A 72,089-nucleotide genomic window follows, 5' to 3' on the forward strand; every position below is an offset into this window, starting at 1 on the left:
ACATCCTTAGGGAAGGGAAGCCAGCCCTGGGGCTCGGTAGAGATCTCAGGGGTGCACTGGGAGAGAAGAGTCCCCTCCCCAGAGTACTGTGGGAAGAGGGTTTATTGCCCCCCCTCAAGGACAAAAGACCCTGCAAGCACCAGCCAAAGGCCCTTAATCAACAGGGTGGAGTGGCACTCCACCAGAACTGGGTCGACATGGTGTGGGATCCTTTACGACATCAGGTTTTGAATCCAGAATATTTTCCATGGTAGGACAACTATGGATCAGGACAAGCTGACTGAGCACGCTACTCTGTGAGGGCCACCTGAAAAGTGTAGTTTAAGACACCTGGTCCAGGGAGGAGAGATTAGGGTGTTGACATTTTTCTCCCCATCACCAACATGTTAGGGCTTCTGGTAACTGGATAGCAGCCCCCAGTGGAGACAGGATCCGCTTACACCAAACTCTGTCCCTCCATGCCAGGCAACTGCTTATCTATTGGAACAAGACTGGCAATGACCAAACCAGATGGCCTCTCCCCCAGACCAGCACAGCCACTGGTCCCAGGCACCAACAGACAACTGTCTTGTGGTTTTGTATGTTAGTCTTTCTCTCTCTCTCTCACTTTTTCTCTTTTCTTTTCTTTCCTTCTATTCTCTTTTCTCTTCTTTTTCTTTCTACACTCTTCTTCTTTTCCCTTTGGATCAGGCTCATAGTTTCTGATTTGATTAGTGCTCAATTCTTATTAAATATATATTTTTTTTCTCTTTCTTTATCTTGCTTCTTTGTTTGTTTGTTTTTTTTTTTTTTTTTTTAAATTTTTTTTTTTCAACGTTTTTTATTTATTTTTGGGACAGAGAGAGACAGAGCATGAACGGGGGAGGGGCAGAGAGAGAGGGAGACACAAAATCGGAAACAGGCTCCAGGCTCCGAGCCATCAGCCCAGAGCCTGACGCGGGGCTCGAACTCACGGGCCGCGAGATCGTGACCTGGCTGAAGTCGGACGCTTAACCGACTGCGCCACCCAGGCGCCCCTGTTTGTTTGTTTAATCAGGCATTTTTACTCTATTCTTTTTACACCTTTTCTATATTTCCTTCTGCTTTGTTTTCTCTTCTCTCTTTCTGGATTAAGCCCTATTGTTTCTTTGATTCTCTGCTTGGTCTTGTTTTTCACCCTTTTCATTTTTCTCTTTCTATGGGATCACATTCCCTGTCCTTTCTTTTTTTTCTTTTTCAGGGTTACTTCAATGAACAAACCAAAACACATCTGGTGGAAGGTCCAAACACTCCACCACTACAAGCAAGGAGGAGCTCTGCAGAGGCTTAACCAGTGGGATAGGGCAGTGAAATACGCAACAACAGAATGCACACAACACACTCCAAAAACACTTCCTGAAGTACCAGACCCTGGGCAGTGTATGGTCCCTTTTTTTAATATAGTAGTACTCACAGGGGCAGGACACATAGCAAGTTATTAAAACACGTAAAACACAAAAACCTAGCCAAAATAATGAAATGGAAGAATTTTCCACAAAAGAAATTTCAGGAAGAAATGACGGTCAGTGAATTGCTCAAAACAGATAGAAACAATATATCTGAACAAGAACTTAGAATAACCATTATAAGACTAATAGCTCGGCTTGAAAAAGGAATGAAGATAGAAAATCTATTGCTACAGAGATCAAAAACCTAAGAAATGGTCATGATGAATTAAGAAATGCTATAAATGAGATGCAAAATAAACTAGATACAGGACAGTGAGGATGAAAGAAACAGAGGAGATAATAGGTGAAATAGAATATAAAATTATAGAAAATGATGAAGATGAATAAAGAGGGAAAGGAAATTACTAGACCACGAGGGGGAGAATTAGAAACCTAAGTGAGTCAATGAAAAGAAATAATATCCATATCATATGAGCTCCAGAAGAAGAGAGAAAGGGCCAGGAGGTTTAGTTGAATAAACTATAACTGAGAACTTCCCTAACCTGGAGAAGGAAACAGGCATCCAAGTCAAGAGGCACAGAGAACCCCCTTCAAAATCAACAAAAACAGGTCAAACCACAAAACTGGCAAAACACAAAGATAAAGAGAGAATTCTGAAAGCAGTTAGGGACAAATGGGACTTAACCTAAAAGGGTAGATATGTAAGGGTAGTAGAAGCCCTATCCACTGAAACTTGGCAGGCCAGAAGGGAGTGGCATGAAATATTCAATGTGCTGAATAGGAAAAATATGCAACCAAGAATCCTTTATCCAGCAAGGCTGTCATTCAGAATAGAAGAAGAGATAAAGGCTTTCCCTGACAAACAAAACTAAAGGAGTTCATGACCACTAAACTAGCCCTGCAGGACATCCTAAGGGGGACTCTGTAAGTGGAAAGTAGCAAAGACTACAAAGGACCACAAGCATGAAACCTACAGATAACACAATGACATTAAATCCATATCTTCCAATAATCACTCTGAATGTAAGTGGACTTAATTCCCAATTCAAAAGACATAGGGTATTAGAATAGATAAAAAACCAAGATCCATTTATATACTGCCTACAAGAGACTCGTTTTAGACTTAAGGAGACCTGCAGATTGAAAGTTAGGGTATGGAGAACCATCTATCATGCTAATGGACATCAAAAGAAAGTCAGAGAAGCCATATTTATATCAGACAAACTGGATTTTAAAAAAAAGACTGTAACAAGAGATGAAGGGCATTATCTCATAATGAAGGTGTCTATCAATCAAGAAGAGCTAACAGTTGTATGTGTTTTTTGCCCCCAGTGTGAAACAACCCAAATATATATATATATATATATATATATATATATATATAATTAATCACAAACACAAATAATGGTATAGATAATAATACGGTGATTGTAGAGGACTTTAATACTCCACTTACAACAACGGACAGATCATCTAGGCAGAAAATCAATAAGGAAACAAGGCTCTGAATGACAAATTGGACCAGATGGACTTAACAGATATATTCAGAACTTTTCATCCAAAAGCAGCAGAATACACATTATTCTCAATTTCACATGGAATATTCTCCAAAATAGATCACATAACTGCCTTCAACAAGTATAAACTAATTGAAATCATATCACACATGTTGTCAGATCACAACACAATGAAACTTGAAATTGACCATAAGAAAAAATTTGGAAAGCCCCCAAATACATGGAGGTTAAAGAACATCCTACTGAAGACTAAATGAGTCAGTCAGAAAATTAAAGAAGAAATTAGAATATATATATTTAATTTCTATATATATAGAGAAGCAAATGCAAATGGAAACACTACAGTCCAAACCCTTTGGGATACAGCAAAGGCAGTCCTAAGAGGAAAATACATTGCAATATAGGCCTATCTCAAGAAGCAAGATAGGTCCCAAATACACAAGTTGACCTTACACCTAAAGGAGCTAGAAAGGCAGCATCAAAGAAAGCACAAAGCCAGCAGAAAAAGAGAAATAATAAAGATTAGAACAGAAATAAACAATATAGAATCCAAAAAAAAAAAAAAAGTAGAACAGATCAATGAATCTAACAGCAGATTTTTTGAAACAATAAACAAAATTGATAAATCCCTAAAGAAACTTCTCAAAAAGAAAAGAAAGAGGGCCCAAACACATAAAATCACAAATGAAAGAGGAGAGATCACAACAAATACCACAGAAATACAAACAATTATTAAAGAATACTGTGAAAAATTCTATGCCAATAAACTGGATAATCTGGAAGAAACAGACAAATTCCTAGACACTCAACACACTACCAAAACTCAAATGGCAAGAAATATAAAATTTGAACAGACCCATAACCATCAAAGAAATTGAATCCACTATCAAAAATCTCCCAACAAATAAGAGTCTTGGGCCATATGACTTCCCCAAAAAATCCTATCAGACATTTAAAGCAGAGTTAATACCTATTCTTCTCAAGCTGTTACAAAAAAAACAGAAACAGAAGAAAGCTTAAAGACTCACTCTAGAATCAGGGAAGATGGCAGCGTAGGAGGACGCTGGGCTCACCGCACGACCTGCTGATCACTTAGATTCCACCTACACCTGCCTAAATAACCCAGAAAACCACCAGAGGATTAGCAGAACGGAGTCTCCGGAGCCAAATGCAGACGAGAGGCCCACGGAAGAGGGTAGGAAGGACTGCGAGGCGGTGCGCGCTCCACAGACTGGCGGGAGGGAGCCAGGGCTGAGGGGCAGCCTGCCGGCCAAGCAGAGCCCCCGAGTCTGGCTGGCAAAAGCAGAGGGGCCGGAGGAAGTGCGTTCCGACAGCAAGCACGACTTAGCGTCTGGGAGGTCATAAGTTAACAGCTCTGCTCAGAAAGTGGGAAGGCTGGAGGACAAAGGGAGGGAGAGCTTCTGAGCCCCCGGACGACAGAGCTCAGTTTGGTGGGGAACAAAGGTGCTCGCCAGCGCCATCTCCCCCGCCCATCCCCCAGCCAAAATCCCAAAGGGAACCAGTTCCTGCCAGGGAACTTGCTGGCTCCTCGCAAACACCCAACTCTGTGCTTTTGTGGAGCCAAACCTCCGGCAGCGGCTCTGACTCCCTCCCGCTGCCACAGGGCCCCTCCTGAAGTGGATCACCTAAGGAGAAGCGAGCTAAGCCTGCCCCTCCTGCCCCTGTGCACCTTGCCTACCCACCCCAGCTAATACGTCAGATCCCCAGCACCACAAGCCTGGCAGTGTGCAAGTAGCCCAGACAGGCCACGCCACCCCACAGTGAATCCCGCCCCTAGGAGAGGGGAAGAGAAGGCACACACCAGTCTGACTGTGGCCCCAGTGGTGGGCTGGGGGCAGACATCAGGTCGGACTGCGGCCCCGCCCACCAACTCCAGTTATACACCACAGCACAGGGGAAGTGCCCTACAGGTCCTCACCACTCCAGGGACTACCCAAAATGACCAAACGGAAGAATTCCCCTCAGAAGAATCTCCAGGAAATAACAACAACTAATGAACTGATCAAAAAGGATTTAAATAATATAACAGAAAGTGAATTTAGAATAATAGTCATAAAATTAATCGCTGGGCTTGAAAACAGTATAGAGGACAGCAGAGAATCTCTTGCTACAGAGATCAAGGGACTAAGGAACAGTCACGAGGAGCTGAAAAACGCTTTAAACGAAATGCAGAACAAAATGGAAACGACGACGGCTCGGATTGAAGAGGCAGAGGAGAGAATAGGTGAGCTAGAAGATAAACTTATGGAAAAAGAGGAAGCTGAGAGAAAGATAAAAAAATCCAGGAGTATGAGGGGAAAATTAGAGAACTAAGTGATACACTAAAAAGAAATAATATATGCATAATTGGTATCCCAGAGGAGGAAGAGAGAGGGAAAGGTGCTGAAGGGGTACTTGAAGAAATAATAGCTGAGAACTTCCCTGAACTGGGGAAGGAAAAAGGCATTGAAATCCAAGAGGCACAGACAACTCCCTTCAGACGTAACTTGAATCGATCTTCTGCACGACATATCATAGTGAAACTGGCAAAATACAAGGATAAAGAGAAAATTCTGAAAGCAGCAAGGGATAAACGTGCCCTCACATATAAAGGGAGACCTATAAGACTTGTGACGGATCTCTCCTTTGAAACTTGGGAGGCCAGAAAGGCTTGGCACGATATCTTCAGTGTGCTAAACAGAAAAAAATATGCAGCCGAGAATCCTTTATCCAGCAAGTCTGTCATTCAGAATAGAAGGAGAGATAAAGGTCTTCCCAAACAAACAAAAACTGAAGGAATTTGTCACCACTAAACCAGCCCTACAAGAGATCCTAAGGGGAACCTGTGAGACAAAGTACCAGAGACATCACTACAAGCATAAAACATACAGACATCACAATGACTCTAAACCAGTATCTTTCTATAATAACACTGAATGTAAATGGATTAAATGCGCCAACCAAAAGACATAGGGTATCAGTATGGATAAAAAAGCAAGACCCATCTATTTGCTGTCTACAAGAGACTCATTTTAGACCTGAGGACACCTTTAGATTGAGAGTGAGGGGATGGAGAACTATTTATCATGCTACTGGAAGTCAAAAGAAAGCTGGAGTAGCCATATTTATATCAGACAAACTAGACTTTAAATTAAAGGCTGTAACAAGAGATGAAGAAGGGCATTATATAATAATTACAGGGTCTATCCATCAGGAAGAGCTAACAATTATAAATGTCTATGCGCTGAATACCGGAGCCCCCAGATATATAAAACAATTACTCATAAACATAAGCAACCTTATTGATAAGAATGTGGTAATTGCAGGGGACTTTAACACTCCACTTACAGAAATGGATAGATCATCTAGACACACGATCAATAAAGAAACAAGGGCCCTGAATGATACATTGGATCAGATGGACTTGACAGATATATTTAGAACTCTGCATCCCAAAGCAACAGAATATACTTTCTTCTCGAGTGCACATGGAACATTCTCCAAGATAGATCATATACTGGGTCACAAAACAGCCCTTCATAAGTTTACAAGAATTGAAATTATACCGTGCATACTTTCAGACCACAATGCTATGAAGCTTGAAATCAACCACAGGAAAAAGTCTGGAAAACCTCCAAAAGCATGGAGGTTAAAGAACACCCTACTACAGAATGAATGGGTCAACCAGGCAATTAGAGAAGAAGTTAAAAAATATATGGAAACAAACGAAAATGAAAATATAAGAATCCAAACGCTTTGGGATGCAGCAAAGGCAGTCCTGAGAGGAAAATACATTGCAATCCAGGCCTATCTCAAGAAACAAGAAAAATCTCAAATACAAAATCTAACAGCACACCTAAAGGAAATAGAAGCAGAACAGCAAAGGCAGCCTAAACCCAGCAGAAGAAGAGAAATCATAAAGATCAGAGCAGAAATAAACAATATAGAATCTAAAAAACTGTAGAGCAGATCAACGAAACCAAGAGTTGGTGTTTTGAAAAAATAAACACAATTGATAAACCTCTAGACAGGCTTCTCAAAAAGAAAAGGGAGATGACCCAAATAGATAAAATCATGAATGAAAATGGAATTATTACAACCAATCCCTCAGAGAAACAAACAATTATCAGGGAATATTATGAAAAATTATATGCCAACAAATTGGACAACCTGGAAGAAATGGACAAATTCCTAAACACCCACACTCTTCCAAAACTCAATCAGGAGGAAATAGAAAGCTTGAACAGACCCATAACCAGCGAAGAAATTGAATCGGTTATCAAAAATCTCCCAACAAATAAGAGTCCAGGACCAGATGGCTTCCCAGGGGAGTTCTACCAGACGTTTAAAGCAGAGATAATACCTTTCCTTCTCAAGCTATTCCAAGAAATAGAAAGGGAAGGAAAACTTCCAGACTCATTCTATGAAGCCAGTATTACTTTGATTCCTAAACCAGAGACTCAGTAAAAAAAGAGAACTACAGGCCAATATCCCTGATGAATATGGATGCAAAAATTCTCAATAAGATACTAGAAATCGAATTCAACGGCATATAAAAAGAATTATTCACCATGATCAGGTGAGATTCATTCCTGGGATGCAGGGCTGGTTCAACATTTGCAAATCAATCAACGTGATACAGCACATTAATAAAAAAAAGAGAAGAACCATATGATCCTGTCCATCGATGCAGAAAAGGCCTTTGACAAAATCCAGCACCCTTTCTTAATAAAAACCCTTGAGAAAGTCGGGATAGAAGGAACATACTTAAACATCATAAAAGCCATTTATGAAAAGCCCACAGCTAACATCATCCTCAATGGGGAAAAACTGAGAGCTTTTTCCCTGAGATCAGGAACACGACAGGGATGCCCACTCTCACCGCTGTTGTTTAACATAGTGTTGGAAGTTATAGCATCAGCAATCAGACAACAAAAGGAAATCAAAGGCATCAAAATTGGCAAAGATGAAGTCAAGCTTTCGCTTTTTGCAGATGACATGATATTATACATGGAAAATCCAATAGACTCCACCAAAAGTCTGCTAGAACTGATACATGAATTCAGCAAAGTTGCAGGATACAAAATCAATGTACAGAAATCAGTTGCATTCTTATACACTAACAATGAAGCAACAGAAAGACAAATGAAGAAACTGATCCCATTCACAACTGCACCAAGAAGCATAAAATACCTAGGAATCAATCTAACCAAAGATGTAAAAGATCTGTATGCTGAAAACTATAGAAAGCTTATGAAGGTAATTGAAGAAGATATAAAGAAATGGAAAGACATTCCCTGCTCATGGATTGGAAGAATAAATATTGTCAAAATGTCAATACTACCCAAAGCTATCTACACATTCAATGCAATCCCAATCAAAATTGCACCAGCATTCTTCTCGAAACTAGAACAAGCAATCCTAAACTTCATATGGAACCACAAAAGGCCCCAAATAGCCAAAGTAATTTTGAAGAAGAAGACCAAAGCAGGAGGCATCACAATCCCAGACTTTAGCCTCTACTACAAAGCTGTCATCATCAAGACAGCATGGTATTGGCACAAAAACAGACACATAGACCAAGGGAATAGAATAGAAACCCCAGAACTAGACCCACAAACGTATGGCCAACTCATCTTTGACAAAGCAGGAAAGAACATCCAATGGAAAAAAGACAGTCTCTTTAACAAATGGTGCTGGGAGAACTGGACAGCAACATGCAGAAGGTTGAAACTAGACCACTTTCTCACACCATTCATAAAAATAAACTCAAAATGGATAAAGGACCTGAATGTGAGACAGGAAACCATCAAAACCTTAGAGGAGAAAGCAGGAAAAGACCTCTCTGACCTCAGCCGTAGCAATCTCTTACTTGACACATCCCCAAAGGCAAGGGAATCAAAAGCAAAAGTGAATTACTGGGACCTTATGAAGATAAAAAGCTTCTGCACAGCAAAGGAAACAACCAACAAAACTAAAAGGCAACCAACGGAATGGGAAAAGATATTTGCAAATGACATATCGGACAAAGGGCTAGTATCCAAAACCTATAAAGAGCTCACCAAACTCCACACCCGAAAAACAAGTAACCCAGTGAAGAAATGGGCAGAAAACATGCATAAACACTTCTCTAAAGAAGACATCCGGATGGCCAACAGGCACATGAAAAGATGTTCAACGTCGCTCCTTATTAGGGAAATACAAATCAAAACCACACTCAGATACCACCTCACGCCAGTCAGAGTGGCCAAAATGAAGAAATCAGGAGACTATAGATGCTGGAGAGGATGTGGAGAAACGGGAACCCTCTTGCACTGTTGGTGGGAATGCAAATTGGTGCAGCCGCTCTGGAAAGCAGTGTGGAGGTTCCTCAGAAAATTAAAAATAGACCTACCCTATGACCCAGCAATAGCACTGCTAGGAATTTATCCAAGGGATACAGGAGTACTGATGCATAGGGGCACTTGTACCCCAATGTTTATAGCAGCACTCTCCACAATAGCCAAATTATGGAAAGAGCCTAAGTGTCCATCAACTGATGAGTGGATAAAGAAATTGTGGTTTATATACACAATGGAATACTACGTGGCAATGAGAAAGAATGAAATATGGCCTTTTGTAGCAACGTGGATGGAACTGGAGAGTGTGATGCTAAGTGAAATAAGCCATACAGAGAAAGACAGATACCATATGGTTTCACTCTTATGTGGATCCTGAGAAACTTAACAGAAACCCATGGGGGAGTGGAAGGAAAAAAAAAAAAAGAGTTTTGAGTGGGAGAGAGCCAAAGCATAAGAGACTGTTAAAAACTGAGAACAAACTGAGGGTTGATGGGGGGTAGGAGGGAGGGGAGGTTGGGTGATGGGTATTGAGGAGGGCACCTTTTGGGATGAGCACTGGGTGTTGTATGGAAACCAATTTGACAATAAATTTCATATTGAAAAAAAAAAGACTCACTCTAAGAAGCCAGCTTACCTTTAATTCCAAACTAGAAAAAAAAAAACCAATAAAAAGGAGAATTACAGGCCAATATCTTGGATGAACATAGATGCAAAAATTCTTGGGCACCTGGGTGGCTCAGTTGGTTAAGCTTCTGACTTTGTCTCAGGTCATGATCTCAGGGTTCATAAGTTTAGAGCCTTGTGGCAGACTCTGTCCTGACAACTCAGAGCCTGGAGCCTGCTTTGGATTCTGTCTCTGTCTCTCTCTCTCTCTCTCTTCCCCTTACCCACTCGTGCTCTATCTCTCACTCTCAAAAACAAATAAATGTTAAAAATTTTTTTAAAAAAGTTCTCAACAAGATACTAGCAAATAGAATTCAACAGTATAAAAAAATAATTATTCACCATGATCAAGTAGGATTCATTCCTGGGCTGCAGGGCTGTTTCAATATTCTCAAATCAACCATCACAATACATCATATTAATAGAAGAATTGATAAGAACCATATGACCCTGTCAATAGGTGCAGAAAAAACACTTGACAAAATATAGCATCCTTTCTTAATAAAAATCCTCAAGAAAGTCAGGATAGTAGTAATATACCTTAATATCATAAAAGCCATACGTAAAAGGCCCACAAAGAATATCATCCTCAGTGGGGAAAAACTGAGAGCTTTTCGCCTGAGATCAGGAACATGACAGGGATGTCCTCTCTCACCACTGTTATTTAACATAGTGTTGGAAGTCCTAGCATCAGCAATCAGACCACAAAACAAAATAAAAGGCATACAAATTGGCAAAGAATAAGTCAAACTTTCACTCTTCACAGATGACATGATACTCTACATGGAAAACTCAAAAGACTCCACCAAAAAATTGCTAGAGATGATACATGAAATCAGCAAAGTCATAGGACATAAAATCAATGTACAGAAATCAGTTGCATTTCTATACACCAAAATGAAGCAACAGAAAGAGGTATCAAGGAATCAATCCCATTTACAATTGCACCAAATCCCATAAAATACCTATGAATAAACCTAACCAAAGAGGTAAAAGATTTGTTTGCTGAAAACTATAGAAAGCCGATAAAAGAAATTGAAGAAGACACAAAGAAATGGAAAAATTTTCCATGGTTATGGATTGGAAGAACAAATATTGTTAAAATGTCAATTCTACCCAAAGCAATCTACACATTCAATGCAATCCAAATCAAAATAGCACCAGCATTCTTCACAGAGCTAGAACAAATAATCCTAAAATGTGTATGGAAGCACAAAGGACCCTGAATAGCCAAAGTAATGTTGAAAAAGAAAACCAAAGCTAGAGGCATCCCAATCCTGGACTTCAGCCTGTATTACAAAGATGTACTCATCAAGACAGTATGGTATTGTCACAGAAACAAACATATAGACCAATGAAATAAAATAGAGAATCCAGAAATGGACCCACAAATGTATGGCCAACTAATCTTCAACAAAGCAAGAAAGAGTATCCAATGGAAAAAAGTCTCTTTAGCAAATGCTGCTGGGAGGACTGGACAGCAACATGCAGGAGAATGAAACTGGACCACTTTTTTACACCTTACACAAAAATAAACTCAAAATGGGAATAAGAACTACATGTGAGACAGGAAATCATCAAAATCATAGGGGAGAACACAGGCAACAACCCATTTGTCCTCAGTTGCAGCAACTTCTTCCTTGACATGTCTCCAGAGGCAAGGGAAATAAAAGCAAAAATTAACTATTGGGACCTCATCAAGATAAAAGGCTTCTGCACAGTGAAGGAAACAGTCAACAAACTAAAAGGAAATTGGCAGAAGATATTTGGAAATGACATATTGGATAAAGGGTTAGTGTCCAAAATCTATAAAGAACTTTCCAAACTCAATACCTGAAAAACAAATAACCCAGTGAAGAAATGGGCAGAAGACATGAATAGACACTTCTCCAAAGAAGATATCTAGGTGGCCAACAGACACATGAAAAGATGCTCAACATCACTCATCATCAGTGAAATACAAATCAAATGTTGGCAAGGATGTGGACAAAGAGGAATCCTCTTACACTGCTGGTGGAAATGCAAACTGCTGTGCAGGCAATCTGGAAAACATTGTGGACATTTCTCAAAAAATTAAAAATAAAATTACCCAATGACCCAGCAATAGCACTACTAGGACTTTATCCAAAGGATACTCTATTGATCTGAAGGGGCATGTGCACCCCAATGTTTATAGCAGTGCTAACAACAATAGCCAAATTATGGAAAGAGTCCAAATGTCTATCAGCTGAGGAATGGGTAAAGAAGAAGTGGTATGTGTATATATATATATATATATATATATATATATATATATATATATATGGTGGACATATATATATATATGGTGGACTACTACTCAGTGATGAAAAAGAATGAAATCTTCCCGTTTGCAACAACGTGGATGGAACTGGAGAGTATTATGCTAGGTGAAATAAGTCAGTAAGAGAAATACAGATATATGATTTCATTCATGTGTGGAATTTGAGAAACTTAACAAATGACCATAGGAGAAGGGAAGGAAAAATAAGATAAAAACAGAGAAAAGGAGGCAAACCATAAAAGCCTCTTATATACAGAGAACAAACTGAGGGTTGATGGGGGTGGGAGGGTTAGGAGGGTGGGGAAAACAGGTGATGGGCATTGAGGTGGGCACTTCTTGGGATGAGCACTGGGTGTTGTATGTGAGTGATGAATCACGGGAATCTACTCCTGAAGGCAAGATTATACAGTATGTTAGCTAAATTGACAATAAATAAAATAAATGAATAAATAAACAAGTAAATACATACATACATACATACATACATACATACATACATACAAAGATTTTTAAAAGCAATAGAGTTAGAACTATAGATGCTGGGCATGTCAGGGTGAATTTGAAAGATGTAAAAACTTTCACGAAATCAGAAAGTGTACTCAACTTGACTAGATGCCAAACTAGGGCACCATGTTGGAATATCAGTTCTTTCTCAAACCCTGGAAAAATATAAATATATACATCAAAACAAAATAAACTTTCTGCATAACTTTAGGGAATTTAAATATTCTTGATGTTTATATATGGCCCTCAACATGAGAGTATTCTACATTATCTAGAAATAGAAACTTTCGAGGAATAAAAAAATGTGTATCTGTCTTCATTGTTTTCAAATTAAATTTCTTAATATTACCACAAATAAGTTTCTTCTGTTTCTGTTAGGTTTATACACAAAAATACTAACACACAGACATGGAAGAATGCCCATACATTCTAGGAAAAATAGTAAAAGCTTTTTTAATAAGTCATTTTAAGAAGCTACCATACCCTTCTCATTTTGTGTTTTTGTATATGTGTATGTGTATTTTGGACAGCAGTTTTGGGAGATTTTAAAAATTTCTTGCCTCCAAATATCCATTCACCATCTAAGATGCTGAAATGTAGAATTATATCTGTGTAGAGTTTCAAAAAAAAAAAAGGAAAAAAGAAATGTCTTAGAGATTTATTAGCCAAAATTTCTGCTCTTTGTTACATGTGTGCACACCTCCCATCGAATGTAATGAGTTATGAAAGTGCTACTGCCTTGCATTTGAAGCTTCTGTTGTGCTATTTTCTGTGTTCAACTTACCAACATCAGCAATAACAGGATAGATACTGCCTTAGTAAGAGCTAGCAATTGGAACTTTCATTGTATGTTTGCTGTGCAATGAATAATATGTGTCACACCAATCAGAGCTATTTCTAACTAATAAATACTGAATACCAAGTCATTTGAACATTTAAAATATTATTTTCAAACATACAAAAAATAAAAATGGAAACAAAAAGAGGGAACCTGGGTGGCTCAGTTGGTTGAGCATCCAACATCAGCTCAGGTCATGATTTCACAGTCCATGGGTTCCAGTGCCGCATTAGGCTCTGTGCTGACAGCTCAGAGCCTGGAGCCTGCTTCAGATTCTGTGTCTCCCCCTCTCTCTGCCCCTCCCCTGTTCACACTCTGTCTCTCTCTCTCAAAAATAAATAAACATAAAAATTTTATATAAATAAACATTGTTTTCATTCTTTAGATCATAAGCATTTAGGATAAAATAAAATATACTGCATATAAGCTGCATCATACCTCTGAAACAATTAAAAGTTGTTCTTTTAACAATTAAAAGTGAAAACTATTTCACTCATCTATGGTTATAATAAAACCTAATTAAAAGTAGGTACAAGATACTCTGCCCACATATGCATAGGTGTAATGTAGCAAAAAGATCCTCATTTAAAATTTAACATTCTTTTTAAGTTGTCTTCTGTATCTCTGTAAGGGAAAGAAAGAAGGAAGGAAGGAAGGAAGGAAGGAAGGAAGGAAGGAAGGAAGGAAGGAAGGAAGGAAGAAGGAAGGAAGGAGGGAAGGAAGGAAGGATAGAAAGAAGGGAAGATAGAAAGAAGGGAGGGAAGGAGGGAGGAAATAAGAGATAGAGGAAATAAGGGAGACAAAAGAAAGAAGACAACAGGGGACAAAAAAAGAGCAGGCCTTATTTCTATCAGTTAGTTGATGTTCCATGAAAGATTAATACAGTTAAAGATTCAGGATGTTGGAACTTTTCCTTAAAATTGGTGGTTTATTTTATAAATATATAAAATTAAGAAAACAAGTATTTGTTTTTTTATTACTATAATAGAACTTCATGGAACTCTATTACAATATTTTTAATTTTCCAAGTTTTTACTTTTTTTCATTTAAAGGAATTTTATTCATAGGGCGCCTGGAAAGCGCCAGTTAAGTGTCCAACTTTGGCTCAAGTCATGATCTCAGGGTTCATGAGTTTGAGCGCTACATCAGGTTGGTTCCCTGCTATCAGTGCAGAGCCCATTTTGGATCCTCTGTCTGTCTGTCTCTGCCCCTCCTCTGCTCACATGTGTATTCTTTTGCTCTCTCAAAAATAAGCAAGATTTAAAAAAATTATTTATTCCCTCAATAAAATATTAAATATGAAGTATTACTTAAGAGCAGCTTAGTTTTTAATCATATTTGCCAATAATCATGTATTAATAGTTAAAACACTCAGTATTTTCTAAAGACCTACCTACTAACACACAGTCTCACCACCAGCCTAACTAAAAAACATTTATGTTAAAAATGTTACTATCACACTCTTTCCAAAAGAAATTCATTGTGTTAGTCTCGTATAAATAACTCAAGGTTCATCTCAAGATAGGACATATATTCCTTTCTTTCTTAAAGCTAGTAAAATTCTGTGAGAAAGGATGAGGAAAACTACACAGCTTTACCTATAGTTTAAGGAATATTCAATACAGCAATGATATGTAAAAAATATTACAAACTGTGATGGCTAATTTTATGTGTCAACATGGCTGGCCACAATATCCATATATTTGGTCAAACACCAGTCTAGATGTTGCTGTAAAGGTGTATTTTAGATGAGATTAACATTTAAATCAGTAGTTTGAGTAAAGCAAATTACCCTCCATAATGTAGGTGGGCCTCATGCAATCAGCTGAGAAGACTAAGGTCCCTTGAGGAAGAGGGAATTCTGCCTCCAGACTGCCTTTGGACCCCAAGCTGCAAAATCAACTGTCCCCTAGGTTTCCAGTCTGTCACTTTACCCTGCAGATTTTGGAATGGCCAGTCTCCATAATCACATGAGCCAATTCTTTAAAACAAATATTTTATGAACATGTACACATTCTAATTGGCTCTGTTTCTCTAAAACTCTTGACTAATATATAAATACTTTTGCATGTTATGTCCAAAAAATTCATCTGGCAAAATTCACAACAAAGCCAATTAAAAATTTCAAAAACTAGTAAATTAATAACCAGATGACTAAATGAGCATTGCAAATGATACATTCAAAATTTTTCCTATGATTATTCTTCATGTCATTTATTTCTCAAATATTTGAAATATTTTTCTACATCAAATTGTTGTATATTACTTACCTTGTTTTATGTGACACAACACCCATATATTTCACATAAATTACACATAAAATGATGAATAGTCAACCATAGGAATTCAGCAAATTGGGTAACAAAGCTTTCTTTTCCCAGTTTTTTTTTCTTTTGAAGCAGAAAAATCTTAACATATACATTCACAAATTCAGAACTAATTAAAAACTATACAAAGCTTCCCACCTTTATATTTCAAACAATATAAAATGATTATGTATCTATGATAAACTGTAAAAAATGTTAGTCAGTATTAACTCTCAATGAATAGAATTACAATTATGTGTATTAAATATGAGCACTTTAAAAATTATATTCCACAGTAGTTACTTTGTTTCAATCACAATTAGATAGAGATGCATCTCTTTATTACTTAATATATTAAAAAATGTTGGTATTAAAGAATAAAAAAATAATTTTTTAAACATTTTAAAACATCTACCACTACTATGCAAAAGTAACAGGAGTCACAATATACATAGCCAAATATGTTAATAAAAATTTATTCCTTCAAAAGACATTCTTCTGGATAGGATCTTTGGAAAGTACTTATAAATTTAGAATGCTATGGCATTAATGGTGTTTAATATAATAAATACCATATTGCTTTTTAATAATATATCTGCCACTTTTGAGATATAATCATTTTTAAAGGAAATTTGAAGATGTATTCTTCTGGGACCAGTAAAGAGAGAGACCAATATTCATGTAAGGAACTTCTTCTCTAATTTCCATATATTTTATAAATTTTCCCTTTACTTTTGCTCTAAGAAAGTTCAGATAAGATATTTAGTTATGTAGCAGCACCTGGGTGGCTGAGTGAGTTAGGTGCCTGACTCTTGATTTCCGCTCAGGTCATGATCTCACAGTTCCTGGGATGGAGCCGTGTGTCAGGCTCCAGGCTGATAAGGTGGAGTCGGGTTGGGATTCTCCCTCTCCCTCTCTCTCTTTTCCCCTATCCTCTCTCTCAAAATAAATAAACTTAAAAAAAAAAGATACTTAGTCATGTATTAAACCTTAATTTAGAAACTAAATGATTGAATACTTTCATAGCTACATTATCTAGCTAATTAATGTCAATGACCTCTAACCAAAGACTAAAGGAATACAGCTGTAGTTACAGTTAGGAACTACACACACACTAGAATGAACTGTCCAACATCCCAATAAGAGGGTACTCAAATAAACTTACTATAGGTTTGGATTTATGTTTTGTGACTTTAGGGAGAGGTTAGGAAGCAAGGCTTTGCTCTTTGATTGGATTGGTTTTAATGTCAGGAAGTGAGGGGAATGTGTGACTCCAGTGAGGCTAAAACTATTCAGTAGAGGCAGGAGTCACTCGTTTTAGCCAGGATAAGGTGAAGTTTGGTTATTTTTATGGTTTGGATAATGTCCTTTGTTTGTATTCAGACATGAGTACAGAGTGGTCTTGTTTTTATCTTGAACCATTATGGTCAGAGTAACTTTACTGATGTTGATACTCTGTGAAATTGTTTATGTGCCACAGAACACCAAGACCTAGCTATCACGTCTCAGATATCAGGGGTTACTTTTATATTTCTCAGTAATCTGCATAAAATTTCTATTAATCTATATATCTCTATCCATTGTCAATCTCCTAACTTGCTCTCTGCTTTTTAATCTTACTCTTTTCTCATTCAGCCTTTACAGTGATTTTAGGAAACACACTCTGATCATTCCCATTTCTCTTATTACTCTTCAGTGACATCCCTCTACCTTCAGAACATGGTCCAACCTCCTTAACAAGGATTAGAAAGATCCTCAGTGCCTTGGCCCAGCCAATTTATCCACAAGGATTTGAGAAAAAACAAAGCTGGAGAAGTTTTACTTCATCAACCTGACTTAGCTAACACTCTGATATAGAAAACTGGCATTTACTCATTTTATGAAAAGGGCAAAGCAAATATATCCTCCTGCTTTTCTTTCCAGATTCTTGCTCTTAAACTAAGACCTCCAGTACAAATGAAGGTGCACCCGTGTATGAGTGTCACATGCATACACGCACAGGTACACACACTATCACCCCATCCTCTTCCAATTGTTATATAATTATTTCATTTCTCCTAATATGACATTCTTTCCTTTGCCTCAGAGAATTAGTTCATCATTTACAATAGATTAGAGTATTCACTGCTATTGCCCTTGTTCTACTGCCCCACCCCTCCTCCAAACTCGTGATATTCTGACTCAACATTCATAGCTCAGTTTAGAAGTCACTCCCTTCTATTTGTGGAACAAACTACCATAACAGGTCTTTCTCCTTGATTAATTTGGAAGCTTATTCAGAGCCCATGACATTTATGCCTTTGTATTTTCAATATCCAGAACTGCATTTGACCTGTAGAAGGGGTAGTTAATAAAGTTAGTTTAATATTAGTAAGACTTTAGAGTCCTGAGAAAACACAAAGTGAAATTATTTTCACCTATTTCCAACCTACAGTTATTAACATATTTCATGGAGGGATGTACAATAATTATACCTTTATTTTATTGATTTAGCTTATCTGTTCAATGTAACATATCTAAGTATTGTTCTGTGCTCACATTGGTCAATCAACATTAATCTTTATATTTTCCGAGTTAATGATAATCAGGGATCATGGCTCCTTTATTTTGGCTCACATCAGTTTCCTTTCTTTGTGAAACATAAATACATAAACCTATATCATTTTTAAAAAATGAAATTTGGAAGAAAAATATAGGAAATTTCCCAAAAGTCTTGTCACTAAAATACGGGCGAAATATTTTTGGTCACTGCAAAAATTATCCATAATATGAAATAAAAAAAAGATGTCTTTCACAACCTTACTTTATCTGTTTTTTTTTTTTTAATTATTTTTGGTAGTAAAATTAGTCTGCTTTCCACAAAAGAAATCAATTGACAAAAGAAGTTATCTTTTTGAAAAAAGCAGAGAACAACAGTGTAATATTTAAGCCTCTGCTTCAGGTTCCAGAAAAGTTTGTTAAAATCATAATTATTAGAAGAAGAGTGATAGTAAATTTCAAAAGCAATCTAAGCTGTTAAAAAGATTATAGGAATCCTTTCCCCACCCACTCCCCCCAAAAGAACAGCCAGGTTTTTTGCCCCTAACAATAAAAATACATTCTTCACTAGTTTAAATAATAAATTTAAATAGAAATGAAGACAATATGCTCATTGGTTACAAGTAAATTTAATACACTTTATATCTCAAACAAAGGTCTTCAGGCAAAATCATAGTATATACATACCTCAACATTTTATTTTACTTTATGCATATGTATGTGTGTGGATGTATATAATACTGAAATGTGTATACTGATATGTATATATATACATACATGTCTGTGTATATTCAAAAAGGCCCCTTTTTTTTTTTTTAATTCTTTTTAACGTTTATTTATTTTTGAGACAGAGAGAGACAGAGCATGAACGGGGGAGGGTCAGAGAAAGGGAGACACAGAATCTGAAGCAGGATCCAGGCTCTGAGCTGTCAGCACAGAGCCCGATGCGGGGCTTGAACTCACAGACCGTGAGATCATGACCTGAGCCGAAGTCGGCCGCTTAACCGACTGAGCCACCCAGGCGCCCCAAAAAGGCCCCTTTTTAAGTCAAGTTCCGCATTGTCTAGTTTTTAAACATCACGTACTAAACATGATACATCCTAACGTATCATGTACATATTCTTGTCTGGGTACCTTTGAAGTGACAAAAGAGTTAAAAAAATGCTCTGAGAGTTTGAATGCAGAATCTTTCTAATTTTTTTAATAATTTTCTTAGTATTTCTTGGTTAAAGTATTTACACCCACAACTTTTGTTGAAATCTCACATTATATTTACATTAATATGGATCAACTATTTAGTTTAATGCATATCAAGGACTCTACCAATTCCTTACGAAGTTTGAAAACTTGCAAAAGTTTGGAAAGGAGAGATCAAGACCAATTTCCTTTGATAATGTTACCATAATTATCTTCCTCTTTCAGATCATACTTGGCAAACTGCTTGGCCTTCTCATTCGGTTTCTTTTGTAAAATGAAGTGTTGGACTATATGACATTTATAAACATTTATGTCTCCAAAATTCTATAATACAACATTTACAATACCTTTCCTTCAACATTCCATATTTGGATTGAAATAATTTATGGGATTCATTTATTTATTGATTTTTACTTTAGTTTTAGTTTCCTCTTGTGAGTATCTTCAAACTAGGAATCTTTTCTACTGGATTTTCCCAGTCCTGCTGTTGAATGAACAATTCAGTAAGAACCTTCTTAAAAGCTAAAGGAATTGGATGTGTAATGTGGAATCTCAATATCCAAGGAAAAAAAGAGAAGTTCATAGCAGGAGAATCAATAAGGAACAAAAAAGTATAAAAAAGTGTGAATACAGTCCCAGGGAGAGGAATCAAAGTGGCTCACACAAAGACACAGCACTGACCACATTAATCAACTGGAAAAGGTTCAGAGAAAAGACTTCACAATTCTCATAATAAAGGTAGAAGTTCAGAAAAGGCTTTAAGAAAATACTCTGAGGTTCGTTGATCTCCCAGAGGGCATAAGACAGCTAAATGTGGAAGTGTTCATAAAACAAAGAGATAAAAGAAAACACAGTCTGAAAGATCTCTCTACTGCACGCTGACCCAACTTACCACCTTGGAAGTTTTGTTCGAACATTGATTTTAAATAGCTAAATAGAGGGAAAGGGACATTATACTAAGCTAAGTCTAAAAAAAACAAGACTACTGAGGCTGCGGAGAGCTCTTCAGGTATACCAAGATTTATTTTATACTTAGAGCTATATGGTTATACTTTATAGAATTTTGAAATGTGTACCACACTCTTGCTATTAAAATAGTAAGAAGCTCTTTGTGAATTGATAAATATCTTGCTCTTTTCTCAAGCCTAACAATGCTTTGAAATTCATAGAACCTAAAAAAAAAAAAGGAAAACAAAATAAAAAACAAGAACCTGATTTTGTAATGTTAAAGGAACAAAAGATAAAACATGATTGAAATATCTAAATTGTATGATCCATTTATTTTAAAAATCCAGACTGGGAACCACCAGGGAATGTATAAACACAGACCTATTTTAATGTAGATGGATAAAGACAGACATGCAGAGATAAGAAAAGATTTGGTAAAACTCAAGGGAATGTTATTTCTGTCTCAACTTTAAAAAACACACAAAATGTCCCTTTTCTAAATTTACAGAGTTTCTATTGTTTAAGGAGTTGAAAAAGATTCATGCTTGGCATCAAAACTGAATGTCCTATAATCTCATTGAGAAGGGGAGGGAGTAAGAGGAGAGGAAGGAAAGAAGGGAGGAGCAGAGGGAGGGAAGGAGAGAGGGAGACAGACATAAAGAGAAAAAGAGAGAGGGGGAATTATTTGAGATGAACAAAGGTATCCTATGATGGGCAGAAAATAATGTGGTAGATTCCCTATAAATGAAAATCAATACTTCAGCAGGGATACTTATAGTTTAAAATTTAAGAGAACTCATATCCTCCCAAAGTCACCCTACAGGGTACATTTTGTTTTGAGAGAGGCCAATTTAAGTCTCCAATTTAGCCAGTTCATAAATAAGATTCATGAATATTCATTAAAATTTAAGGTAGTATGTTTTTCAGTAAGAGTTAATATTTATTTTGCAATGGACACTTGAGTTTAGAGTGCTTACTACTGTAAACCTTAAGAAAGGACTGCAATTTAAATAAAAAATACAAAGATAAATGTTAAATACATAGAATTCACTTTCATACTGGAAATGTTAGACAAAGTAAAACCAACTTAATCTTGATACATGACCCTAATTATAAACAGTTTGAACACTCTTTAAGTTTGAAAAAGATTAAAATTATAGACATTTATTTACATTGTATAATGGATGAATAGCAGAATTAACTCATTGAGCTACAATTAAGTTGTCTTTAGAGAATATGGCAATAAGAATGATAAAAGGAATAATAAATTGGCCTATGGTTTTCATTCCACATGAATAGTTAGCTATGAGGTGTCATGAAGATGCCAAGAAATTCTCAAAATCCAATTCATTTTAATTAAAAGAAATAATACATTACTAGGAACTTTTTAGAAGGCTGTAAAAGGAGAGTGTATCTAAACAAAGAAAGGGTATTGCAGTGTCTAATACTGAAAAAAATCAGGAAACAATGCTTTAATTGAATTTGTACTTATTGTTTTAATTAGTTAAATAGGATCATATTAGTCTACAGCTATATACTTTGTGGATGCATTTTTTTTTTTTTCAGTTGAAACACATGCTGAGTAGCTTAAGGACAAAAATAGGAATAAGAAAGGTTTTATTCTTGAACTTTGTATCTTTTCTTTCCTTTTAAATAATTTTTAAAGGTTTGTTCATTCATTCATTCATTCATTCATTAATTTATTTATTTGAGAGAGAGAGAGAGAGAGTAAGCATGAGCAGGGAGGGCCAGAGAGAGAGAGGGAGAGAATCCCAAGCAGATTCCATGCTGTCAGCACACAGCTGGATGCAGGGCTCTATTTCACCAACCTCCTGGTTTATCTCATGACTTGAGCCGCTAAGATCAAGAGTCAGACACTTAACTGACTGAGGCACCCAGGTGCCCCACTTGTATCTTTTCTTATTCATATCACATTTCCTAAAAATTGTAATTTTTAATACAGCAAAGTAAGGTGCACTCCTTTTTCTGTTGTTCATTAAACAATTTTCAGGTGTCATTTATTAAGTACTAATTTTATTTTGCATAATTCCTTTGCCAATAGTTATATGATAACCAAGTCTGAATTTCCTGCCAGAGTTAATATTTAGCTGTACAAAATGACCAAATAAAATATATCTAAATCATTTTACTTAAGAAACTATTGTTTGAAATGTAATGTTCCAAGGTAATGTAATACCTACAATAAACCAAATACAGAATTAAAATAATGATAATTCTATCTTTTTACATAGTAATGAAGTTAGATTAATTCACTTAAAGATTCCAGAGAATCCCCTCAGAGTACACAATAGCTATGTTCTCAATAAATGAATTGCCTAATCACTATTGGTTTTGGATATATTTTATATAGGTAACACTATGCTACCATTCCCCATTATTTGATTATCAATATTCCATATAGAAAAGTTTTTTTTAATTTCCATGTTAAATTTATTTAAGATAGAAATAACATTTTTTCTTTTTCTTTTTTAAAGTTTATTTATTTTGAGAGAGGGAGAGAGAGAGCACAAGCAGGGAAGAGGCAGAATGAGAGAATCCCGAGCAGGCTGCACTGTCAGTGTGGAGCCCAACACAGGGCTGGAACTGACAAACTGTGTGATCATGACCTGAGACAAAACCAAGAGTTAGACGTTTACCCGACTAAGCCACTCAGGCACCCAGTAAAAATTTTCCTATGTTATTTTCATGTTATTCATCTGTGCAGGTTTTTAACTTCAAGAAGATCATTGTATTTACGTATCAAATACTTACATTAACCTTATACATAGTTACTTGATTATTTATAAGGCAGCTGCGATCATTTAACCTAGATACTAATACAAGACCAATTATAATTTATTCAATTAGTCCCTTATTGAAGGATATCTGAATTGGATACATTATTTCACCATTGGTTTACAATGCTTCCCTTTCTGGCTTTACTCAATCATTACATGTTTAATTTCTTTTCATTTTTTGTTTTTATTTTTTGTTTAATATAAATCTGTTTACTATAAATGTTCTTATAATTACATATTATGCTGTAAATTCTAGTTGATTTCTTTTATATATTTCCAAAATGTTCTGAAATATTAGTCTGTATTTTCCCTTAGGCCCAACAGTTGATTAATAACATGTTTAAAATTTCGATTTGAATTTGAAAATCCAAAATTTGAATTTTGTCATGGATTTCTAATTTTATTGTATTGTGGTCAGAGAATATGCTGTCTAGTATTATCTTTTTTACTTGTTATTATGAATCTCTTTAGGTGGTTTGAAGGATAATCAATCCTCATACATATGCCATTTGCAATTGAAATCCCAAATAAGAGAGAAAACACCATCATTGCTACAGAAATCTCCTTCATGCCTTCTCTTTCAATCTTGTATCCACTTACCCAGAGAAAACAATAATTCTGATTATTTTCTGGCACATATTCACCTAGCTTCCTCTAGAAATTCATCTAAGTGGATTATACAATGAGTAATCCTATCTGTCACGCTATAAATTTACTTACAAATTTTTTTCTTACCTAAAATTTACAACTATAAATTTACCCAATTATTTTTATAGCCAGCATCACATTGACTTTGATATGTTATGCTTCCTAGTTCAAATTATTTTCATGTGTATCCGTGTCTGTATATGTGTATGCAAGGATGAGAGACAGATCTCCTTTGTCCTATGAATTATTTATTTATATCTACGGTTAAACTTAACAAAATTTGTAGTTTTCAGAGATGTTATTGATTACTCTAATTGCATTTTACTCATAAAAATAACTGCACAATATTTGGATTTTTAAATTATTTGATGTTGTATTAAGTTTCATCAAGTGATATATCTTGCTGAACATACCATGTTCAACTGAGATGACTGCATCTTGTGAAGCTATTAGATTGAATGTTCTACACATCACAGTCAATTCCAGGTGATTAAGAGTGTTTTTCAGATTTTCTATGTATTCCCTAACTTTTTTTTCTAGTTGTTTTTATCAATTTCTGAAAGATAAATTTAACATTGCAATCTGCTTATGATATATTTTATTTCTCCATATCTATCCAGTCATGCTTCATATACTTAGAAGCTCTATTATTTGAACATACATATTTTTAGTTGTTTGGTCTTTCTGAATAATTCATCTCTCATCATTATTAAATACTGCCCTTTATTTGTTGTGGAAATCTACTCTCCCCATATTTTCTAGCACACACAGTCTACGTAAGCTTCTTATGCTTTTCAACATCCCTATACCACTTTATTTAAATACATCATTTGTAGAATTATTTTTCTCCATTCTGTTATCATTACATTTAATTGGTATGTTTAGTTCATTGCTACTTAGTGCAATTATTGTTGAGGTTGGATTTAATTTGCTTAATTTATTTATTTTCCCCTTTTTTAATTTAAATTATAGTTTACATACAGTACAATATTGGTTTCAGGGTAGAATTTATTGATTCATCACATACATACAATACCCAGTGTTCACCACAAGTGCCCTCCTTAGTACCCATCACCCTTCTAGCCCATCTCCCACCCACCTCCCTCGGTCAACCCATAGTTTGTTCTGTATCATTAAGAGTCTCTTGTCCATTGTTTCTCTTTCTTCTCTTCCCCGCCCTTTCCATATGTTCATCTGTTTTGTTTCTTAAATTCCACATATGAGTGAAATCATATGGTATTTGCCTTTCTCAGATTGACTTATTTTGCTTAGCATAATACATTCTGACTTCATCCATGTCATTATAAATGGCAAGATTTCATTTTTTTGATGGCTGATTAATATTCCATTGTATACATATACTACATCTTTATCCATTCATCAATCATGGACATTTGGGCTCTCTCCGTAGTTTGGCTATTGTTAATAATGTTGCTATAAACATTGGGGTGCATTCACCCCTTCAAATCTGTATTTTTTTTATCCTTCGGGTAAATACCTAATAGTGCAAATGCTGGATCTTAAGGTAGTTATTTTCTTAGTTTTTTGAGGAACCTCCATACCGTCTGGGACATCTTTGATACGAATGTTATCATGATTTAATAAATTACTGAGTTCCTTAAGTCTGCCTTTGTGATCCCTGACACTTGCTTCCCTCTTCTTCTCAGCTTCATTGTTTTCCATAATTTTATCTTCTGTATTGCTAATTTGCTCCTCTGACTCATCCATCCTCATTTCAACAGCCTCCCTCTGGGTTTGCATTTCGGTTATAACATTTTTAATTTCAGCCTGACTAGATTTAGTTCTTTTATCTCTGCAGAAAGGGGTTCTCTGTTATCTTCTGTGCTTTTTTAAAATTTTTTAATGTTTATTTATTTTTGAGAGAGACAGAGACAGAATGCGAGTGGGTTAGGCGCAGAGAGAGAGGAAGACACAGAATCCGAAGCAGGCTCCAGGCTCCAAGCCATCAGCATAGAGCCCAATGTGGGGCTCGAACTCTCAGATCATGACCTGAGCCGAAGTCAGACGCTCAACCGACTGGGCCACCTAGGCACCCCCTTCTGTGCTTTTTCAAAGCCCAGCTAATATCTTTATAATCGTTTTAAATTCTAGTTCAGACATCTTACTTATATTTGCATTGACTAAATCCCTGGCTGTCATTTCTTCCTGTTCTCTCTCTCTCTCTTTTTTTTTTTTTTAGGTGAATTCTTCCATCTTGTCATCTTGGAGAAAGAAATAACAACAACAGACTGAAATAAAAATTTAAAAATTAAAAAAAAAAAATAAATGAAGCCAGATCATAGGTGTGTTTTGGTTTGCATGTTAAGAGAAGGTTGACAAAAAAGAGAAAACAGGAAAGAATGGAAAAAAAATAAAAATTAAAAAAATAAAAAATAAATAAAAATCAAATAAAAAATTTTACTCTTTCTGTATCCAAGAAACAAAAGAACAAGAATAACAAAAACAAAAACAGAAGTAACAATAAAAAATGAATAAATAAGCAAACAAACAAACAAAAAAACAAATGAAGCTAGATCCAGTTTCCCCTAGATCTCAAACTTTGCAGAAGTCTATAGTCAATAGACTAAGCTTGTGTAAGGGATTTGTGCTGGTCCTCCGGGGCGAGGCCTGCTTTTCTGATTTTCAGGCTGACTTGCCCTAGTGGAGATGTGCCTGGAGGGCACAGGGAAACAGAGCTTAGTGTCAGGTTTCCATTCTCCATTCAGTGGTCCTGTTTAGCTTATGGGGGTCGATCAGTATTGGTAAGCTAAAGGTGAAAATGACTTCAACCTGCACTCTACTCTCCAGAACAGGAAGTCTGAGCACTCACCGATGCACAGTCATCTCTCCTGTGTGCCCCATTTCCCATCTGCCCTCCCCACCTTCCCCCTGCCTGTGTCCAAGCTGTCTACTTACCAGGCAGCATCTCTCTCCAAAGTTTTATGTCAGGCATAGCTGCATTTCAAAACCCCACACTCAGAGACCCCCACAGTTTGGACCTGCAGTGATGTGGAGGAAGAGCTCACTATGCTGTGGCCAGCTTGTCCCAGGAAACAGTGGTGCCAGTAGGCATAGCAGAGGTTTAGAGCTTATGGTAAATCACAACATACAGCTGGCTCCAGGGTTTGCTGCCTTCAGCCCATGTCTTTGTTTCTATATGTGTGAACATGGCGGCTTGATGGTGCTCACTGGGTCTTTTGCCCATGGTGAGGCTGTATCACCTCTACCAAATGCACTCCAACCAGGGGAACTGCTTGTGCCCAGCTGACCCAGGGGATCCTTAGACCATGCTGGCCACTCCTGGGGCTCTGCTCAGCTTCCTTTCTGGAGGACCACCAGTGGCTAACCTCTGAAACTTCAGATTCTTCTGTTTATAAAAAACTGGTAGTATTGAAACCCTCTCCTATTTCCCCATCAACGGTTTTGGAGAACAGTTTTCTTGTGCAGTTTCCTGTGTTTGTTTTCACTCTTTCTCTCTAGCTGCTTTCAGGGGGAGGACTTTCTTCTGCAAACCTGATGCACTGCTCTCTCTCTCCTTCTGTCTTTCTCTTCTGTGAAAACAGCTCCCTCCCCTCTGCAGCACCACAACTCTTCTCTCTCTCCCATTTCACCTTTCTGCACTTTGTACCTGACATATTCTGTCCCTCAAATTATGCAGATTGTTCTGTTAATGCTTAGATTGATTTCCTGGGTGGTCAAAATGGTTCGATGTTGATCCAGCTGTGTTCGAGGGATGAGACAAGCCTAGACTCCCCTTACTACTCTGCTATCTTAACTCAGATTTAATTTTAGAGTTTTGTTTTATATTGCTTATTTTTCTCTTTTTTATTTCTGTACCCTTTGTCTTCTTTTGAACTCCTGGAATACTTTTAGACTTTCATTTTAGTTTATGTAATGACATTTTAGATAAAACTATTTGCACACATTTTTAGTACTTGCTCTATGAATTAAAATATACCTCCATACATTTTCATAGTCCATGAGAAAGAACATATTTACACCTAATATAAAATGTGAAAGCCTTGTGACTATATTTAACAATTTACCCATCCTAAGTTCTTTATATTGCAGTTGTTATATATACATATATTATGACTATGTATGTTTTAAATCCCACAAGACAATAATATAATTTTTCTTCAAAACAATTATATACTGTTAAATATATTAATAAGGAAATAAATCATTTTATTCATCATTTTTTTCTGTTAATATCTCTTCCATATTCAAGCTTCCATTTAATATCATTATCCTTCATTTTATCTTTGTACTTTTTTATCTTTTTTTTAAAGAACTACTTTTAGCATTTCTTAAAGTACAGGTTTTCTGCAAAAAATTCTCTTTGTTTTTTCTACCTGAAAACATCTTCATATCAACTTAATTTTTAAAAGATCTCAGTGGATGGAGAAATAAATTTTGGTGGCACTTAGAAATACATTGTTCCACTGTCTTCAGGCCTCTGTTGTTTCTCATGAGAAGTCAATGAGTGTTCAAATCATTATCCTTTTGTGCAAAACATGTTGTTTTTCTCTAGCTACTCAAGATTCATCTTCATTTGGTCTTTTTCTTTGATTTTAGTATTTTGACAATATGCCTAGGTTATTTTCTTTGTTTTCATTCTGTGTTTTGCTCGGTTTCTCAAATCTGTAAATTTGTATCCATCAATGCTTTTGCAAATATTTCAGCCTTTATTTCTTCAAATATTATGTCTCTCTCTCTGAGACTCTAATTACAGATATATTGGAGTTTTTAATATTGTTCCACATGTCCCTAAAACACTGTTCACTTATTTTCCAATCTTTCCTCACTCTTGAATTTGCACAGAAAAAATCAAAACCAAACCAAACCAGAATAGTTTGTTAGTCTAGGTTTATAAATTGATTTTAAAGAATCAAATTTTTCTGGTGAGATAACCTGTAGGACATGAATGTTAAGTTTTAGCATTAAAAATAGTTAAGTTTATTATAGTGTTTTCTACATTGCAATAACTTCAATCTGTTTGCTGATTTACAGGTGAGATAACCTGTAGTACATGAATATTAAGTTTTAGCATTAAAAACAGTTAAGTTTATTATAGTGTTTTCTACTTTGCCATAACTTCAATCTGTTTGCTGATATATATATATATATATATATATATATATATATATATATATATATATATATAAAATGAATCTATATCTATCTATATCTATATCTATATCTATATCTATATCTATATCTATATCTATAATGAATCTACAGCAGAGGCCAGTAAACTATGGCTCATGGACTGGCCATCTTTTTTTAAAATAAGTTTTATTATGTTACAGCTAGATTCTTTTATTTTCATATTTTCCATGGCAACTTTTGTACTACAGTGCAAGAGTTAAGTAGTTATAACATAGACCAGAAGAACCAGATGCCTAAAATATTATTATCTGGTTATCGTTAAAGGAAACGTTTGACAACTCCAGATCTAGAATAAAGACAATTGAAAAATATACCAAAATATTTTTATAAATGAGCTCAAAAGATTCAGACTACAAATGATTTTTGACAATCATTTTCAGATAATTCATAAACAACATATCTAAGGAATATGCCCCCCTAAGAAAAGCCATTATCTGATGTAGAATACAAAAGATGTTAGAAATATTTTTTTCAAATATGAAAACAAAATGATCACTGATATTAAATGAAATAGTAATAATTGAAAATTAGTCTAGTGAAATCTTTATGGGCTAATTGTTGCTTAAGGAAGAAACAATACACTTTAAAATAAATTGGCCCCATAGTTCATTTTTGCTTTTGCTTCCCCTGCCTCCAGAGACGAATTGAGTAAGATGTTGCTGGGGATGAGGTCAAAGAGGTTTCTGTCTGCTTTCTCCTCTAGGATTTTGATGGCTTCCTGTCTTATGTTTAGGTCTTGAGACCTCATCAAGATAAAAACCTTCTTCACAGCGAAGGAAATAATCAGCAAAACTAACAGGCAACCAACAGAATAGGACAAGTCTTTGCAAATGACATAACAGATAAAGGATTAGTATCAAAAATCTATAAAGAACTTCTCAAACTCAACACCCAAAACACAAACAGTCAGTGAAGAAACGGGCAAAAGACATGAATGCATACTTTTGCAAAGAAGACATCCAGATGGCAAACAGATACATGAAAAAATGGTCAACATCACTCATCATCAGGGAAATACAAATCAAAACCTCAAGGAGATACCACCTCACACCTGTCAGAATGGCTAGCATTAACAACTCTGGCAACAACAGATGTTGGCGAGGATGTGGAGAAAGAGGATCTCTTTGGCACTGCTGGTGGGAATGCAAACTGGTGCAGCCACTCTGGAAAACAGTATGGAGTTTCCTCAAAAAATAAAAAAATAGAACTACTCTATGACCCAGCAATAGCACTTCTAGGTATTTATCCAAGGGATACAGGTGTGCTGTTTAAATGGGCACACGCACCCTAATGTTTATAGCAGCTCTACTGACAATAGCCAAAGTATAGAAAGAGCCCAAATATCCATCGATAGATGAGTGGATAAAGAAGATGTGGAGGGGGACAAAACATAAAAGATTTAAATACAGAAAACAAACTGAGGGTTGCTGGAGGGGTCGTGGGTGGGTGGGGGATGGGCTAAATGGGTAAGAGGCATTAAGAGACACTTGTTGGGATGAGTACTGGATGTTACACATTGGGGGAGGGGCATTACCGGAATCTACTCCTGAAATAATTATTGGACTATGTGCTAACTTCGATGTAAATTAAAAAATTAATTAATTAATTAACTAATTAAATTAAAAAAATAAACTGGCAAGCAGTCAGGAAATGTACTAATGCTTGTCACTTGTCTGTTGTCTGAATGAATTCACTTTAAAAATTGAAAATAAAAATTGTGGTTATATTGTAAATATATATTAAAGATTTATAAAAACAGTAAAAATGTGTTTTCCTAAATAAAAAGCTAATGTGCATTATCATTAAAAGACAAAAATATGCAAAGAATTGTTTCAAATAAGTCAAAGTAAACCATACATAAGGCATTATATAAATAATAATTCAGAAGGCATCATCAGATTTATAGGTACTGAATTTAACCATCATGTAAAGATTATCAAGTAGTTAAAGATATTAATATGAGAGAGAAGATCCAATGCATCTATTATACACAAATAACAAAAAAGTCAACATATCATTTTATATGAATAAAAAATACAAAGTTTCTGATAATGCTCAAAAGTTGGACAGAAAATAACTGTCCTAGTTGAAGAAACTAATGTTTGGCTGATTACCTCAGGAAAATATCCAGAAAAATAGATTTACTCAGATCTATGGATGTTAAGTTCAAGAACAAAAATGTCATCACATCAACAGGAAAGGTGATTCTAGAACAAAGAACCTTGAACTGTAAATTCAATCCCTTCATTTAGAGAGTGAATGGAGGAGACAGATGAGTAGAGGCTCTATGGCAGTTGACCAAAATCAACAAAAATCAATTAAGATCTTAACAGTGACTGACTGTACACACTTCTTTAACTAGTGCTTGCTATATTAAAGTCATACTTAAAAGACTTTATTTATGTCAAAAATTAAGACAAGAGATAATATTTATGTAGTGCTTAATTTGCTTTAAGAACTATTCTAAGTGCTATAAAACATTAAATTAGGTAATTTTCACAAGATTTTGGCAGCTTCTTTATATGCCCAGACCCACACTAACTGTCCTAGAAGTCTGTTACTAACTCCTACTCTACTCCAAAGCCAAATTTTAAAGAGATATTTAGTTGTGTAAAGTTTGTAAGTCCCCAAGCCATTTTCACTTCTCATACATAAACATAAGTCTAGGGGTCCCCCAAACCACCTTCATTCAGACTCACAGAACTCACCAAAAGCTATTATCCTCATAGCTACTATTTGATAAAGAAAAAAGATACAGATTATTATCACCTACAGGAAGAAGTTCATAGGATAGAATCTAGGGAATTTCCAAGTTTGAAGCTTCTAGTAGTACTGTTGCAGTGGAGTTATGAACAACACTAACAGCTCCAGGATTGAGGTGTAATAATATACGTGTAATATGACCAACAAGGAAAGTCATCCAAGGCCTGGTGTCCAGAATTTAATTGGGGTTTGGTCATGTGTCAAGCCTGACTGGCCATGTGGCTGACAGAGGCCTCTAAATTCTCCATAGGTCCAAAGCTGTCACCATAAATGACTGTCAGCCTAGACTATAAGGCATGTTCCAAGGACCCCTGGCCAATAAAGACATTTTATCAGGCAGGATGTCCCAAGCATTAGAGATTACTTTTCAGAAAATTAAGGCAAAGGACAACCTCTCTTTGGGTAAGGTTAATTTTTTAACAACACTAGTCCACAGCTACAATTCATCTTGGTTGGGCTCTTTGTAATCATAAAAATATGTAAGGTACAGAAGTAAAGTACATTTTCAGATTTTTATTAAAGGAAATAGTAGTAGAACTAAATGACAGACACACAAAAAATTATATCTAGTTGCACATTCTTAACCAAACCATCTTAACCAAATATGCTACCTCTTTAAATGGCAAACTTACACTCCCTTTCAAATTATTGTTACTTCAAAAGTATCCTGCATATATTTCTGTGCTTGAAAATGCAAAATGTATTTGGTAAGGAAATACATACTCAAAGCTATTGTTACAATTTGTCCCCTTCCTGTCATACATGCAAGATATTTATAAGAAGAATATAGCCTAAAATATAGTAACAAGTAAGCATGCTGCAATTTCATGTCTTAGGAAATTATCATTTTCCTTAATCATGAATAACATTCTTATTAATAAGTTGTAAGGGACAAATATACACGCTTACTTTATGTCAACATAGGTATAAGAATGACAAAGTAAGGAAAAGCATAGTGAAAAGTAGCTAAACTATGTAAGCACAATTTGCAATGCCTTATATAAATGTGGGCTTTGGCTTTATGAGTTGAAATTAAAAAGTAAACATACCTTTAAATAAGCTTAGTATGCCAAACTAACCATGGTAAACTCCATGTACCAGAGAAGAAACATGCCTATTTGTATTATGTTATAAACATGCATAAATAAAATATTTTGCTTGTTCTAGATAATATACAGAATGTGGTAATGTAGAATTTCCTTTCAATATTTTCAATACAGTTATTAGGATATAGTAGCTGCTAGCATTGTGATGTTTAGCCTTAATGATTACTTGCACTGACAATAAAATGCATCATTTTGGATATTCATTTCAATTTCATCTTCCAAATGGAATGGTATCATGTACAAGATCAATAGAGTGATCTGACCAAACACACAAATCAGATTATACTCTCTTATCACCACTAAAATTTTAAATTATCAGGAGCACATAATGCATCATTCAAAGGTTTCCAATTTTTTGCAACATTTTTCTACAGTACACAAGAGAATGTCTTTCAGCAAGCTAATGAAATCCAACTAATTGGATATTTTATTTAATATTAGCTTTATTAAGGTCATGTTTATAATGTCATTAATCAACTTCCTCATTTTTATTAACATATTCATGGTAAATATCATATATCTTATATTGTCTATTTGGTGCATTGAACCTCTATTAAAAATATATTTATTTTTCATAGGTGTTTCATATAAATCTCAGAGGGATAATTACTACTTAGAACTCGTAATGTATTCCAATTCTTTGTCTAAACTCTAAAATTATAAATTCTGATTATTATTTTTTTTGAGAGAGAGAGAGAGAGTGAGCACATGCACATGCACATGCTTGTGAGCAGGGGAGGGGCAGAAGGAGAGGAAGAGAGAGAATCTTAAGCAGGCTCCAAGCCCAGAACGGAGCCCAACGCAGAGCTTGATCTCACACTGTAAGATCAAGACCTCAGCTGAAATCAAGAGTCAGATGCTCTACTGACTGAGCCACTGAGGCACCCTATAATTTCTGATTATTAAGCCAAAAACATATATATATATATATATATATATATATATATATATATATATATATATATATATTTAAGGTATTGTGTTGAAAATTTATCTCTTAAACCACACAGTGGTATTGAGAGAATCATTCTTTTTCAAAGGTATTTTCAGCTCCTGGTAAAAACTGGGCATACAAAAGGTGGTGAATGAATAGATTTTGAATAAAATTAATTTAGATATATGCTACAGGACTTCAATAAAAGATATCTATGAGCTGCCTCAGGCTTGTGCAAAGTGTTAAACATTTCTCATGATAACTAATCTAATAACCACCCAATAATAGAATGAAAGATTTAATCACAGTCTATTAGTTTCCCTTCCTTTCAGAAAATTCATTCTGCTCACAGTTATCAAAGGGCAACTATCAGGTATGTATATCTCTCAACAGTTTCTTACAATAACAGTAAATACAAACTACAGGCCAAAGTAAAATGTAGGCCACAGTTGATGCTTCTAAATATGTCTCATTGTAAGTATCAGAAAAGTACATAATTTTAAAACTATGAGAAGAAATTTAAGTGGAAACAGCATGTTTGTCATCTCAGAGATTTTTATATTTTTTAGATGGAAAGGTCACAAATGTATTAATTTGTATAAACTCTCTACAGGCAAAGTCAGGCAGACTTCAATAGTAGGAAAAATTCTTATTAGCAGCAAGTAATTAGTAAGACAGCCAGGCAAAATACTTTATTTTCTAATTTCTAATTTGAATTTCATTTATTTGGTAATATATTAATTTATTTGCATTATTATTTTCTACATGTGTGACTGCTTAACACAGTAAACAGATTAAAGTATTTTTGCTTTTTTGAAGACTGATAGAACTCTCTTTTGTTGCAAATTTCTTTCCTCTCCTCTCCTCTCCCCTCCTCTCCTCTCCTCTCCTCTCCTCTCCTCTCCTCTCCTCTCCTCTCCTCTATTCCCCTCCCAAAAGTTCATTTTTTTGCAAAAGGCAGAAAAATTAGTTTTTCTAGAAGAAAATCTGTTTCTAAATGCCATGAAAGTCTTAATATATATTATATATTAAAAAAGACAAAAATAATGGGTAAGTGGAAATAACAGATTGAGTAATTGTAACTTTATGAAGGTATGATTAAATTAAGAAACAGCGCATACACATACCTAAGTTATGTAAATTAGAAATGTATATCAACAGTACAAATACGTTGATACTGAATCTTGATACATTACTTGTATATATAACTACTACTGTTATTAGTAAACCTTTGGGACTCAGTTTTATGCCTAAGACAGCATCAGTATGTCTTTAAAATCTTCTCTTCTTCCTGTATGGGAGGGTATTTCTAGATACTAATTTTCCTATCTAATATTCAAACACAGAAAACCTACTCTACAAGATACTTCAATTAATGAGACTTTAAGTGTTTGTTTATTAAACTTTTGGACAGTAAACACTCCATGGGCACCACATACAAATACTATGTCAAAAGCGTTGTTACATTAAGCCTTTTGATAGGGCTTGATTGGTGATGAAACTTTATGACATGCTTGAGCCTCCTACTGAAGGGATCACATGTGAGGTAATACTTTGTCCAACCACTGTAGAGGTCCATTCAGAGGAAGTTCAATCCAGTGAGCAGTCTTTACCATCTGCCTTCTGTATTCTGCTTCCCACCCTTTCACAAAACTCATGGTACATATTCTAGTCAGCTGATACACAACTTCAAAACTGATTAGCACACTGAGTAAGAAGAGAAGTAAATTCCTGGTTGGTGAAGATCTTCAAATTGCAGCCTGGTGGAATTTTACACTCTTGCTGCAGGGTGCCAGCTCTATATCTGACTACCCTTGAGGCTCTGCACAAAGATTGCACTATCACTTAGGCACTCGGCAAAAACTTCCCACCTATATAATATAAGCACACTCCTCTTCCTATATGTCTTTCTGTCATTCTTATGTAGCTTTTTGGTTGACATTGGAGAATAACCCTATGCAGAACCTTTCTTAATTGGATGGATCTGTGAAGCCATCTACAGCGAGTGAGAGCTATGATGTATGGAAGTTCTCTTCAACCCTCTGGTTTAATTCATAACATGATACTGAACACCAAAATGCAGGTTCTGAGTAACTGGATGCAAATCCAACTATGATTAACAGGCAAAGAGTAGTAGGATTTTTTTTTGCTGTAGATCCTATATCCATACATGTGTTCCATTGTTGATCACCTGTTCTTCCATCTTCACTGATACATCCAGAGGATGGAGTTTTTAGGATATAATTTATTCTGTGGCTCAATTCCCACTAGGAAATTAGTGTTTTCTGTAAAGGAATAGGTATAATTATCTAGAGGTACCAGTTATGTTATTTCAATACCAAAGGCAACACTTGTGTTTCCAATCTATGGTAGTAGTGAAGTTAAACATACTTCATACCTTTAAAGACTAAAAGCACATTTTCAGTTTACATTGCTTTGAGTCCACGATGACTATGAATACCAGGCCAGAACCATAATCAGGAACATATAAAATATGGCAGTCCTTTCCAATGAGATACTTGAAGATGACCATTGAGAGGCCCTGTTTGCTCAAAGCAGCTGTAAAGGCCATTGTATCCCACTGATCTATCACACATGGTGTACTTAGTCTCCAAATTTCAGAGTGAGGGCTTGGTATGGTAACATGTTTAGCGTTACAATTTTGAGTAGTGATGCCTTCGTCAAGTTCATCTAATTGTCCTGTTTTCTTTAGTTTCTTCTTCAAACTTTTAACTACTTCCTCATACCACTATTCTTCCTGTCAATTCTTCTCTCCTCTACCTGTTCCTCTAGATTCACCAGATGATTTCTTCTGTCCCAGCAGTCTCTTCACAACTGGTGGAGTGAATGACATGATGGACATTTTCTTACCAAAGGCAGCAATCCACACTAAGAAAATATCTTCTTTTTTTTAATGTTTATTTATTTTTGAGACAGAGAGAGACAGAGAATGAACGGGGGAGGGTCAGAGAGAAAAGGAGACACAGAATTGGAAACAGGCTCCAGGCTCTGAGCTGTCATCACAGAGCCCAACGCAGGGCTCGAACTCACAGAGCGTGATATCATGACCTGAACCGAAGTTGGACGCTCAACCGACTAAGCCACCCAGGTGTCCCAGAAAATATCTTCTTTATCTAACCTGAAGCACTGCTGACCACCATGCCTCAGTGTCTCAGCCTAGGGCCCCTTCCATTGTCTCTTGTCTCATCATTGGATAAGGTCTATTGAGGACCACTGCCCTGGTCCACCTTCTGTAGTCAAGCCAGGAGTAGACACTTGTTTACCCCTTGGGAAAGCATGGGGGCTGCCCCATGGAGTACCTTGAGGACTGGACAAACTTTGGCCAAAGAAGGTTTCACAGAAGCCCTGGTGTAAAGTTTATTTTTTAAAATGTCATACACTACACATTCATTTTTAAAGATTATAAAAAGCAGACTGTTTTGAAGTACATAATCAATAAACCACCATTTTGTCACATAAATCATAAGAACTTCTGTAAAATTAACTCTACATAATGCTTTGATTTGAATTCAGATTTTTAAAAAATTGAATTGAAAATCTAAAAACAGTATAATATTTATAGCAGAATCCAACTTGTCTCCATGCTTTCACATATACAAAATCTCCCACATTATAACTCAAATCAGTTTGTCAGTACCTGAAGTCATTTATCCTCCAACCAAATTTGCCAGTGCTGGTGCTTTTACCTTTCACTTTGTCTAAATAAATGATTGTCTATAGAAACTACCCTAGTGCCTAGCCCAGAAGCCTATGTGTCATTATTCAGTGGCCCATTTTCTACTTCATGCCGATATCTAACAAACCACAAGTGGATTTCACTTTCTAAATACTCCCTAATTTTTCTCTTGCTACTTGCCACTAATTTCGTCTTGCTATCATTAATTTGCCTCTGAATTTCTGCAAATTATCATTGTTGCCTGACAATCCATTCTCTGCACTTTATTCAAATTGTGTAATTCCCCCTCCTTGAAAATACTCAGTAATGCCATTCTTACCAAATTACCGTATATATTATTTGCTTGACTGACTTCTTATGTAATTTACCACATAATACCAAAAAAACATTGTGATTGCCTATTTGTTTTCTTTGTGTTTAGGTATTTAAGAAGATCATGCCTCAAGATAGACTGCCTTCTTAAGGTAGATGACTTCAAAAGAATCCTGAATAGTTTCCTATACCTAAAAATTGGAAAGTATCTTTGGTAAAAATAAATAAATTACATAATACTCTTTCCACATTTACTAGCTGTGTAATCTTGGCCAGTTATTTAAACACCGTACCTCAGTCTTCTCATTTATTAAATGGAGATAGTAATAGAATTTATCACACAGGATTGCTGTAAAGATTGCATATATCTATGTTAAAGCACACAGAACAGTGTTGGGAGCCTGTTAAGTACTATAGAAATATTAGCTCTTATTTCATAAGTAGTATATGAAAACAAGAAATGTTTCTTACTCATAATTATCTAGGAAAGTAGTTTTTAAAGTTTATGCTAAATTACTATACATTAACAGGTATACACACAATAAGTTAATTTATGAATAAACTCAAAATGATTATTAAATGAAGCAACAGATGTTACTTTCCCCACACACATACAAAAAGCTGGAGGATATGGTGAAATTCTACGTAACTACAGAAGAGTTATCCAAAAAACTAAATACTTAATGTCAGTTATGTTTACATGCTATAGATATATTATACTAAATTAGTTTTTATCTTTATCAATTCCATCATCTTGTTCAAAAAATAAACATTAGCAGTTTTATTTCAACCATTTTTATAATTGTTTGTATTCTTACTCAAGATAACCAAACTACCATGCTAATCTATAACTACAGGGATTAGCTTTCAAGAGATACAGATTTTTATCAATTACCATTAAAATAATAATACTGAATTTCTCCTTACTCTTTATTTTATAAGGCATCGCTCTATATTAATTTAGGATTAGAATGACCCTTTTATATAACTAAGCTACATATGTTAATGGTGAAATTTTTTTAGTGTTGTGCACAAAAGTCCTTTTAGAAGTACAAACTCCACTGTGAAATTATCATTCAGATATAGACTAAAGTGTGTGAAATAAAATATTATACTATTAGCTTTCAAATATTTTTGTAAATTTCTTTTACCGATCTCTTCTCAAAACATTATCCTAAAGCATCTTCTCTGGAAGAATGCCAGGTCTTATTATAGTAAGTTGGAGTAAATATCTTAGAATGTGACACACTCTCTCTAAAAGGCTGACCCATCTGTGAGGTTCCAGGTAGCCAGAAAGCAGCAGTAGATGTCAATATACAGTAACATTTAAAATTCTCATTTAGAGGGGCACCTGGGTGGCTCAACCGATTGTGTCCAAATCTTGATTTCGGCTCAGGTCATGATCTTGCAGTTTGTGAGATCAAGCCCTATATCAGTCTCTGTGCTGACAGTGCAGAGCTTGCTTAGGATTCTCTCTCTGTGTGTTGCTCTGCCCTCCCTACTCCAGCTTGTACCCCCCCCCCCAAATAAATAAACTTTTAAAAAAAGAATTCTCATTTAGAGATTTATTTTTGTTTTTACAAGTATAATTAATAAATAAGCTATATCAGCTTCCAGCAGGCCCAATCTCTGTTCACCTAAAGATGTCACCTTAGGGAAGATCATTCTGGAATCCCTTCCCTACTGCTGAAACAACCCGAGTTCTCATTCCCATTGCTTAGTTGGGGGAAAAAAGACCTGCCTTCTCTGATAGAATTCTGAATATACTTTCTAGAGGAATCAGTTTACGAGCTGTGGTTAATAATAATGGAAATGTTACAGTCAATAATAGTCTTCTATAACATCATGGTAAATAGTATTTAACTTGTTTCAACAATCACCTTTTGTGGTATTGTTAATAGGAGGAATTTAAGAAATCTGCATTTCAAAGTGCTAAACTTCTCTGTGTCAGCTTTTAGAAAATAACAGAAATGTAAGTTGGGGAATATTCCTAAATTCATATTCAACAATTTGAACATTCTACCATAATGTTGACAACATATAATAAACTATTTGTCAGTTTTAACTGCACCAAAATCATGACTGAGAAAATTATTGAATCTGAGTGTTTACAGCTGCTTTTAATTTCTCATTAGTTCCTGTTGTTTAAGAAATAGAGAAGTGAAATACAGTGAAATACATCAAATATACTTGGCTAAAATCTTAAAGGGGGGAAATTTAAAACATCAGAACAATTCAACTGAAAAAAAATTATGGATAGATTTAATATAGTGAAAATATCACTAACAAATAACATAGATCATTAAAATTTACTACGCATGGTAGTGGGGGGGACAAGTCAATACATAAACTCCTAAGGGATGAAGAAATTTTGTGTTTTTCTTATCAGCAAACATATATATATTAAATATTATTTAAAAAATTTGCCAAGAAAACACACATATTAATGGATGTTCACTAATGTTCTTCTCATCATCCAAGAACCATGCTACAATTACTTTACTACAACACCTCAGGTTTTGAAGTTTTATTAACTGTGAAAGAAATATATAGGGATTATTGGCCAGAGCTTGCCACAGTTATTTCTACCTCACCAACTCCTCATCAATCAAGAAATTGTCATTTTTTTTTCCCCATGGAGTATACTGAAGTTCATATTGCCTAAATGTCAGTGTGAAAGAGACTTAACTCTCTTTGGGACGAAGATCATGTACTTTCACTCTTGCTCATCATTTTGAACCATTTGACTAGATTTTGGCACCTTCTTTGTAGAAATGTGTGCACACATGAAGTAGCAGGAGTAAAATGCCAGAGGCTTCTTTATATTCCAGAGATATGAAATTCCCAATGTGCTACAAGCAGTATCTTAAACAAAATAAATTCCAACATTAATTCATAAAAATAATTTAAGGAATTTTCTTGGTTTGTTCTGACAGTTTCTATGCAAATAATTCAAGCTTACGAGACATTACTTGGCATCTCTATAGACAAAAGATGACTGTTGGTATTATATGTAGCATATTCTTTGCTTTACAAGTTTTTCCTAATAATAAGCCTAAGTATCCTTATCACTTAGCCAATATGTTATATCTCTGACACTTTTGTCCTAATTCTGGAATAATGAAAACTATTTTTACATTTTGTCATTAGGTTTCCTTGGGTTCAGATTTTTTTTTTTTAGTAAAGTGCTAGCATTTTTATATATTGTATATGATGCATCTATTCTTTGAAAATTCAAGGATCACTGACATATTTTATCTTTTATACCACAAACTTTATAGTGTACGATAATTTCGAGGAAGATTTACTTGACTAATTACTTAACTACTATAAAACCCACTATAAAATTTCATACAAGCCTGTGAAATTCCACACTGATGATTTTACTAAAAATATAAACTTATACAAGAAGGTATGAATGTGCATATACATATACCCAGATAGTCTTAAAATGTGGGACTTCATTTATTGTATTGTATAGGAAAATAATCCATAATTTATTACTTTTCTGTGCATATGGAAAGTAGGAGAAGGTGTTTTTTCGTGATATTTGGTGCAAGAGCACAGTGTGTTGTGTTTGTTTAGCACCTGCTGTGCTGCCACATGCCAATCCATGCTCTCCTCACCACTTTTCACTTGTACACACATCAAACAGAAGGGACATTGAGTAGGATGATTTTATTTGAAATAAATGTCCTTGTTACTAAATAGCACTTTAAGTCATTATTAAAACCTACTCATATTTCAAGTTCTAGTTCATCTCCTACACTCTTAATAGTGCATTTCCAGATACTGATAATCCTATTGAAGATTCCTTTCTCAGAAATGTAATGTTTTTAAGAATCAGTAAGCTCTTCAAATGTGCCAGTCCTTAAGTGTCTTTTTTGATTGTTTAATTCTAAAAGGTTGACTGCTTGATGGGGCTATAGCCCCATATCTATTCTTTTTAACCTGATATTTTGAGAATTTATCTGAAATATTTATTGAGTAGTTCATATATAATTTTCCCTCAACTTCATTTGAGGTATAATTGGCATATATTGTGTAAGTGATGTACAGCTTGTTGATTTGATACATTTACATATCGCATAATGATTACTACCTTACCTTTAGCTAACACGTCCATCTCATCATCTCATCACATAATTACCATTTCTTTCTTTCTTTCTTTCTTTCTTTTTTTTTTTTTGGTGATAATGTTTAAGATATACTCTTTCAGCAACTTTCAAGTATATAATCCTGTATTGTGTTTTTTTTTTTCTTTTTTTTTTTTTTTGAGAGAGAGCATGAGTTGGGGAGAGGGGCAGAGGGAGAGAGCGAATCCCAAGCAGTTTCCATGTTTGGCACAGAGCCCAATGCAGAGCTCAGTTCCACAACCCTGGGATCATGACCTGAGCCAAAACCAAGAGTCAGATGCTCAACCGACTGAGTCACCCAGGTGCCCTTAATTCAGTATTGTTAACCACAATCACCATGATGTGCATTGTATCCCTCAAACTTATTCATTTATAACTGGAAGTCTGTACCCTTTGACCAACATCTCCCCATTTCTTTCACCATGCTCCCCCAGCCTGTGGTAAACACCATTCTATTCTCTGTTTCTATGAGTTCAGCTTTTTTAAAGATTCTAACACAAAAGTGATATCATATAACATTTGTCCTTTTTCTGATTTATTTCATTTAACATAATGTTTTCAAATTCCATCCATGTTCTTACAAATGGTAGAATTTCCTTTTTCATCATGGCTAAATAATATTCCATGTGTGTGTGTGTGTGTGTGTGTGTGTGTGTGTGTGTGTGTGTACTACATCTTTATTCATTTATCCATTATTGAACACTTAGGTTGTTTCCATATCTTGGCTATTATGATAATGGTGTAATAAACATGTGTGTCGATGTCTTCAAGGTTATGTTTTCATTTCCTTTGGATATATAAAAGAAGTGAAATATTGATGGTAGTCCTATTTTTAATGTTTTGAGGAGCCTCCATATTATTTTCCACAGTGGTTGCACTAATTCAGATTCCCACCAACAGTGCACTAAAAGGAACCACAAAAGACCAAAGCTGGAGGCATCATACTTCCTTCCTTATATCAAAGTATGCTACCAAATTATAGTAATCAAAACAGTATGGGACTGGCATACAAATGGACACATAGGTTAAGGGAATAGAACACAAACCCCAGAAATAAACCCTTGCGTATACAGTGAACTAATATTTAGAAGGAAGCCAAGAGTATTCAATGGGAAAGGATAGGCTCATCAATAAATGGGAAAACTGGATATCCACATACAGAAAAATGATACTGGACTCCAATTTACACCACTCAAAAAATCAATCCAAAATTGATTAAACACTTAACCATAAAACCTGAAACCACACAGTTCCTAGAAATTTAAGAAAAACAGGGAAAAATTTCCTTGATACTGGTCTTGGCAATGATTTTTTTCATATGACACCAAAAGCACAAGCAACAGAAGCACAAATCAATAAGCAGGACACATCAAACTAAAATACTTCTACAAAGCAAAAGAAAGAATCAACAAAATAAAAAGGAACCTAGGACATAGGAAAAATCTTTGCAAATAATATATCTGATAAAGGGTTAATATCCAAAATATATAATGAATTCATACAAATCAACCACAACAACAGTAAAAACCAACATTCTGATTAAAAACTGGGCAGAGGAACTGAATAGACATTTTCTCAAAACAGACATACAAATGGCCGACAGCACATTTAAAAGATGTTCAATGAATGTTCAGAGAAATGCAAATCAAAACCACAATGAGACATTACCTCACACCTACTGAGGTGGCTGTCATCAAAAAGGCATGAGATAACAAATATTGGTGAGGATGTGGAGAAAAGGAAACCCTCCACACATACTTTGGGAGGAACAGTGAACAAGGAGAATACTCTCAGCAAAGGTGACCTCAGTTGTAGGAAATTATGTCTAGTTAAGAAAAGTTGAAGAAACAGGTTGTATTTAGTCTGAAAATAAGACCTAGAGGGCAACTTGATCATTGCATTGATACCATTTAAGATGTTCCACATGAGTAAGAGCTTAGGTTTATTCTGTGTTGCTTCAGAGGGTAACAGATGAGCTATTAATACCAATGTACAATTACATTTTAGAGGAAGGAGAAAATAAAGTATTCTCCAAGATTTAATTAAGTCACTGGACAGCCTGGAAACTAAACAGTGAACAGTGAGAAAATGTATTAGGAAGGCATAAGAACTAAAGGCATAAGAAGACAGTCATTAGTCAATAAATTTGAGTCAATATTCCAGGAAATATCAAGCACCAATAATGCAAGAACAGATAATTTTTCTAGTTTTGCCCTCTGATTTACAACACTGCTGCTCTCAGGAAGGCTTAATCCCTCTTCACAGTCCTTCAGAATAAATGAGATTTACGAACTCGGTGGGGAACAACAGGAAACCAACTGAGGCCTGCTATCAACAAGGCACATGGCCCATCAGTTGCTCATCTTCTTCAAATGGCTGAAAAGCACAGGTCAGATATGAAGCCATATTTTATGAATTCCTGAGACTTACCTCACCTCCACAGGTAATGCAGTTGTCAGTGTTCCCAAAAAGGCCTGTTTTAAGGTAAAATTTGAAAAGTAGCTGGTTGAAATCAATCTTGGTCTATGGAAAAATACATATGATAATTAACATTAACATCTTGTACAAAAAATAATAAAAACTACCATTCTTAAGTTAACAATCATCTGAAATTTACTTCAGTTGTAAAAAGTCTAATATTTTAGAAATAAATTAATTTAGGGTTTAGGTAAGTAGTTTATAAAGAAAAAGATATATATAAGAAACTACCTGAAAATGAAGTGAAAAATACAGGGTGGGCATAGTCTCATTATAGTCAAGGTTTCACAGATGAAATACTCTGGAAAGAAGATAAAAAATAGTAAATTAGTCATGCAAATGTATAAAATTATTACTAAAATATATCTTAGCACATACATATACAAATATAACATATCAAGGTAATTTAGGTAGCCTCCCTTTAGTGCTTAAATCAATAAATATATTACATATCCAGTCTTTCTCTCTGTTTTTCTCTCCATCTTTTTCTCTCTCTCCCTCTCTCTAAGTAATACATTTCATTGTTTTTGTTATTGAGAATTTTTTAATGTTTATTTGTTATTTTTGAGACAAACAGACAGAGAGAGAGAGAGTGCCAGTCGGGGAGGGGTGGAGAGAGAGGAGGACAGAGGATCCAAAGTGGGCTCTGTGCTGACAGCAGCAAGCCAGATGCCTGGGCTCGAACTCATGATCCTCACTGTGAGATCATGACCTGAGCTGGTTTTGAAGGCTCAACCAACTGAGCCACCAAGATGCCCCAGTTGTTGAGAATTTTTAAAAACCACTATTTCTGTATTTAATATCTGTCCTTTCAGTTTTTTCATAAATAATTTCTTATAATTAAATCAAAATGCTCGTGTAGTGCTGCTATCTTCTCATTAAACATTACTTGCTGTTATAAGAATATGGATTGCAATCAAACATATAAAAATGTTCAATGTAATTAGTTATTAACACTCACTAGTATGGCTAAATTAAAAAGACTGACCATAACAAGTATTGGAGAAAATGTAGAATAAAAATTGTAGTACTTTGAAAAGTTTAACGAAATTAAATAATCCCTTAGAGACTAAGCAAAAAAAGAAACAGAGAAAAAGGAAAATAGGAAATGTAAGAGAGGATAGATATTACCATAGATCTCACAGACATTAAAAGGATAAAGTGAGCTCTTTTCTTTTGCAGCCATGGATGAAGGAAGCACCGGCAGCCAAAATAAATTTCAATCCCTTTGTGACTTCTGACTCAAGCAAGAACTGTAACAGGCATTTAAATTCACCTTCCTACATTTGCAGCAAGATTATGTTTTCTGCTCTTTGCAAAGAGCTGATACAGAAGTACAATGTTCTACCCATGCCCATTTGAAAGGATGATGATATACAAGTTTTGTGAAAACACACAAATTGGCAATTAGTCCAGGTGTGCAGGAAGAAATACATCATCTACATTGAACAAGTGCAGCGAGAGACGGTAGATGGCACAAATGTCCATGTGGGCATTCACCCTAGCAAGGTGGTTATCACTAGACTAAAACTAACTGCAAAAAGATCCTTGAATATAAAGGCAAATCTCACCAAGTGGGAAAGGAAAAGGGCAAATATAAGGAAGCAACAATTGAGAAGATGCAGGAATAAAGTCATCTTATATACGACTTTAAATAAAAAACAGAACGAAAAAAAAAGATAAAGTGAAAAATATTATGAACACCTATTTGCAAAATAAGTTCAATAACTTGAATAGAACAGACAATTCCTACAAACACAGCTTACCAAAATTAAAAAAGTAGACATCTGAATAGCTATATATTCTTTAAAAAGAACTCATAATCAAATTATTCTCACAAAGAAAATATCCCCAGATGGTTATAAACTGTATCAAATTTCAAAGAAGAAATGGAATAAATTTCATAAAAGGTCTTTGAGAAAGTAGTTGGGGACGGAGCAAAGTTTATTATAAGCAAATACATTTCTGTCCTTTTCATGTACAAAAAAAAATAAGAACAAACATCTGAATGATGTTTATTGAAATGATGAACATGTTTCTGCTTAATTTTCTTCTCATGATTTCAGAAGTAGATATTTTTCTAATATTTGTGCCAAGACATGTTTAGAAGCATCAACTGTGACCTACATTTTACTTTGGCCTGCATTTTGTATTACTGTTAGGTTAAGAAAATATTGAGATATGCAGACATCTGACGGTTGCCCTTTGATAAGTGTGAGCTGAGCAAAATGAATGTTGTGAAAACGAAAGTTTTCGTTATTAGGTTGTGATGAAATCTTCCATTCTATTGTTGGTCGTTATTAGATTAGTTATCATAAGAAAAGTTTAACACTTTCCAGAAGGCTGAGGCAGCCCATAGATATCTCCTTACTGACGTCCATTAGCAAATAACTAGGTGAATTTCATTTAAAATCTATTCATTCAATAACTTTTGTCTGACCAATTCTTACTTGGAACTGAAGGTATCAATAAAAACATCAATTCCCAGCCACAGTATCACAGATATTGTTTAAGAGAGGATTAATATATATTTTAAAAATTTCAATACGTACTATACGTACTATAACATGCATATACGTGGAAAAGTAATTCATCTCATCTGGAGAAAATTAAATCAAGATTCAACTTAAAAGCTATAATCCTGATGAAAACACAATTTACTAATGGTTTTGAATTTAATAATTGTTCTAAAAATATTTTTGAGATGAAAAGATATCGAGTGCCTGTGATAAATGTCTTGCATAACTTTATTTATAAAGTATAGTTAAGTTTTGCATGATATCAATGATCTTTGTTAGCAATGTTTTTAATGGCAAAATGAGTAACATTTATTTTTTGCTTAATATTCTGATTGTTTTCAATTTTCCACTATTAGAAATAATACTACATTTATATTTCTATATATAAACTCCTGTTTTTCTCATTTCTTTGTGATAATGTTCCAGAATAGGATTAGTAACATTACCAAAATTTAAAATTAGAAGTGTAATGGATATAACACATTAGGGGGCTCTATGCATATTACTAAAACAATTTCCTAGTAACTGTTAACCAATTTATAGCCCCATCATACAATTAGTTGCATTCTTACCAACATTAAGAATTGCACTTAGGGGCATCTGGGTGGCTCAGTCAATTAAGCGTCCAACCTCGGCTCAGGTCATGATTTCACAGTTCATAGGTTTGAGCCTTGCTTCGGGTTCTGTGCTGACAGCTCAGAGCCTGGAGCTTGGTTGTTTCAGATTCTGTGTCTCCCTCTCTCTCTGCCCCTCCCCCCGCTAGTGCTCTGTCTTTCTCCCTCTCTCTCTATCTCTCTCTCTGTGTCACAAAAATAAACAAACATTATAAAGTTTCACTTAGATAATATTGTATAGTTTATAGAATATAAAAATATATAATAAAGGAAAAATAGAATATTAATGATAGAAGTAAAATTTTATCACAGTAATGTGTTAACCCATCAATGAAGATAAAGAAAGGAGATTTGGGATATGAATGGAGAATTAGTAACTACTAGCTGTGTAAGGTTAAGAAAATTAATGCATAAATGACATTCTAACTTTCAAAAACATTACGATCTATTGAATATTTTTATAAATCTCTATGATCCAAGCTAGAAAGCACTATGTCCTCTAAGGTAAAAATAGATACATGATCACTGGGGAGGAGAGAATACATCAAACTTAGACCATGGAAGGTTTTGCGGAAAAGAGGAAACTTTACAAGACTTTTAACAATCTCATAGGATTTTTCACTTTAAAACATTAAATATTGAGAATATATGATTTTTAATAAACAGCGAATTTCGACATACTGATAATATACAGCAAATCTTTAGTTTAGAGAGGCACTTGAATGTAGAGGGTAATGGCACAGATTCTGGAGAGAGATGCTCTCTTCAAATCCAGCTCATCTAACTTCTCTGTTAGATCAAAACCTCCTCTGGCACTCCCTGGTGTAGTCTGAAACTAGCCCCCCATACTTGGAAGGCAAAGACGTACCACGGAAAGAGGCAGTCCACTTCATGTTAGTAGGTAGCAGGTTTAATAAGCAAGGGAACTTACTTATGAGGCTAAGTCAGGTGGCCACAAGACCAGTAGATCTCCACACCCACTCATCCGAATCTTAAACATTTACAGAGAGGCCTTAACTGGGTTCAATCATGTACCCAGTCCAGATAGCGTCAACACCACATTTCTATCTTAAAATGTACGCATGGAGCAGCTTCAGGGAGTGGGGAAGGCAAGCTGATCACACAACCCAAGGATACAAGAGGGGCTAGACAGCCTCCCAATTGCAAGGGTCCAGCTTGCAGGTTTCCTGGTGGCCACATTTTCTTTATACCTTCTTCAACAATCTCTGTAAGTTTGAGCAAGTTATTTAGGTAATCTCTGCTTCAGTTGCCTCTTGTATAAAGTGGTGAATATAATTGTATCTGCCTCTTTGAATAGGGACAAATTAAATAAAGATTAAATTTAATTTAATTTAAATAAGGATTAAATTAAAATTAAAATTTTAATACATGTAAAAGGCTCAGAATAATGTCTGGCAAATGTTATATATGCCTAGACATCATTATTATTACTATCATCATCATCATCATGATTATTACAAATAGCTTAATCACTGAAAGTAAAATCAGAAGATATATTTTAACCTAATGGAAGTCCTGGAATAACAAATGTATGAATTTAAATTATGTTCTAAAGGTAATGGAAAGACATTAAAATGTTTTCAATAGAAATACAATCAATTAAGAAATGGATGAGTGTAGTAGTAATGGGATAAAACAATAAGAATGTAATGTTCTCATCTGTATTTTTCCTAGCATATACCTTGAGCACAAACTACTTAGCAGATATTATGCATACAATGGAGATGATCATTTTAAACTCTGTTCTTTTAGAAAAAAAAATGGGCATCTAAACGCCTATTGAGACTTCAGGTCATAGACCAAGAGAAAAATGGAACGAATACACTTGCCATGTAAAATGTCAAAATTTAGGGGATGCCTAGCTGGCTCAGTTGGTAGAGCATGTGACTTTTGATCTCAGGGTCATGAGTTTGAGCACCATGTTGGAGAATAGAGATTATTTAACAGAAAAAGATTTTTTTTATAATTTTTTTTTACATTTATTTATTTTTGAGAGACAGAGAGAGACAGCACAAGCGGGGGAGGGGCGAGAGAGAGGGAGACACAGAACCCGAAGCAGGCTCCAGGCTTCGAACTGTCAGCACAGAGCCCGATGCGGGGCTCAAACCCACAAACCTCAAGATCATGACCCGATACTTTATAAATGATTCCAAGATGTCAAACCATTAAAACTTCATTCTCCAAATTCTATGCCTATCCAGTACAGCGACACTTAACAATCACTTTGATGCTCTTGCGACACCCTCCCCCTTTTATCTCTTTTAAACAGATCTTTGTCCCCCATGGCATTTACACTTTAGAAAAAAAAAATAAACAATGTTTACTTATTTTGAGACAGAGAGAGAGAGAGACAGGGACCATGAGCAGAGGAGGGGCAAAGAGAGAAGGAGACACAGAATCTGAAGCAGGCTCCAGGCTCTGAACTTTCAGCAAAGAGCCCAACACAGGGCTTAAACTCACAAATTGTGAGATCATGACCTGAGTCACCCAGATGGCCCTACACTTTTTTTTTTTAATAGAATACAGCCTCTAAAAGAGCCTTCACCCTTTCTAAGACTTGATCAGTGGAAATATAAGTCCTAACTATCTTCCAAGAAAATCTTGCTTTTAAAATCTTAGATTTTATGACAAAGTTGAGCACATTAAGACCAAAATGAAATATGAAATTTCCCTAGGTTAGCTCTTGGTTTGGAAAATAAGTATGGATCAGAAGTAAATCTTATTGTCACTAATATCCATGTAGAAAGTGAGTAGGGTTTGGTCTGTTTTTGTGGCCCATGGCTTTATGTTTTTCACATGATGCATATAAAAGCTAAAAGGTCTCTCATAAAAGAGAAAAACTAAAATTACAACTATAAAAGTATATAGTTTCTTTTTTCTGGTAGACTGCAAAGTTTTGAAAACCAAAATGGCCTGATAATTAACTCAAACATAAAATTAACCTAACTAAAAAAAAGTTTGGTTGGTCTAATTTTAACAAATAAAACAAGCTGATAATTTATTATTAAATTATTCCCATTGTTAAGTTGGCTGCTTTGGTATCAATAAATATAAATTAATGTCATTTTATGAAAAGATACTTGTTAAAAGGAATTAAATTTAAACATGTATATTATCATTAATTTTTAATACCTAATATTAATATTAGCAAATAAGGATTATCTCTTGTTAAGGAAAAAATGGTACTATCTATATAACAAATTATTACAAGGAAAAAATAAATTACAAAGAAATATTTATTATATATCTTAAAGATACCATTAAATGCAAAAGCTTAAATTGATTGGAGAACTTCTGCATCTGGAGAGAGGAAATAGCCATACTTTCCTCTACTTTTCCCACCAATACAACTAAAAATCCTGAATATTACATACAAAACAACACATGAAAATTCTGAAAGGAGGAGAGAAGAAGCCAACTCATCTAGGGACATTGAGACCAGAAAAATATTGCTATGGTGAGTTCCTTGGATATTCTTTTTGTCTCACGTATTCCAGATATGGAGGTAAAGAAGCCAACAACCTGGAAATGACAGTGGACATAGAAAAAAAAGAAAAAAAATCCAAACAAATGCTTGCTTTTTCTAGCCAAAGGACCAGGAAAGGGGCAACTTTTCGAGAAAGACAATTTTTAGATAATACACAATATACTCTGCTGAACACCATAAGAAACAGTTGCCCCATCACCACCCATGCCAACAAAGCCCAACTGGGGAGCTTGGAATTCCATCTTCATAAGGGTATAATGAGATACATGGACACCTCACTAGGATGCTGTTAGAGAAAGGTCAGTAAGATTCTGGTCTTTTATCATCACTTAGAGGCAGCAAGGACAGCCCTGATGTGGTATCAGTGAAGAATACATACGAAGACAGAAATCCCATTCCTGCTAAGTGGCAATGAAAAGACCTACCACCTTGAATATAGCAGAGGCCAAGCAGTGAATCTAGACATTTAAGTCTACCTGGAAATATCATGGTGATGTTTCCCTTCCTCCCAGTCCTTTGAACTGGTGTCAAATAGCTAGCTAAAGCAAAAAGTTTAGATAAGATCAAGTCTTATAATATCCAAAATGTCTTGGGTTTCAGTAAAAAATAACCTGTTATATGAAGAAACAGGAAGATCTCAAAATGAATGCAAAAAGAGAATCAATAGATGCCATCATCGAAATGACACTAATGGAAGATTTATGTGACCATTATTTTAAAGCAGCCACAATAAAAGTGTTTCCATGACTAATTATGAATATCTTTGAAACAAATATAAAAATAGAAAGCTTCAGCAAAGAAAGAAAAAGAAGTAATCAATAAATGAGAACATAGAGAAAGAGATACTAATCAATGTGAGCAAGAGAGAAAATCAAATGTAAAAAGCAGACTAGAAACCTATGCGATCATAACAAAAAAATGCATAACATTCATGCCATTGGTTCCAGAAAGAGAAAAAAAGACGGTGGAGATTAAAAAAATAAATAAATAAATGTATTTGAAAAAATAATGCCTGAGAACTTCCTATTTTTGGCAAGAGACATAAAGATACAGATTTGAGAAGCTAAGCAGGTTGATTACACTGGATTGCTTCCATCATGGAAGGGGCAGCATTTTGTTCTTACTGGAACAAACACATTCTTGATACAGACTTGCATTTCCCGCATGCAATGCTTCTACAAAACCTGCTATCTGTGGATTTATAGAATATCTTATCCATTATTATCGTATTCCACCTAGCATTGCTTCTGATCAAGAAACTGTTGATAGCAAATGCAGTAGTACTGCCATGGACCCATGCTCATGAAATTAACTGGTCTTATGTTCCCCACCATCCTGAAGCAGCTGGCTTGATAAAATTGTGTAATGGCCCTTTGAAGGTCCAATTATAGTGCCAGCTAGGTTGCAATATCTTGCAAGGTTGGACCAAGGTTCTCTAAGAGATGGTAAATGCTCTGAATAAGCTCTAATAAATGGTGCTCTTTCTCCAATATCCAAGATTCATGGATCCAGGAATAAAGAGGTAGAAATGGGAATGACACCACTTATATTACCATAAGAAACCCCTAGGAAAAATTTTGTTTCCTGATTTCATGATTTTACATTCTGCTGGCCTAGAGGTCTTAGTTCCAAATGGAGGGATACTCCTAGCAAGACATAATAATAATTCCATTGGACTGGAAGTTAAGACTGCTACCTGGTCACTTTGGGTTCCTCATAATTCTGAATCAACAGGCAAAGAAGAGAGTTACTAAGCTGGCTGGGGTGTGTGATACTGAACAACTCCGGAAAAAATGGATTGCAACTCCACATTGGAGGTAAGGAAGAGTATATAGAAGTACAGGAGATCCCTTAGGCTGTCTCTTAGTATCATTATGCCCTATGATTAAAATCAATGGAAAAATAAAGCAACCCAATTCAGGCAGAACTACTAATAGCCCATACCCTTCAGGAATGAAGGTTTAGGTCTTATTTCCAGGTAAAGTGACACTACATTATAGTATATAAATAAATAGTATATATATTGTTAAATATTGTTAAATTTACTGCTAAATATTGTTAATTTTACTTAACACCATTAAGTTAAATGCTGTTAACTTTACTTCATAGTTAAAAATTGCTAAATGTACTTTAAATACTGGTAAACATCATTAATTTTACTTCATAGCATTTAAGTTACAGGACAAGGGAGAGTGAAAAATCTTCCAAGGACTTCTCATTAACTTCTGGAGAAAGGCTTAGTGTATTTTGGTTATACACAGGGTTATTATATTATGATAAGTACAAGTATGGCCTTGTTATTGTCTTTATTTAGAGACTACGTATTATTTAAAGAAATGCATATGGGTGCCAAATTTCTAAGAGGTGGACTTGTAATATTTAATTTTGTGTGTCAACATGCCTAGGGCAAAGTACCAAGATATTTGGTCAAACAATATTCTAAATGTTTGTATGATGGTATTTTTAAAATGAGATTAACATTTAAATCACTAGACTTTGAGTAAAGCAGATTACTCTTGATCATGTGAGTGGGTCTCATCTAATCAACTGAAAGCCTTAAGAGAAAGACTGAGGTCCCTTGAGGACAAGAGAATTCTGCTTTCAGACTGCCTTCATATTTGAACTACAATACCAACTCTTCCCTGACTCTCCAGCCTACTAGATATGTGATTGTTTGCAATCCCTGACTATTACATCATACAAGCAGAATCATACAGAATTTGTCCTTTTATTATTGTCTTATTTCTCTTAGCATAATTTCTTTAAGGTTTATCTATTTGTAGCATGTGCCAAGAACTCCTTCATTTTTAAGGCTGAATGATATCCCATTTCATGTATATAACACATTTTGTTTATCTCTTCCATCCATCAATGAATGGAAAGCAACTTGGGTTATTTCCATCTTTTTTGGCTAATAATTCTCCTATAAACATGGGTATACAAATATCTGTTTGATTCTCAGATTTCAATTCTTGTGGGTATTCTCAGATGTAGAATAACTGAATCACATGGAAACTTCAGTTTTAACTTTTTGAGGAATTGCCTGCCATATTGTTTTCCATAGCAGCTGCACTATTTTACCTTCCTATCAACAATACACAAAAGGTACAATTTCTCCACATCATTGTCAACAATTATTTTCTGTTTTGTTTTGTGTTTTAATAATAGTCATCCTAATGGATGTTAAGTGGTATCTCTTTGTTTGATTTGTATTCTCCTAATGATTAGTGATTTTGAGCACCTTTTCATGTGCTTATGGGCCATTTATATATTTTCTCTGTAGAAATGTCTATTCAAATCATTTGGCCATTTTTAAATGGGATTTATATTTTTTTAGTCACAGGAGTTCTTTTTATTTTCTGAGCGTCACTGTTTATGAGATATATTATTTGCAAGTATTTTTTCCCTTCTATGGGTAGTCTTTTCACCCTGTTGATAGTGTACTGTTATGCACCAAAGTTTTTAATTTTGATATAACCTAATTTATCTACTTTTATTTTTGTTGGCTGTGCTTTGGTGTCATATCCAAGAAATCATCGCCATATCTAGTGTGAAGGTATCCCATGTATTTTCCTCTAAGAGTGCTATAGTATTAGTGTTTTCACTTAGGTCTTTGATCTATTTTGAATTAATTTTTGTATATAGTGTAAGTTAATGGTCCAATTTCATTCTTTTCCATGTGGATATCCAGTTTTCTCAAAATTATTTGTTGAAAACACTGTTCTTTTCCCATTGAATAATCTTAGCAATCTCGTTAAAATTGTTTAAACATATATGTGAGGGATTATTTCTGGGATCTCTATTCTATTCTATTGGTATATATGTCTGCCTTTATATCAGTACTACATACTATTATATTACTTAATTTTGTAAGAGGTTTTGAAATCAGGAAATGTGAGACCTCTAACTTTGTTCTTCTTTTTCAAGGTAATTTTAGCAACTTGGGTTCTCTTGAGGTTTCATATTAATATTAGGATTTTTTTTTCTGCAAAAAATGTAATTTTGATAGAGATTCAACTGAATCATGGATTGCTTTGGGTGGTACTGACATTTTAAGAAATTTAAGTCATCTAATCCATAAACATTGGATGCCTTTTCATTTGTTGGTGTCTTCTTTAATTTCTTTCAGCCAACATTTTAGAGTTTTCTGTACATGTCTTTTACTTCCTTGGTTAAATTCATTTCTGAGCACTTTATTCTTTTTTGATGCTACTGTAAATGGAATAGCTTTATTTATGTTGTTTTCATATTTTTCATGGTTCAAGTATACAAATGTAACTGATTTTTTATGAACTGATTTTGTATCCTGCAACCTTGCTGAATTATTACTTTTTTATTCTAACAGATGTGTGTGTGTGTGTGTGTGTGTGTGTGTGTGTGTGTGTGTAGCTTTTACAGTTTTCTACATAAAGGATCATATCCTCTGTGTACAGAGATAGTGTTAATTTTTTACTTTCCAATTTGAATTTTCTTCATTTTTCTAGACTAATTTCTCTGCCTGGGACTTCCAGTACTATGTTGAATATAAGTGGCAAAAGCAAGTAGCCTTGTCCTGTTGCTGATATTACAGGATTATAAGAAAATATTTTAGCCCTTCACCATCAAGTATGATGTTCACTGAGGATTTTTCAAGTATGATCTTTATAATATTGATGTATTTTTTTCTATTTCTTAGTCTGTTGTTGAGTGTTTTTATCCTGAAAGATTGTTGAATTTTGTCAAATGCTTTCCCAGCATCAATTCAGGTGAGCATGTGTTTTTGTTGTTGTTTTTCATCATTCTGTTATCGTGGTGTACTATGTTGATTGATTTTAGTATGCTGAAACATCCTTCCATTCCAGGAATAAATCCCATTTGGTTTATAATTTTTTTTTCTACACTGCTGAGTATGATTCCTCCAAACTATGCCAGGCCACCATAGAAAATGGTTTAGGGAAGTCTGAGTAAAAATCTCATAAAATTTCCTACTATTTTGAATGGTGTTTTCTTGGTTGAGAATTTTTTGTTGTTGTTGTTGCTGTAGGTCTTTGAATGACTTCCAGAGATCCCATAAAGTTATTTCTACCAGTCTCTAATGGTTTATTTAATGCTTTTGTGGGAGAATAAGGACTGAAACTTCCTAGTCTACTATCTTGCTGATGTCACCCAAATCTGTTAATTCTTAAAAAATGGTATTAATATATGCTAGCAATAAGCATACACAAAGTGAAATTAAAAGTTCAATATCATTTGCAACTACATAAAAAAATGAAATACTTAAATGTAAATATATCAAACCTATACAGAGCTTGTAGGCTGCAAACCACATGAAGGTGATGTAAGAAATACAGGATGAAAATAAATGGGGAGACATTCTGTATCTATGGACTGGAAAACTCAACATAGTAAAGATGTTGATTCTCTCCAAATTGATCCATAGATTTAATACAATTGCTAGGATAATTCCCTCAAGATTTTTTTGTACATATGGACAAGTTTATCATAAAATCTATATGGAAAGGCAAAGATATAATGCAGCAAAGTCATTTTAAAAAATAAGCATGAAGGGGAAAAATCAATCTACTAAATTTCAAAACTTGTTATATAGCTACAGTAATCAAGAGTCTGTAGTATTGGCAGAGGAAGAGAAACATAGATCAATGCAACAGAACAAAGAATTCAGACATATCCCACCAATATTCTCAATTAATTTTTGACAAAGGTAAAAAGGCAATTGAGGAAGGATAGTCTTTTCAAAAATGGGTAGTTGAACATCCATATCCCAAAAAAGAAAAAGAAAAAAATCTCAGTCACATATCATACCTTATATAAAATTAACACAAAATGGATCACAGATTTAAATATAAAATGTAAACTTATGAGAGTATAGGCTATGAAAAAAGAGAGAGAATACTTTGGAATCTAGAGCAAGGTAACAAGTTCTTACAAGTTCAGTCTCTAGAATTGAAACCAAAAGTATAATTAATAAAAGGAAAAGACCAATAAATTAAACTGCATTAAAATTAAAAATGTTTGCTATTTGAAATAATCTGTTAATAGAACAAAAGGCAATTTACAGAGTGGAAAGAATATTCGAAAACCTTATATCCAACAAAATATTACAATCTAGAGTATATAAGGAACTCTCCAAGCTTTCTAGTGAAAATAACCTAATTAGAAAATTGACAAGAGCACCTGGGTGGCTCAGTCGGTTAAGCATCCAACTTCGGCTCAGGTCATGATTTCATGGTTTGTGAGCTCGAGCCCCACGTCAGGCTCTGTGCTGACAGCTTGGAGCCTGCTTCGGATTCTGTGTCTCCTTCTCTCTCTGCCCCTCCCCAACTTATGCTCTGTCACTCTATGTCTCTCAAAAAATAAATAAATGTAAAAAAAAAAGAAAATGGACAAAAGACATGAAGAGACACTTAATAGAAGAGAACGCATAACAGAAAATGAACACCTGGGAAGATGTGCAACATTATTAGATGTTAGGGAAATGCAAATGAAATATCACTCTATGCCCATCAGAATAACTAAAATAAAAAAAAAAATAGTGACAACACCAAATGCAAGAGAGAATGTGGGAAACTGGATCACTCACACATTTCTGATGGGAATGTAAAATGGTATAACCATTCTGGAAAACAGTTGGCAGTTTTTTAAAAAAACTGAACATGCAACTACCATACAGTCCCACAGTTACACTCCTCATCATTTATCCCAGAGAAATAAAATTTATGTTTCCATCAAAACCTGTACAAGAATATTTATTGCAGTGTTATTCTTAATAGCCAAAAGCTGGGATGTTTTCTATGTGGTGAATGGCTAAGCAAACTTTGTTATATCCATACCAGGGAATACTAGTCAGAAATAAGAACAATCTATTGATACATTTATAAACCTGACGGAATCTCCATAGAATTTTGCTCAATGAAAGAAGCCAATCCCTAAGGTTTTCCATTTTGTATTATTCCATTTATATAATAAGATTCTTGACCTGAAAATATTATAGAAATGGACAACTTATTAGTGGTTGCCAGAATTTAAGGAATGGGGTGGTGGCTGGAGAGAAGTGATTGTGGTTACAAACAGCAATATGAGAGATACTTGAGATGATGGAAATATTTTGTATTTTGATTTATCACAATATTATTATTCTGATTGTGCTACTGTACTATAATTTTGCAAGATAATATTATTGGGGGAACAGGTAATGGCTACAAGGGACCCCTCTATATTACTTCTTAAAATTGCATGATAATCTATTATCTCAAGTACATTATCTCAAATAAACAGTTTAAATTAAAGAACAGCTTCATGTTTACAGCACAAGGTAAGATGTCATCTATTAAAAACTATAAAAGTAGAAATATTTTTTAAAAACATGAAAATAAGATCAGCTGAGCATCCTTAACTTCCTTGTTTTATATAGAAACATGCAAAAATAAAATGCCATATGGTTAAAAAATTAAATTTCTTTGTTGTGGAAATGACCTATAATAAAAACAAAATATCAGAATTTCAAATTAGTTACCAATGTCATTCCTTCATTTGATGACTATAACGTGAATATGTTGTTAAATTATATTTTTAAAATCTTGAAATAAGAGACTTTAAAAACTAGAATAAAACCAAACTGAATAAATTTGATGACTAATCTATTTTTCCTTAAGTTTTAGCAGTAATTAAAAGAAATAAAATCATATTATATTTATGGTCATAAAACAATCTGAAATTTAATTTAAATTTTGTATTTATATTCAGAAACTAACAAAATAATCATTTGAAACCACTATATTAAACACTTGTATATTTTGGGGCACCTAGGTGGCACAGTCGGTTGAGCATCTGACTTCAGCTCAGGTCATGATCTCGCAGTTGACAAGTTGGAGCCCCACGTCGGGCTCTGTGCTGACAGCTCAGAGCCTGGAGCCTATTTCAGATCTGTGTCTCCCTTTCTCTCTGCCCCTCCCCTGCTCATGCTCTGTCTCTCTCTGTCTCAAAAATAAAGATAAACATTAAAAAAATTCAAATATTTGTATATTTCATAAAAATGATACCAGATATAATGGAGATAATTATTGTGCTCAAGTGGCAGAATTGGAGGCATTTTAAAATGTTTTGTAAATGTTCTTAAGCATCAACATGTTAATATAATTATATTTAATTCTATGTATCATCCAATCTAATTTTTTTTTTTGAGAGACAGAGTGAGTGCATGCAAGTGGGGGGGAGGGGCAGAGAGAGAAAATCCAAAGCAGACTCTGCACTCAATGCACAGCCCCACATGGGGCTCCAACTCACGACCTTGGGATCATAACCTGAGCCAAAATCAAGAGTCAACATTTAACTGATTGGGACACCTAGGCATCCCTCCAATCTAATATTTTATGAAGTTAATATTTTATGACATTAAAAGAAGTAGTTTGGCTATGAAATTGGAAAAAGTTAATCCAGTCTTTAGTCAGATGAAGATACCATTCATAAAGTGTATTATTAATTTATGAGTATTTGTCATTTAAAACACATTTTCTGAATTCTACACATAATCTTGATGTTATTCAATATCCTAATGGATTACACAGTGAATAGCTGAATTTCTGTTCTCTAGGAGATCATCATCCAAGATAAAAATTTATGTTCTCTACTTCCTTTCTCTCTAATAAACTGTAACTGCTCAAAAAGACCCTCCCCTTTCCAAGAAAAATCAAAGAAAACCAGTTCAAATTAAATTTTTTTCCCAACAATTCAAAAACACTGACTCTCACATTTTCCTCCAACTTTTCTTCTCCAGCACTTCTTTTTCTCTTCCTCTCTCCCTTCCTTCCTTCCTTCCTTCCTTCCTTCCTTCCTTCCTTCCTTCCTTTTCCTTCCTTCCCCCCTTCCCTTCCTTCTTCTTTCTTTTCTTCCTTCTTTCCTTTCTCTATTTTTTCTTTCTTTCCTCTTTATCCTTTCTTTCTTTCTTCCTTCCTTCCTTCCTTCCTTCCTTCCTTCCTTCCTTCCTTCCTTCATCTTTCCTCCTCATATTGTTGTTGTTGAATTGTGTCACCCTAAAGATTAAGTTTTATCTGATGTATCTAGTTAACTGAGTTGATACTGAATTAAGGTGAGCTTTAAATCCAATATAACTATGTCCTCATAAGGAGAGACACAATGGCACAGGGAGGAACACCAAGTGACAAGGCAGGCAGAGATTAGAGTGATGTGTCTACAAATCCAGGAATGCCAGATTGCCAGATACCATCAGAAGCTGAGAAGAGGCAAGGAAGGAGCTTCCTCTAAAACCTTTAGAGAGAGCATGGCCCCACCAACACTTTAATTTCAGACTCACAGCCTTCTGAAAGGTGAAAGAATAAATTTGTGTCGTTTTAAGCCAGTATGTGGTAATTGTCAACACATACTATATTTGAACCTACAGACATTTCAGTTCTTAATATATTAAAGGCACTGTGCTAAATTTTCCTTTTCTAGAAATGGGTGCAGGCAAAGCTGAAACCTGGGCCTACTGAGGCTCGATAGACAATTAAATTACCTTTGCTTCACTCAGTCTTTCAGTAATTGCTCAGGGTTGGAGAGGTCTGGTTGTCTGCTCCTTGCACTTGGAAATGGGCAAGCATGTTGTCAGTTTTCACAGTAGCGAATCCCTGAGAGGAGAATAAAGACAAACTTCTTAATCGGACATAACAAGACCATCTCTCTGCTCAGGGGTTATCAGAAGCACGGGGCAAATTTATGAAGACTTGAAGGTCAGAGAAAATGGTTCTTCCAACAGGTATGCCCTGCTTTAAGTAACAATGTCATATAATAAATCTCATTTTTCACTTTAGCTTTGTGTCTTACTGGTTTTTAAAGGTCTGTGGATATCTTTTCAATAATTATATTAAATCTTTGGGCAAACTGTGTAAATGAAACCAAAAAATATAATAAGGTTTAATGTCTCCCTCAACTGGCTTGTATTCTATCTAGTGACTCAGAAACACCAGCCTTATCATACTTGCAAATTCACATAAAAAATTAAAAATGCCACATGAGTTCTGACTATAGAGTGCTCAATTCTAGCTGTCAAAGAAATTCTATAGAAGATGAGAACTGATCTGCTTTTAAGAGGAGGGACATGGGAGATAGAAATTTGCACGAAGAAATTTATAGGGTAAAACATACATGTCAGAGAAAAGAAGTAGATCAGTGTGGATGGAAGGCTTATGCTTTCTCTATCATACTAGTAATATCTGATCTTTTAGTTGACTAACAACTGATGGCTCCTATATGCTTCATTTTAAATATAAACAAAATGCAAATATTTAATGAAAATATATATTTTATTAATATAGAATCAAGGTTTGCTATTTAACCAAGTGTCTGGTTATATCCCTATTCAACAGTTTGTCTTTTACAGAACAAACATATGCCTTTTTAGAACTACAGAATTCTGTATTGGTACAAATACAGTAAGAGCCACTAATTAACCTATTTTGCCAGTAAAATTTAATACTGAAGTTGGCATTATTTTTTCTCATAAAGTATTGATAATATATCCCCTTCATTAATATAATTTATAATATTTAAAGAAATAGACATTTGTTTATATATTTAAGTAAATGATTTAATCCATATATGGAGATAAATCAATGTATCATAAAAATTACCTGGTTATATGGAAAATTTTTGTGTGGTTCTTTTCCCAAAATCAGTGGAGAAATTTTTTAAAACCGGCTGAATTAATTCTCAGAAATATTACAGCTTTAGCACCTGTTAATATATAGTGACAGAGGCAACTGCTAGATGGTCTTTAGGGTCAAACATTTGATGTGTCTGTGGTTCAAGATGTGATAATTCGTTGGCCATAGTGCATGATAGCTTGAGGCTTTTATTCACTGTGTGGAGAGAGTGGAGAATGTGGAAGATCTCTTTATCAAGTTCCCAAATATTAACCCAAATGCAGGTGAAAGGGTCTCCAATAATGTTCATACCTTGGGAGGAATATACTAGAGCAACAAAAGAAGTGACTAAAGAATAAATGTCCTTGGACCACGTGGATTAGAAGACTTTTACAAGGTGAACAATTATAGGGAAGCTTCAGAGGTAATGAGAAAGGTGTGATTCTCAATTATTAAATGTTAATAAAAATGATCCAGGAACACAACAAGTTAGCTACAAAGATTTTTAGCAGAAACAAATATAATCTGGTAAATTAATCAAAGCTATAGGTTGGATATTCAAAATGAGAATGTGGAAGAGTCTGATGAATAATCATACAATTTAATGGGTGAAATCCAAGCTGTTGCCTTTTTTTTTTATTTTATTTGCCCTTGAGAAATTAGAACCATAGCATTAAAGAATTTGACAAAAGATCAACTGTCTTTTGTTACTGATGAATTAAGTGGACAATAAAAAATTGCCTGCATTTGGAAAATAGATACTTGATATAAATACTGTCTCTAGAACTTTGAGCAAAATGAAACTAACCAGTACCAGAAAGGGAAAAAATCTCCTGTCTCTTGCTTTATTGTGACTATTTCATCAACATAATAGAGACTCTGACTGGAAATATTTTAAAATATGAAGGATTAATTTTGGTTATCTACTTCTGCAAAGAAAGTAAATCAACCCCAGTGGCTTAAAATAATAGTTTGTTCTCTTTGGTGTTTCTCTGGGTTGACTGAACTCAACTATGTGATTCTCTCTTGGGTTACATCAAGTGGTTGTGGTCAGATATTGCAGTCATCTGAAGTGTTCTCAGGAGAGGACACTGAAGAGAACTTACTCATCTGTGGCAGTTGATTTGTAATCTTGTCTGGAAACTCTTATGATGCTGTCCACAAGAGCACCTTTATAACCTCTCCATAAGATTTTGATTTCTTATAATATGGCAGTTAGATTCTAAAGGGGAGTGTCACAAAGTAAATATTCCAAGAGATACTTTGCTGCTACTTTCTTAAGTATTGGGCCCAGATACAGGCACATGGTCACCTCTTGATATTCTGTTTCACTGAGAAGTCATGAAATTTTCCAGATTTCCAAGAGAAATGGCCTAAGTCATATCTCTCAATAAAAGAAATGTCAGAAAATTTGTGGTAATTTTTAATTTTCTTTAAAACTTATTTATTTTGAGAGAGACAGAAACAGTGCAAGTGGGCCAGGGGCAGAGAGAAAGGGAGAGAGAATCCAAAGCAGGTTCCTTGGTGCCAGTGCAGAGCCTGATGTGGGGCTCAAACCCACAAAACTGTGAGATTTTTGACCTGAGCTGAAACCAAGAGTCAGATGCTTAATCACCTGAGCCACCCAGGTGCCTCTAATTTTTTATAAGTAACATCTTATGGTGACTTTTAAAACTCATTGTATTCAAATAAGCAATTGAAAACAAAAATCTTGCTGACTTTGGAGAATTTAGTTTTCTTCAGCCAAAAAGAAAATAACATTAGTGTCAATAACATATCATGTACCCATTTTTCATGCTTCATCTGTGATGGCATAAATCAATTGTGTTGGTATGTCCAACCCATTGCACCATTGCTGGAGTTTCTGCTCACCTTTAACAAAGGAAAATATATTTAATATTAATAGCTGATTATTGTAGACAGAAATGCAATACCAAACTTATCCTGACTTGCCTTCCTGGAATTTGATTGTAAGGAACACAGCCATGTTTCTTCCATGTATATATAACAAAAGATTTTAGTGTGAGAAAACATTATTTTCTGTTTACCCTGAGAAATTTCATTTCAGTGACTCCACAGGATTTGTAGAATAGAAGACATGTCTACGGTCTAAACTTACTGTTTTGTCTTCATCGTCTCTGACTCAATAAGGGGACTTAGAATGTACCCAGGAACATGAGTTCACTATTTAACTGTATCCCTGTGTTCTCTGAGAGAGATCTCCATGAGGGCTTTCAAGTAATACATACTAATATAAATTCAGGACAAGAAGGAAACCTTTTTATGTTTTGTTGTGTTTTGTTTTGTTTCTCTCCAGAGAATTTTACCAAAGTTATGCACAAGGTATTTCTTGAGTCATCTAATGAAATAATGGGGAATTAGTCAATGCTAGATTCCACTGATCTAAAGGGATGACATCAGTGAATTTTTGAAACCTGGAAGAGCAGGAGTTAGAAACACTGATAGCATTAGGTCAGACGAAAATGTTGGGTTAAGACATGCATTTTGAGAAGCATCTATTGTTATTTTCTTTGGATTGTTGTTAGAGTATGTAAGCTGTTTCTAATTTCAAAAGGACTCCAGTTATTTTCAGAACTTGAAGGGAATAAATAACAAAAGAAGAGAGAGAGAGAAATGACTGAAAGATAGTCTTAACTACATATCAATTCAAAGAAGATTATTGTAGGAATTTGGAATTTAAGAAAGTAAATCAGATTCTCAGTTACACAGTTGATAAAAACTGATTTGTGGGAGTAAATGTAGCAATTAAAAAAAAAGAAAATGTAAAATGTATATCCGTTTAGTGGCTTTGTTCAGAATCTGAGGACATCTTCATAATCTTTGAAAATAAACACAAATATGTTGTCCTTCAACTGAATGTAAACTCCATGGAGGCAGAATTTTTTTTTCTGTTGTTTATACATTAATGTCTGATTCTTAAAGCAGTGTCTGGCATATAGTAGGTTACCAAAAAAATACCTGTTGGAAATATTTTTAATGAACATATGAATATGAAAACAAAAAAAATGTAATGCAAACTTCACTCCTGAAATCTTCACTAAATTTATTTTAATTTATTATTATTAGTAGCAATAGTATTAGTTAGTATTACTCTTATTATTATTTGGAAACCACTGGAAAGAACTTTTTAAAAGTAAATAAAATAGCCAAACCATCATCAGAGTTAATGTTTGCTAATATGAAATCTATCTATCCACCCATCCTTCTACATACACGTGTACACACACACACACACACACACACACACACACACACATACACACACACAGATATAACAAAGAAGAAAGTCTTACACAATAAAGTTTTATTTGTTAAAAACCAGATGCTCAGCCTCAAAGTCTTAACAGTATTATCAGATGAGGCCTATCTGTAAAAGACATTTTCATTGTATATATTCTTATCGTCCCTGATTCAAAATTGCTGAATATCAGACTTCACTCCTTTCACATCAAGATTGGCCTAGGAGGTCTGCCTCTCAATGTGCCTCTCAAAGGTCTTGACACATAGGAAGTCCAGAGAAGGAACCATGACTCTTGAAACCCAAGGACCTTTGTGCACTTTCTTCCTCTCTTTGTCTCTCCCCCCTGATAATCTTCTCTTCAATGTTATTACATATTCTTTCTCTGTATGTGGGTCTGTATATATTTTCCTTCAAATAGCATAAACTGCACTGTAAGGAGGTCTTTCAGGGTCCCTAAAATGAAAGTTCTCTGAAGGGAGGAAACATTGTTTCTTGGCTAGTATTATTGAAAAAGTCAACCGTAAGTATTCTATCACAGTAAGACAAACAAAATTAAATATAAACCCAAAATTCATTCCATTGACTCTTACATAGGTGCTATATTGGGCCACAAATTTGTCTCTATGAATTCTATGATGCAATGTATACAGGAACATTACCTTTTATAATATTTATTCATAGTGTTCAAAGTAAATTTTAAAAAAATATGCAAAGAAGTAAGATTTTGTGTTTGAGGAAGAAATAATTATCTATAGTATGTTAACACTTTCTAAAATAATGCTAAATATTTTAATTTCATAATCAAGCTTGTGAATATACAAGCACTTAGTGAAGAGGAAATAGTTAAACCTGCTTGACAATGGAGGCAAAATCAGTGAGATGGAAACAGCCTCATGGCAAGCACTAGTCCTAGCCTTGGTGCCAGGTGCTGGAGTCTATAATCCTTTATGGATGGTCTTTCTATGTCTCAAGTACTGCTGTAGAAACTTCTTAAGGCAATATTATGGAGTAATATTATGGTTTGCTTATATTGTTTCTTGTCTCTTTAGGGCTCACCTTCCTTCATTGCCAGATATTCAATGTTTAGAAAAAAGTTTCATATATTTTGCATCATTTTTGGTTTTTGTATTTTCGTTTGTTTTGTTTGGTCTTTGTTTTGTTTTGAGCAAGATAGTAACTTTGACCCTATTGCTTCAGGTGGAATTAAAGCAGAAGTTTCTTTTATCTAAGTTCTATATACCTCAAGAGTAAGTACACTATTATTTTCTACCTCCTGGGAGTGTTGAACTCTCAAATTATTATATAATTATAATTTACTATTTTTATTTTATTTATAATTTATTATTTAATTTACAATTAATATTAGGTAATAAAAAGAAGATAATCTTACTAGTATCTGAAACAGATTAAATGTTCCATAAATATTATGTTATTAAGTTACCCATTCTAGGCCTTATTCTCAAGTACATTATACCCTCTGACAAAGACTTTCCTTGACCAAACGTTGGATAGGTTCTTCTTAGCCCTTTTCTCAAGCCTTTACATTTGGCTCCTGCATTGCTCCTTGCCTAGTCCAGTTTTAGCAAAAGTCTTGCTAAATCAGTATGATGAGAATGCACCCATCGTTAATAGGTGACCACCGCCAAATCTGATCAAATTCTTCATATCCACCTTGTTACCTGATCACCCTCGTCTACATTCATCAAGAATCCTGTTAAGTTTCATTAGCAAGAATCCTCCCATCCTTGATGATGTCTTCAGTAATTTTCTAAACACTGACCTCTCACTCTGCTGTTGGCCATATATTCCTACCTATCTTTGCTGTATTTAGAGTTGACTCTGGTCTTTCTCCCCTATTATTATACTCCTATTACAATAACCTTGAATAAAATCTTTCTTACTTCTTAACAAGTGTAAGAATTTTTTTTTATTTAACACCACATTTTTTTCCTCAGTTCAATTCAATTCTCACTTAATATTATATTCTAGTCTATTTGCCCTCTACTTCGGTTGCTATTTCCTATTTTTACTGAAAATATTTCCACCTATTCCTTCAGTAAATTTAGGGGCTCCCTTGTCCCTGTCAGTCTCTCATGCCTGAGAAGGAAACTTTGAATCTGTATACGATAGCCTGGATATTTTGTCCAATGGCGGAATATCTCTTCTCCCACATCCATTTAATTCTAATGAAAATCTGATCCCACTACCACCCTACTGCACATGTACAATTCAAACAGAAGGTTTTGCCACTAAAGTGTGGTCCTTCCTTTACATATACCCATGTTGACTAAAATTCAAGTGTTATTTCTCATCAATATACCTCAAGATCTACTATGAATTTCACCTATATATCTTCTAGATTTTCAAATAGGTATTCAATTCCTTTGTAATTCTGAGACTATAGAAGTGAAAAAAAGTCACTAAAATTAAGCTTGTCATATATTTAGTTTTCAATTTTACCATTCCATGAAGCACATATCATTAACAATGACTTCCTAATTATATTTTAAATACAAGATACAATCATAATCAAATATAGACAGCCTATAGACATATTTCTATGAGTAAATCAACTTATAAGAGTGGAGTCAAATTATAAAATTGCTTATTTTATGACAATGACCCAGTTCCTTTATTTCTTGGTATATATATATATATCCGTATCTTTGTCCTGGTCTTTTGTTTATTAGACTGTATAATACTTCAAAGTATAGCAAGAAAATTCTTAGGTTTGAACAGTACCTTGGACTTATGAGAGAAAAATATACACCAATTATTTGTAGCTCAAATTGTATTTGTAAATTCTGATACTGAATATATTACTTTCTTACAAGGAAAAATGTTACAAGCCAGTTGGAGACTACTTGTCTCCACAAAGTGTTCTCCTTTTGTCCTTTAAATACTATTATAACTTATACAAGCAGCATTTAAGATCCTGCCTTTAAATCAGTGCATATTCAATATCAACATTTGCTTTATGGCATGTCAGTGCAAATTTTGTTGGGCCGTAGAGAAAGAATGTAAGTGGAGATGACCACAGTCCAACTGAACATTCTCACATTTATAGGCTGAATTTGTACCTTATAATTATTGAAGAGTAGTTTTGTGTGTCTGATATTCTTTTTTTTTTTTTTTTAGGTATTATTGCATAAAACAAGAAAATAGCCTTTCATTGACCTTATGTTGAGTTATAATTTACATGCTTTTGTGTGAATTGAGACTGCCTTAATTAACATGTTCTTTTGAACTGAGCAATTCCAAGATCCACAGGCAGCCACTTTTGTGTAATATTCAATGGCACAGAAATTTATAGGATATGTTCCAAGGGTACATTCTGCTTTGTAATAATCAGTCATTCATCATAATCCAAGAACAGATTTTTCTTCCTCCACAAAGTTTACCATATGTTGAATATTAGGAAGGAAATCAAATCATACCTCATTGCTGAGAGGACCAGAGTACTATTTAGACAACGTGACCACAATTTCCAAGTCTCTCTGATAAACCATCATACTACATTAAGCAGATTAAAATATTAATTGTCTGATGTAGAATGTGGTGATTATAAATTTTATGGCCGATTATCTTTTGCATTCATACCCTAATGCCCTAAGAAAGAGATAAAACATCTCCTAAATGGAAACAGCTTTTATAGGTAAGAGGAAATAATAGTGACTTCTTTCTTTCCATAAGTGTCTCTCATACATCATAAATTTAGAGACGGTACTTTGTACTACATACTTTCAAGGCAAAAGATAGATAGGAATCCTAGTATCATTCTGTGGAAAGAAAAAAATGATAGGTGGTGTTTCAGTTTCTATGCTTACCACAAAAATGTATTTTTTTACAGTTATATAGGCTAGAACACTGAAGTGCAAGTGTTGGCAAGGTTAGTTCCTTTTGAGGACTGTGAGGGATAAATCTACTTCATGCTTCTCTCCTAGCTTCTGCTAGCCTCATCCATTTGTGGCCTGTAGATAGCATCATCCTTGTGTCTTCACATAATCTTCCATCTATACATTTCTCTGTGCCCAGATTTACCCCAACTTTTATAAGGGCATAGCACTGGATCAAGGTCCACTCTAAGGACACTGTTTCTAAGCTCAGATTCATAGCTATTAGGGTTAAGCCTTCAACATCTTTTTGGATGACACAATTCAAGCTATAATAGGTACTAAAAGAAAAAAGGAAAAACCTGCCCAGCAATACACTCTGGAGTTATAGTTGCCAACGTCTTCTAGGAAAGATCTACTGCCTTCATGAAATATTCAGGACAATATTTAGGAGATTTATGCTCATTATGTTCCTAAATAATGAAGAATTCTGCTAGAGAACTTTGAAAATTAATTTATCATTTAACTTCAAGTATAAGAAAAATAGATTTTCCAAAAAAAAAAAAAAAAAAAAAAACAGTATCAAGGTGACCCCTCATCTGTCACCTGAAAGAAACAAAATCCCCACCCTCCACCCAAAAGTGATAACTGAATGGTCACCAGAAGAAGAAAGGAGCAAAAGATCTACAAATAAAGCAACCAGAAAGCAATGAATAAAATAGCAACAATAAGCTTTTACCCATCAATAATTACTTTAAAAGTAAATGAACTAAATTGTCCAGTTAAAAGACATAAAATAGCTGAATGGAAAAAAAAATAAGGTAAATTACATGCTGCCTACAAAAGACTAACTTCAGTTTAAGAGAAGCGTTGGAAAAGATATCCCATGCAAATGGAAACCAAAAGAAAGCACGGGTAGCTATTCTTCTATCAACAAAGTAGACTTTAAGTAAAAAACTGTAACAAGAGACAAAGAATGATAGAGGGGTCAATTCATTAAGAAGATATAAAAACCATAAATATTTATATACCCCAAACTGGTCTTGAGAATATAAAATTCCTAGAAGAAAATATAAGGGAAAAGCTCCTTGACGTTGGTTTTGCAATGAGTTTTTGGATTTGACACCAAATGCAAAGATAACAAAAGCAAAAATCACAAGCGTGAGGTATTTCATTGTGGTGTTGATTTGCATTTTCCCTGATAATTAGTGATGTTGAGCACCTTTTCATGTACTTGGCTCAATACTTGGCCATTTGTATGTCTTCTGTAGAAAAAATGTTTATTCAGTTCCTTTGCCTATTTTGAAATTGAGCTGTTGAGGTTTTTTTGCTATTGAGTTGTAGGAGTTCCTTATATATTTTGTATATATATGGTTTGCAAATATTTTTTTCCTATTCCTTAGGTTGCCTCTTCATTTTGTTGATTATTTCCCTTGCTGGACAGAAGCTTTTTAGTTTGCTGCAGTTCTATTTTCTGAGTTTTGTGTTTGTTGTCTTTCCTTTTGGTGTGTAATCTAAAAAATCATTGCCAAGGCCAATGTCAAAGAGCTGTTTTCTTTTATTTTCTTTGTGTAAATGGATAGCCAGTAGTTGATCCTCAGATATCCTTAACTATATTGTAAACAAGCGAAATGTTCATGTTGATTGCTTTAATAAAATTAGCTAGAATTGTTTGTTGTGATATATAATAGTTAATATTTAACAGTGTACTGAAATATGGATACTATAATCCATATTTGCAGAGATAAAGAATAAAGAACTGGTAGGAAATGTTAAAATTTCAACCTAATTATTTTGGTGACAGGAAAAACTCACAGTTCCTCTGTCAGCTCCATGTCAGTCACCCTATAATGAAGATACATGCCAATGTAATTTGGTGATTTCAAGACATTTAGGCGATAAGATAGTAATCTAAGTATGTATAACACATACTGTGGCATATTCTCTGTCATGTGCATTCTCAGCACTGTAGGGACTCACTTTTCTCATCTTCTACCAAGAATTTGATTGGTTTACAGAAAAGGGACCACAATGATTTAGTCTGCATCCTATACTACAGTCCATTGTTTCTTTATGTTATTGATATGAGTTAGTCTGCAACTTTAGTACGAATCAAAATCATATATATATGTTTTTATTTATACTATGGTTAATCTTTAACTTATACAAGACACACAGCATATATAGCCAAGATAAAAGTTGTGTACAATGAGAACTTGTTATTCTATTTTTAAATTTAGTGCTGACTTTAATAGCAAAAAATCTGATGATTTAACTTTCTGCTAGATAGTATACTACAAATTATATTCTGCATAAGAATCAATTCATATATTTTATGGAATTATTAAAAATAGAGATTCCAATGATCCATAACAAAAAAATTAAATCAGTATGTATGAGAGGTTAGGCATTAAATCTGTATATTAAACAAACTACCACAGTATTTGAGAATCAGAGAGTGAGAAGATTAACTGAAATGTCCCTTACTAAGATATTTTAAATGAACGTCCACTGCCAGTACTTAAATTCCTTCTTAAAATTAATCTAAACAGCTGGATAAAAAAGACATGCTCAGGCCATATGCTCAGAGGCTCATATAGCGTATCTGCATTCTAACCAGAAGTCTGTATTTTTTAAAAGTCCGGTAGGGACCCCTTTGTAGAAGCAAGATTAAGAATCATTTTTTTTAAATAAAATTGTTGGGGTCTATATGGAATTGATGGTTTATTCTAGCATCAAAAATGTAAAATAAAAAATAAATTTATTTATTAATTTGACTGACTAGGACCATCTTTGATACATTTCAGATTTAGGAATAATTAAATGTATTATCTAAATTAGTATAAATGTAATATTCGTTCACTTTAAAATTGTACTTGAGAGAAAATACCAAATGGTATAATATGAAAGGTTAAATTCCTCTTTCAAATCCCCACTTTTCAATTCTGTGCATCAAAGGCGAGTTAACAATTTTTCAAGCATTTGTTTTCAATGTTCTATAGTTAAATAGAAATGTGGCAAACAAATACACAATAACAACAACAAATAAGAACAAGAACATATATGCATTAAAGTAAATCCTTCTTCCATA

General features: G+C 34.5%; 2 pseudogenes; one reads left to right on the forward strand and one right to left on the reverse strand.

The window, feature by feature from the left end:
• Positions 1–35,537: 35,537 nt before the first annotated feature.
• Positions 35,538–36,865, reverse strand: LOC109254314 (mothers against decapentaplegic homolog 2-like; annotated as a pseudogene).
• An 8,948-nt stretch (positions 36,866–45,813) lies between these two features.
• Positions 45,814–46,256, forward strand: LOC109254315 (60S ribosomal protein L26-like; annotated as a pseudogene).
• Positions 46,257–72,089: the final 25,833 nt, after the last annotated feature.

The sequence above is a fragment of the Panthera pardus genome, unplaced genomic scaffold (assembly GCF_024362965.1).
Source record: "Panthera pardus isolate Hobbes unplaced genomic scaffold, ASM2436296v1 HiC_scaffold_16, whole genome shotgun sequence".
NCBI classification, from domain to species: Eukaryota; Metazoa; Chordata; class Mammalia; order Carnivora; family Felidae; genus Panthera; species Panthera pardus.